This window comes from Arvicanthis niloticus, chromosome 7 (assembly GCF_011762505.2).
Source record: "Arvicanthis niloticus isolate mArvNil1 chromosome 7, mArvNil1.pat.X, whole genome shotgun sequence".
NCBI classification, from domain to species: Eukaryota; Metazoa; Chordata; class Mammalia; order Rodentia; family Muridae; genus Arvicanthis; species Arvicanthis niloticus.
The window spans coordinates 90,422,338-90,494,426 of NC_047664.1; the positions used below are offsets into that span (position 1 = coordinate 90,422,338).

The 72,089-nt window shown below is 39.9% G+C and overlaps 1 protein-coding gene across 1 annotated transcript; it reads right to left on the reverse strand.

The window, feature by feature from the left end:
• Positions 1–11,715: 11,715 nt before the first annotated feature.
• Btc (betacellulin) lies at positions 11,716–55,745 on the reverse strand. The gene is made up of 6 exons (XM_034508802.2): positions 55,339–55,745; positions 34,004–34,102; positions 21,846–21,963; positions 18,048–18,194; positions 16,463–16,570; positions 11,716–13,990 (listed from the first exon to the last, which is right to left on the reverse strand). The coding sequence occupies exons 1-5, from the start codon at positions 55,400–55,402 to the stop codon at positions 16,465–16,467; spliced, it is 534 nt and encodes a 177-aa protein (XP_034364693.1). The 5' UTR covers positions 55,403–55,745; the 3' UTR covers positions 11,716–13,990; positions 16,463–16,464.
• Between the last annotated feature and the right edge of the window lie 16,344 nt (positions 55,746–72,089).

Sequence of the window (72,089 nt, forward strand, 5' to 3'; positions counted from 1 at the left end):
GAAACTTTGTTATTTCATTCCTGTGCTTAAACCACTCATTTCCTTGGCCTGGACTATAATTATTTATGAATTCCAGGTGATCACTAAGATATTCACAGAGTCCTCAAAACTATTGTGTTGCACTGAAACCAAAAGTCATCTCTCCTACCACACTCAGGCCTCTGGCCTCAATATGTCATCTCCAATCCATATCATAATTAACCATGGAAAACTGTCACAGAAAGACAAGTCACAGGTTAAAAGTACATACTTCTCTTTTTAAAATTAGTTACTTTAATTATTTACATTCCTAATGTTTCCCTCCCTTCCCACCCCTCCAGAGTCCTGTATACCCTCCCACCCGAGAGGATGCCCCTCCAGGGCATCTCCTGTCCCTGGGGGCATCAAGTCTCAACTGAATTAGGCACATCCTTTCCCACTGAGGCCAGACAAGGCAGCCATCTGCTATATATGTGCCAGGTACCTTGGACCAGCCCCAAGAGTGTACCTTGTACACTCTTTGGTTGGTGGCTTAGTCTCTGGGAGCTCCCAGAGGTCCAAGTTACTTGACACAGTTGTTCTTCCTATGGGGCTGCCATCCCCTTCAGCTTCTTCAACCCTTCCCCTAACTCTTCCATAGGGGAACCTCAGTCCAATGCTTGGCTGCAAGTATCTGCATGTGTCTCAGTCAGCTGTTGGTACAGCCTCTCAAGAGATAGCCATGCTAGGCTCCTGTCTGCAAGTACAACATAGCATCAGTAATAGTGTCTTACAGAGGACTTGAGTTCAGTCCTCAGTATCTATTTCAAGTGGGTCACAATATCATGTGACTACAGCTCTGGGAATCTGATGACCTTTTCTGGCCTCCAGGGCACCCACACATGGCATTCACTCACACAGATTGTGGTGATTTGAATATTCTTGGCCCACAGGAAGTGCATTATTAGAAAGTGTGGCTTTGTTAGAGGAAGTACTGTGGGGGTGGGCTTTGAGGCTTCTTATGCTCAGGTTCTGCCCAGTACAGAAGAGAGCCCTCTCCTTGCTGCCTGTGGAATCAAGTCTTTTCTTGGCTGCCTTTGGATCAAGATGCAAAACTCTTAGCTCCTCCAGCATCATGCCTGCCTTGTGCTGCCATGCTTCCTGCCATGATAATAATGGACTGAACCTCTGAAAGTGTAAGACAGCTCCAATTTGTTTTCTTTTATAAGAGTTGTTATGATCATGATGCCTCTTCACAGTAATGAAACCCTAACTAAGACAGATGCATGATTAAAAATAATAAAAACAAACCTTAAAAATAGAAAAAGATTTCCCTGGTTGAAGTTGGGTAGTAGTCATATATATATATATAAATCTGGTATGATAGCATGCTCTTAGAAACCCAGCACTGGGAAGGTAGAGGCAGGGTATCTAGGACATCCTGGACAGCTATCCTAGCCTACTTGATGTTTTCTAGGTTAATGAAAGGCCCTGTGTCAAAAGAAAAGGAAAATGAACAGCACCTGAAAAATGACTGAGCTTGGCTTCTGCCCTGACACACATGAATACACTTGCTCACACACAGAAGAACTCTGGCATAACCAACGTGTTCTTGCTTTTCTGTAACACTAGCCTCTCATCTCCCAAGTCAGCAGATTGCAAGATCATGCTAACTCTCCAAATGATTTGCACAGTTTACAGTCAGCTTCCAGTTTACTCTTCACAATTCTGTAGGAATTGTCTTCCTAAATCAAACACCCCATGCCATCACTTGCTTGCCCCAAACCTTTATTTTCCTCCACCCAGTAAAGTACAAGGTCCTAGCACAGCACATTGCCTTATTGTGACCTCTCTGTCGAACTTTCTTGAGGTCCATTCCTCTTCATACCCTGTGTCTTATCATCCCATATAAAGATGGTCAGATAGAGCAATGATACATACAGCAACATACTTAAGTATTATTGCCATTTTCTGCAATTGAAATTTCACTAAATATCTGTCCTTTACCTGGCAGCATAGATTGACACAGGAGCCACCAGATGTATCTATCCCACACTTAAAAACCAACAAAACTCACTTGTGGTTGTGTTCTCATCAAATGGAAATCTTCACCATATCTCCCCCCTCATCCTGTAGATCTCTTAGGAATGATGTGATCCGGCCCCTATTCCCTCCTGGGACAGGTCTCATCTACCTCTCGGTATTCATCTTAATAAAGTTTTCCCCTTCCTCATCTTGTATCTGCAAGAGATGAAATGGAGAGAGGAAACTAACAAAAGACATGCAGAGTTATTGTTGGGGCATGATGGGAGATGAACTCTTAGGGGAAACATGTATTTAATTACTTAGCAGACAAAGACCAGGTGAGTGAGGGATGAAGCTGGTAGACATCAAGTCACAGTCTATCCTTCATTGAGAAAAGAACCACCATCCCACGGTTAAGACTGCAAAACCTGAGAAATATCAAAGGACCTAGGAAGAAAGCCAAGGGACCATGGAACAAAGAAGGGGATACTAAGGGAAGGGTCCAGGAAGTGGAAGCAGCCCAGAAGGAAGTTACAGACCAGAACTTGCATCCATTCAAAGACCAGGGATGGCTGAGTTCAACTCAAACTTCTTCCTCTCTGTTCTGAACTGTAAAGTTTTGTGGATAACCACCAAACTATTTTAACAGATGGAATAGATCCACCCCACATGTGCAGGGCACAGGACTATGAGGATGAGCGGATGAGTGAGGGAGCATCGGGAATGGACACAGCATGCCCTGCATTCTGGTCACAAGCTGACCAGACACTTCCTCAACAGAGTTGTGGATACCCCAATGTCCTTCCACACAGATGAAATACCAGTGAAAGGGGGTAAATCTAAATACAGATTGGCCCTCCCTAGAAGCTAAGGACTTATGCACTAGACCCTTAAGTGTCAGAAAAGATTAAAGCAGCCACATAGTGAGCTCTGTATAATCATTTCCCAGCCCTTTCTTTTTTGGCAGGGTTGATTTATTGAAAATGTCAATACACTGAGCTATGTACAATTACATTGTCAACTCTGACTGAGCAGGTTTGTTCATGAGAGTGCATGAATACATTTCTCTTCCCTCCTAGAGGTGAGCATGGTTTTGTTTCCAAATCGTGGCCCTTTTTGGCAGGAAGAATATTATAAGATTTTGTTTGACCACTGAGAAGGGAAAGTTGCTGGAAGAATGAGAGACAAAACTAATAAATTATAAGCAATTGAATTCCATTCATTTATTGCCTAATAAAACAAGGGGAAAATGGACTTTTTTGTGGTTGGGTGTTGAAAAGAAGAAAACAACAGTGCTAACTGATTGCCAGGAAGCAAAAAGAGGGTCAGGGAAACAGACAAGATCTGATGAAGTGTGAAACTTCTGAGCATCCAAGTCTCTAGCTGGTGCCAACTGATGATGTGCAGAAAGACAGAACTGACCAGAAGCCAAACCCTACGGAGGCTGTGAGACTGAGCACAGTCTTGGGGAGGGAATGTGTGGAAGGAGCCATTCCTTGACATCTAGCCATGCTGATGGTGAACCAGTTCTGAGGCTGGGATGCTCCTTTCTGAACTGGATCTTTAATCCAATGTCCTGTGCATCGACTCAAGAAGAAATGGGGGGCTCACCTGTCCAAATACAATAGTGCCCACTGTCACCATCAATCATTCCTGTATGCTGTCTTCTATCTTTCCCCATTCCACTTCATCCACAAAGCAAGTGCAATGTGGCCAATAACACTAGTATTTCTTCCATGCCCATTGGGAAGGAGGCATGTGCTACAGGCCAGCATCATAGCTTCTGTGCCCCAGTGCTAAGGGAGATCCTGAGCACCCGCTCAAAGCTTAAGAATGTGAAGTGTGAGTCCATTCTCAGTAGAAGTTCTGTCTACTCAGTAGGTCTCAAATCCTAAAGCCAGTTCTGCACAGGGGCTTCATGAGCTCAATGCTAACACATAGGATGGGGTCCATAATATCAGGTTCATAGATTAAGAAACTGAGGCTGGATAAATTAACTTAGCTTACCACAACAAGCCACAGAGTTCCATTAAACTCAGTTGGAAAATCTTTTGGTTAATATCTAGAATATTTGTAGGTATAAAGAAATGAATGTTTCTTTAGCTTCAAGTGCAGGTGTTTGTGTGTTTATAGAAAACTGTGATTCCATAAAGATTGTTTAGTGTTTTGTTTTGTTCTGTTTTAACACAGGGTCTCACTAAGTAGCCAGGACCAACAGTCACTATATAGGCCAGACTGGTTGTGAATTTACAGGGTTCTGCCTCCCTCTGGCTCCAGAGTGCCTGAATTAAAGGGATGTGCCATCACATTCACCTAAAGCCTGCTGATTTGAATTGCCAGGCTTGCCTTTTTTTTTCCACTCTGGACTGGGGTGGGAATAAGATCATTCTTCTCTGATATTTAAGGGAAAGTCAAAAAACTGTGTGAATCTAAAAAAATACCTAAAATTCACGTAAAAATGTACATGGGGGACGGGCAGTGGTGGCGCACGCCTTTAATCCCAGCACTTGGGAGGCAGAGGCAGGCGGATTTCTGAGTTTGAGGTCAGCCTGGTCTACAGAGTGAATTCCAGGACAGCCAGGGCTACACAGAGAAACCCTGTCTCGAAAAAAATGTACATGGAACAAAATATCAGAATTATAAATAAATATAGGCTGTGGTAACTTATTTTATAGCCTTACATAGTTATGGGACCAGAACAGGCTGTTTCCAATTATCCTGCAGTTCTCTGGTCTGTGACCACAGATCTCAGCAATGCAAGTTTATGAGAGGGCTGAGGAAAGTCTGTGAAGAAACTGGACAGCACCAGCCCTCTCTGTACAATGCTTTCCTATGATAACACTTGTATTATGTTTTCTACTTGGTTCAAACACCAGGACATCGAGATAAGAGTCTAGAAGCAATCACCCTTCCTTTGGCTTAGTGTCCAAAATGGAATAACATTGTTGATCACTAATTGTATTTCATATAGTGCCCATGATTATAATATGAAATCATTGACTTACACCAGCTCTGCCATAGATGTCCATTTATGGCATTAGAACATTTTGACAGCATACACCCACGTGAAAGTAACATTCTGCTTGAATGGCAGAATGCACATTCTTTTTGTCATGACTACTCATGTGCACGCTGCACAGGGATGGTGTGTGTGGCACATGCTTACAGCTGTGTAGTGTGTGAAGACATCTATGCCTGTCAGGAACTTGAATGTCTCCCAGCTGTACTTCGCATTACACCATGTCCATTCCATGCACTGGCTCTTATTCTTCCCATAACCTTCTCCCAGCATGTGGTGTATTTTAATGTGTGCCTCTGGTTAGCTTTCAGCATTTAACTATTCAGATTAGGATCTGAAGAAACACTGTACGATGACATGTTCTTCACATGTATCTGTTATCACAGCAGATGGCATTATCACACCGAAAAAGACATGCTGCTGCCCAGGTACAGTTTTCTATGTGTTAGAACGTTATATAACACAGTACCAATATCTTACCTGTGATATTTTTTCTTAAATATCACATGGGCTAGTCCATGCCTAAATAGTGATTGAATTCCAGGTGGTGAGGACTAGATTAGTGATGCTATTTTAAATTCAATAGATTCTGGCTGTATCAAGTTAATTCGGGTTACTGTAAAAATTGTTTTCCAGGTGCAACAATTTGAATGAGACTTCATAGATTATAAAACCATCAGGAATGGCCCCCAAATTTTCCAGTCTTTTACTTCTTCATACCTCATGTTTGGGGATTATTTCCCACTGATCCACCAAGGTGCTCTGCTCTCTAACAAGAAAATCCTTTGGTTAGGGCCCCCACTGCACTTCCCCTATTCATCTGTGTTACAGGAGACTTCCTTTCTCTCTAGCCAATCCTGCTAAATCTGGGTGAAAGGTCGCTGTAGAGTTTTCAGATCGAAACCCTGGTCTAGGTTTTCACTTTTTAAACAATTGTCCAACCTTATGATCTTACTAGTTGACTTTTTTTTTTTTTTAGCTGATCCAGAGCTCAGAACAATATATTCCTTATTTTAGTTCAATTTGAGAGGTAAATAGATTAAATGCACTTATGTTTCAGACTTGAAGACGTGGAAGTTAAGATGCAGATGACAATGTCAGACAAGCAGTATGGTCTTCAGCTCCGTCCTTAAGCTCACTAGCTCTACCCTTAGCTTCTAGGAAATTGTACAATGATTCTGTGAAGCCCCACTGTGGATAACTGAGTGGTTAGTGCAGACCCTGGACCAAATGATTTTTTAAGCCCATCCCTGATACTCATCGAGAGTACCTAGCTTACATCCATCCCAGCATAAGTTAAAAATCCACTAGTCCTTGTGCTTAGTTCCACTGGCACCATGCCTGTTTCTTAGTGTTTTCCTTCATGCTCTAATGAAAGAAGTACAGAAAGATGGGATGAAGCAAGCTGTTAGAAGAGTCTGCATTCTCAGCCTGCTCCCTGGGCCGAGTGCTGCACCTAAGCTCAGGTGCTTCTATCCTGGAATAGAACAGCATTCTTTTCCAGAGGACTCAGGAACACCTAAACACTTAGAGAGCTTGCACTACATCTGAGTAGAGGCGCTGGCTTTCCGTGACTGACACCTTCATTGTGTAGTGATCTTAGCAATGATAACCACCACTAATCCCACTCATTCCCAGCATTCAGAAATATTCCTGACCCTCCTCAGTTCCTCTCTTTTGTCTCCTCCAGTACCTGATCCTGCCCCCTTTTTCCCTCCCCCTTCTCTCTCCTTCCCAGGTCCCCCCACCCTCCATCTCCCACGATCATCCTGTTCCACCCTCTATGCAGGACTGAAGCATTCACACCCTGATCTTCCTTCCTCCTAAACTCCATATGGTCTGTGGGTTGTATATGGACATTGTGAACTTTTGGGCTAATATCCACTTATCAGTGAGTACATACCATGAGCTGGGAACCCTGGTGGGGCAGTTGGCAGAAGGACTGGTGGAGCAGAGGGGGATTGCAACCCAATAGGAAGAACAATGTCTGCTGGCCAGACCACCCAGTGACTGCTCCCAAGGACTTCACCACCAACCAAGGACTGTACAGGGAGGGATCCGTGGCTCCAGATACCTATGTAGCAGAGGATGGCCTTGTCTGACATCATGGGAGGGGAGACTCTTGGTCCTGTGGAGGTTTGATGCCCCAGCATAGGAGGATGATGGAGAGGTGGGACAGGAGTGAGTGGCTGGGGAATTACCCTCATAGAGGCAAAAGAGAGGGGGCAGAGGAAGGATGGGATGAGGGGAGTTGTGGAAGGGTAACCAGGAAGGGAAAAGAAAAAGAAATACTCCCAGTGTCCTAATAAGCATTTAACTGCTGTAATCTCACTGGATCCTCTTAAATTGCCCTATTCACCATCTATTTCAACTTTGTGAAGGAACTGCTTAGCAGGGTTAAAGAGTCTACCCATGACCTCAGGGTCAGGTAGCAGATTGAAGCCCTAACGTCTAAACAAAGAATATGCTCATGACCTTCACATAGCGATAGTCCAGAGGTAAGCTTCTCCTTCCCCGTGGCATTCCAGCAGTAGCTGAGAGCACTATGTGCTTAAGAGTTCTGATTAGGAGTCCAGTTAGAGTTAGGAGTCAAAGAAGTGTTCACACAATCATTCAAGATCACATTTTTCTTGTTTTAAAGAGTGAGACAAAATAAAAACCAACCAAGCAGATAAAAACACTCTGTAAGTGACTTTTTAGAATTTTTGCTTCCAGTTCATTGAGTAGACAAAATGTTCCTAGCATGTTAAAAATATAAAGCATAAAGAAGTTTATTTCAATGAGTTCATACACTGCAATTTTTCAAAGTAGCTCTAGAGATCAAGTCAACTTCAAGATTTTTCCATTTTCCCTAAAACACAGAACAATGAACACCATTATCTAGCTTGGGTGAGACAGTTTCAGAATAATTTATTATTATTTGTCCATTGTATAAGAAATAATTAGATTTGTCATGGCAAGCAATGTTAAAGAGCTCTGCGTTTGTGAAGCACTTTGCCTCTTCAAATAAACTGAAGGCAAAATATAAAGGGGGAGGAGCCTTTCCATGTACCTCTGTCCCACATTTATCTATTATGTAATTCAAACTTCAGTGAAAGTAACAAGGCATGCAGGGAAAAATCCTTTGAAAACGTGGTTGATCAACTTTTCATCTAGAATATATGTAATGACTATAACTGTTGACCAATTGTACTGCCAGACCCACATTTTGAAATGTCCAGCAACAATCTTAATTATTTATCATTTGAAATAACTAATGATACAGTTTTCAGAGTTGTATAATTTTATAGTTCCCTTATAAAGGATTTTAGACTCCATAAATGTCAGTAGCTGATGGGGACTGGAGAAGAATGAGTTGCTTGCAGAAGTGCCAGCAAGATGTTATGATAACACACACATTCCTAGAGTCTGGTAACATTAGCAAAGAGGCAAGAGTGGAGTAATTGCACATTATGTTCTGGCGTTAATGCTTGGCTGGCAAAGGGAATCATATGGGAATTGGTTGCTCTAAGGGAAAAGGAATTATATTGACGCATAAAGGACTCTGAGGAATAGCAGGTGCCCAAGTATAGCCCCAGTGTTCCTGAAGCCTAATGGACAGAAGTATTAAAAGCCAATTTTAGACCCAGGAACCACAGTTACGCATGTGTGCTCTTGGCAGTCACTACAAAATATGTCAATTACTGAGGACAAGGGAAATCACCCGGTCATCCTATACGCTGGGCTCTTCCATGAAGGTTTGCTTTTGTTTGTTTATTAAAACACTTGGAAATGATGAAAAAATTACAGATTTAGAAATCTGATAATAATATCCCGCATAACAGTGTTTTTCGATACATTTCACTTAAATTCTATACTATGAAAGACCAGACTCACTCAAAGAAAGCTATGAGGTCAGAGGTTTAGGTTTTTTTTTTTTTAAAAACATTTTAACTGTTTCACAAAATTGGTACAAATCTAGTGCCAACGGTACTTAGCACCTATTACATTCTTGAAAACAACTTTTAGATGGATAAAGGAATGATCAAGTGAGTAATATGCTGATTACTGTAAAATAAATATCTCTTAAGGAAGTGTCCTGGTCTCTACATCATAGACACTGAATACATCCTTATTTTCCTTTATAAAATTTTGCTCAAACTGGTTTTTTCTTTCATATTTTATTTAATTTAAAATGTTTTCCATATAATATATTTTGATTATGTTGTTCTCTTTCCCTGACTCTTCACCACCACCCTACTCAATCAATTTCATATTCTCTCTCTCTCTCTCTCTCTCTCTCTCTCTCTCTCTCTCTCTCTCTCTCTCTCTCTCTCTCTCTCTGCTTTTCTCTCTCTCAGAAAGACAAAAGCAAGCAAACAAACAAATAAAACTAATAAGACAAAAGATTCTGAAACAAAACAAAGGGTAACATAAAAACATGACATTTATTTTGTGTTGGCCGACTATTCCTGAGCGAGGGGACTGGCCTAAAGTGTCGTTGATATAGTAGTGACTCTCCATTGGAGAAAACTGAGTTTCCCTTAGTCAGTAGGTATCAACTGCAAATAGCTTCTTGGTTAGGAATCAGACCCCATATCCAGTTCCTCCTCTTAATACTGGGACCCCCATCTGGCTTGAACTTCTGCAGATTCTAAGCAAGCTGTTGCAACTTCTGTGAGTTCACCAATCCTGTTGTGTCTGCAAGACATTGTTTCCTTGGAGTCATCTTCTACCTCTGGCTCTTACAATCCTTCTGGTTCCTCTTCTGAATAGATCCCTGAGCCATGAGGGGAGGGTTTTGATGAAGATATCCCATTTAGCAGTAAGAACTCAAAGTCTCTCACACTCTGCTCATTGTCCAGTTAAGAGTCTTTGTGTCTTCCTACCTAAATGTGTCTCAGTGACATAGCCCTGGGCTTAGTTTCAAGTATAGACAATAAATGAATGAATGGATGGATGAATGAATAAATGAATGAATAATATATACTACATAAATATTAAATAGTGTATAAATAGTAATATTATTTCTGGAAGTGTGGGTACATGTCTCTAATCCCAGAACTCAAGAAACCGAGGCAGAAAGATTGGGAGTTTCAGGCTTGTTTTGCCTGCAAAGAAAGACCTTGTGAAACCAAACAAATTAAAGAACAATTTCAGGTTATTTGACTCAAAACTTTTTTGTACCCCTGTCACCTACCATCCCCAACCCTTGACCTAAAGATTTTGCTCTGACTTTCGTGTAATTTGCTCACACTGGGGACACTGGTATGAGTGGAAAATATAAAGGGCCTAAATATTTAATGGAAGAAGGGAGATAAGTTCTCTCCACAGGCATAGGAGCACCTCACCTTCAGGTGTATGTGCCCACATACTTGCTGGACAAAGACCAAAGCAATGCAGGGTGAGGCATGAAACCTTTGCTTTCTTCTCTCCTCTTGTTCTCTCCTAGCAATACTCACTGGTGCCTTTAACCACCAAAGCTTTCTGGGATATTTAGAACTTAGATTTGAGACAAAAACCTTTATCTTTGAAGAACAAATCATCAGTGTACGTGTAACGTCCATCACATTTCTTGGCTCCCTAAGCTATTCAGTGTATATTTACAATATATACCTAAATTATCAACTTAGGTGTAACCTCCTCCAGCACATTCCCTGGCTCCCTGAGCATCCAAGTCGCCCTCTCTTACAATGTGTACCTGTGACTCGGAGCACCTGTGTTAGGGCTCTCTAGAGTCAGAATAGATAGAATATGTCTACAGTTACGTGGGTGGGGACATTAAGAGAATTGGTACGTGTGATTGTTGTGTCTGATAAGTTACACAACAGATTTTTAGCAATCTAGAGACCCAGGGATAACACAATGTAGCTCAGTCCAAATCCAAGTCTCTTGATACAGAAAACCCATGACCATGTAACTTTTGGTGTGAGGCTGAGAACCCAGGACTAAGATCTGGCTAAGGTCCAGAGTCCCAAGGCTGAGCAGCCTTGAGTTCTAATGTCCACGGCTGCAGAATATGTGTCCATCTCATGTCTTTTCAGAGTCACATGCTTATTTCCTCCAGGAACATGCTAATAGGCAAATCCAAAATGATGCTTTACCAAGTTTTTAGGTATTCCATTATCCAGTGAAGTTGATATTTATACAAACAGTATCAAACGATATGGAAATTTTCAGTGCATAACTCATTCACCCACTCAGATGGGTGCTTCTGGAGAGACCACACCTTATTCCTTTGTGTGTTTCTCAGCAGTGGTGGCCCAGTTCCTGTGGTGCTCAAGGGTATTCAGTGGATGCCCTATTCCTTCTCTGAGCTTCTTCTGCATGGCTGGATCGTGATGATGGAATTTTGATGCTAGAAATGAGCCTCCTTTTATACATTAGCAGACACTATTTGAAAGCAACCCTTTCACAGAAGACAACAGTTATATTTTTTGTTTTGGTTTTGGTTTTTTGTTTTGGTTTTGTTTCTGTTTTTTCATTGAGAAACTCTTGTCTACAACCTCAGGACACAGCTCAATCACTTAGTTCCAGGTTAAAGAAATTCAAACAGAACTATCTTAAGCCAAATGAGGAATGTATTATGGAAATACTAACATGTTTAATGAAATGCATATACAGAGTGGTGTGTGTGTGTGTGTGTGTGTGTGTGTGTGTGTGTGCCTGTGTGTGTGTGTGTGTGTGAGTACAATTGCTTTAAAAATTTTGTAGAAACCATTCATTGAAGCATTAGAGGTATTCTATTTGGCTCATGCATTTTCTTTTATACTGAAGCATTTGGAAAATGGAGACACCCATATGATTATCTGCTCAGCATTTTGACCCTTTCTTTCAACATTACTTCCAGCTGTATTTGGTTGGCCAGTTGAAGTACTCCTGGGGAATTAGAAACTTGAAATCAATTTTCCTTGGTTTGGTGAGTATAAAAATGTCTGGTTAAAAGTTGTTGACATCAGTTCATATCTTTATAGTGCTTTCAGAAGCCATGTGGTTTAAGTTACCTTTAAGAGAGTATAATATATATACCAGTAGAACATTCTCAAGGAAAAATATGGTTGCTTTGTTTAAAAATAAATTTATTTCATTATAACTAGTCTATATAAACAACATAGTATATGCAAAAACAATTACAAAATACACTTTGAACAAAACATGAAAGTTCTTAAAATTCTTTGATGATATCAAGAGACACCATTAAATGTTTCAGATAAAAAAATGAGGAGTTTCCCAACATTGACTGCTTTGGTCAGTCAACCGAGGACCAGGAAGCAGAGACACTTAACAGGACTGGTGGTATTTTTAATGTTCTAGGGGCCATTTAACCCAAACCTGTTTAGCATTAAAGAAGAATGGAGAGAAAACTTACACATGAGCCCAAGGAGACTAAATACAACATGCATCTGAGTTAGATATGGGTAGCCTTCCCCCTACCCCCAAGAATAGACATTAAGTCACAAGGGAGAAAAACCATTTTGAAACTTGTCAGTTCTTAGACTTAGTGGAATTGGCATGTAATCTTCATTACTGAAACCCCAGCATACTCACAAACACTGTTAAAAGAACATAGGGAATGTAGGCTTTTGTTTGAATCTGGAATCTCTCTTGTAAAGTAAAATTTACAAGGATCCCGACAGGCAGGAAAGCAGCACTATCTGAGGACATCTTCCCATTGGCTCTGTAAGTGACCTAACCTAATCAATGTGGAAATTTCCATGTTCTATAGAATACTGACTAAATATAAATTTTATTTTATTTTTATGTTTAATATAGTTTCTACTAAACATAGCATATAGTCAAAGGAACACAATAGTGGCAAAATGGTTCAATTCATAAATGCTATCTATGGTCAGGGTGTTTGTTATGACATCAAAATTCACCTGAGAGCAATTATACATACATTGGACTTGAGGCTATGGTCACATATGCTCAGCTGTGACATCACTAGTACTAACAGTCTCTTCCTGTGCTGTTTATACTTTACTGAGCATAAGCATCCATGCATAGGCTAACCAACACCAGCCATTTACTTTTGCTGTTTGTTCTGTTGATCTAAGAATTTTCTCATGTCACTGAGACTTTATGAAAAAGCAAGATAATAATAACCATGAAGTCAATCCTGCAGAAATCATGATGCGGACATCAGCTCTAGCCAGGACTCAGTATTCTGTGTCAACACGGGAAAATCTCCCTACTATCTCAGAATCATAGCAAAGCATAGTTCCAGCAGAAATCTTGGATTCCACTATTGAGTTAGTTCTCAGGAACTCAAATTAACAAAAAGGATAAAAGCATCAGCTTTAAATCCGGTCCATCTCAGTTTTGGCTCTATCAATTCCTCTATCTCTAAATCTAAGTGAAATTATTTATCTTATAATAATTATTGCATATATAGGAATGAGGACAAAAATATGCAATCTCACAGATTACTGAAATAATAAAATGAAATAATATATTTTAAGCTCTTAGAGTATGGTAAGTGTACAAACTCAGGGAGCCTTATTATTGACTCAGGTTGTTTGTTTGTTTGATTGTTTTATTTTGTGAGACAGGGTTTCTCTATATAACCCTGACTATTCTGGAACTTGCTTTGTAGACCAGGCTGGCCTTGAATTCACAGAAATCTACCTGCCTCTGCCTCCCAGGTGTTGGGATTAAAGGCATGTGCCATCACTGCCTGATGGTGACTCAGTTCTTAAAATCTAACTTCTTTCCCACTTTGATTTGTTTAATAATCCTGGCAACAAAGTTTATATTCAAATATCCCTTATTGCTGTTGTTACCTAACCAGCTCATTTGTTCTCAACTATTAGACTGTAATAAAAATATCATTATTAAAAACAATAACAAGCAACACACAGTTAAAAATAATAATAAAAATGTAAATAGAAAAATGTAAATAGAAATACATTCATTTCTAATAGCTGTTTTCCTGAGACATGTCCTGTCCATCTGCAAAATGTGTCAGGTCTTTTGTAGTTTGCCACCAGCTTGTGATAACTTTATAACCTGTAAGAATGAAGAAAACAGGGGCAGCAACTTTACAAGAAAAAAAAAAGCACCATAAAAAGCACTAGCTAATCCAGAGTCGGTTTTCGTGTTTCATTAGGGTTGTCTTTGTAATAAATGATAAGAACACTGTAATTCTTCAGCAAGTGTTACTAGCCACTATTGGCTACTGAGATGCTTGTGGAAAGGAGAGTCATTGTACCCAGAGAGAGTTATGGAAAGCGACTGCTCTCTCATGCTGAGGCTGAACAAGGAAACACCAGGCCTGATTGCTCCCAGCCTCTCTAACCTAGAGGAACTGGCCAGGAATTTAGCCAGTGCTGTGAAAAGTTAGCAGAAAGAGAGAAATTATATTTCCTTAAACATGAGTCTCAGTGCTGCGAACTGTAACAGCACACTCCGTGTGGGTCCACACGCTACTTTATTTTTAAAACAGTCTTAGTTGGATTTGATGTTTTTATAACCCAAATCATCCCACTTGATTTCTGCAGTTTGGGCTCTGTGTGCCCCTGGCAGATTTTCCGAGGGGCTCTGCTACTGATTACGTGGCTGGGACTCTGCTCCACTGTGACTTGTTTGGGGCTGCAGCTACAGGCTGCCAAGAATGTGCTGAAGATTCAAAGCAGGGTCACTTCGGGCATTTTTCCCCCATTTCTTAGGTTTCAGCAGTGGCTCTGCTTCCACCTAGCAGGGTACCAGCTAACCCTCATCATGGCCCCACCAGCTACAGGGTATTTAATGATTTTTTGCTGCTGCCAAAATCAAGTGGCACTTCTAGACTCCTGGGAGATTGACCTAGCAGTGTTCTCTCATTAGAATATCTGCACTGAATTGAGCATCCTTGGAGTTACTCCAGTTGTGGTGAGACAGCCACTAGGGAAGAATTGCTTCTTTCCTTCTACAGACAAATTACTGTCCAGAAAAGGACACACTTGCAGAATAGTCGACTGATTATATCTGCCTAGACAGAGTAATCAACCCTTAATAATTCTGCAGCACTAAGGTCTGTCAGATGATCCTGGGCCAGAAGGCAGAAGAACAGATGCTCCAACGTTTTGAAGTAGAGCGAGTGTCCAGGTGTTCAGAGGTCTCTATAAATTGGCTAAGTTTTAGAAGCTATGCTTTGTGCTTCCCACAATTATAGTTAACTCAGTCATTCTGGATTTCTGACGGGGTTGAAAACTTATAGCTATTTACCTTGAGAGAAAAGATGTGAGTGGATGGACGTCAGCTGACATTCATCCAAAAGCCAGGTTCAGAACTAAATGTTTTAGTTAGGATAGATGACAGAGGAGCTGGTTAGTCAACAAAAGGATGGACTGGGTATTAGGACTATCTTGTACCTCACTGGTACAAATTGGCATAATTATGCTCTAATTGTATCTTGAGAGAAAAATTTCATTTTAACAGGAAGGGTGATGTGTAGGAGGAGCTAAGGTGGGAGGAGTACTGAGAGGAAGAAAAGGAGTAAGAAGAGAAGAAGGAGAGGAGAAGCTAGGTGATGAAAGAGAGAAAGAGGGGGGAGACAGGGAGGCAGATGTTCATGTATCTCCACCAGTCAAAGATAGTTGTTATATCTAGGTTGGGTAGTGGGTTACACCTCTGATTGAACAATACCAAACTTATAAAGCCTATGATAAACATTTTTTTTAAAAAATGTATAAATACAAAAAGGAAAAGGGGGCATGGGATAGGGGTTTTCTAAGGGGGGGGAATGGGGAAAGGGGATGGCATCTGAAGTGTAAATAAAAGATCTAATAAAAAAAAGAATATCTGCACTGAATTAGCTGAAAGGAAGGATTTGTGACTCCTGCTGAGATCCCAACTCACAAGCACTTCAAGAGTTGGGAAATGTGCTTTATGTAAGTTACTTCACCAACATCACCATCACGGATGGCCATCATCATCATCGCCGCCACCACCATCCTCATCGTCGTCATCATCGTCATTACCATCACCGATACCACCACTATCATCATCACCAGTGTCATCATCCTCAATATCGATACAATCACCAACACCAACATCATCACCATCATCAACATCACATTGCTACTGCTATTGTATTTTCTCTCTTGGTTTGATATGTTTAAATTAAAATACTTCTTTTATTCAAAAGGGTGGAAGAAAAAATATATGAAATACCCATGACAATTATGTAGCATTAGAATGCCTACTTCTGTGGTAGCGCATTTGAGAAAAGGAAAAGAATGGAACGGGCCTTTAAACATAAAATTAAAATTAATTATTTTAGCATGTTCAAACAAAAAAACTGTTTCTATGTTTCTGTTATTACATCATGATACAGTTAGAGCAAATCGTTGAGGTTTTGTCATAAAGAAAATGAGTTTATCTTTAGATGTTTGTATACACAATCGAATTCCAATCAGTAATTATTAGACATAATTAAGCCCTAACTCGCCACTTGCAGTCAGTCCCTAGCTTCCCTTCTACTGTGTTTGGCACACTTACCGCTAAGCAATATTGGTCTCTTGAATATCTTCACTTATGGGAGTTTTATCTTTATCCAAAGTTTCCATTTTCTCTTCCTTCCTTTTTTTACGATGTTTCCGAAGAGGACTTGAAAAATAACATGTTAGGAATTAGTCTGAGTGTGTGAGCTTAAGTCAGTATGCAAATATTCAGTAAGAGAGCCCGGGCCTTAATTCTATGCTGTTCAAGATATGTAAGCTCCACTTTTGTCTTAAGTCCACTGGCTTCTTTTGACACATTCCTTTTTGTAAGTTCAAGTGTTAGCTGCCAAAGGCCCACAGCCTTGGTGGCAAGCAAGTATTTATATACACAGGAAGAATCTGGTTCCTAATTATGGATAGAGATTAGTGGACAGAAGACAAATTGTCATGCAAAGTTATTTCACAGTGCAGAACAATTAGCACTACTTGATGTTAAGGAGAAGCAGTAAGGGCTGGAGTCAGGCATAGAAACTGGAAGAGTGTCTGTAACCCCTGGAAATATTACTAAACTTCTAGGCATGTAAACGAAGAAATTGGTTTAATATTCTGTGATGCACTCTAGCTTTTTGAACATGTGGTTCAAGGTTAATATAAAAAGGTCATTTCCCAGCTGTGTTCGACATATCCTCCGACCTAAATGTAAAGTTAAAAATAGTTCTTTCTACAATAAAGTATAAAAACTCAAAACTATTTTTCAATTAAATGTCTAGGATTCCTCTAAATTATCTAGTTCAGTACACGTGTTTTACAGAAAATACAATCCAAGCTCAGAGACATTTTGAAATTTCTTCAGAACATCAAAAATATCTAATTGTGGAGCTGGTCAAAATTAGTTTATGTTTTTGGTTTTTGGGTTTTTTTGTTTGTTTGTTTTTCTGTATTTCTTTGTTTTATTCCAGGAACACTATAAAGGAATCGAGTGACATCCTCTTTCAGCACAGCCTGGAGCCCAGAGGAGGATGCCATGGTTTAAAAGGGGGTGGATCCTCCTCAAGGCAACAAAATATTAAACTCAATGATAGGTTTTCAAAGAAACTGTTCACATATTAATAATTTTCTAACCCACTGTCCCTCAAAGTAAAAAAAAAAATGTATCTCTGAATTCCAAATGCATAATGAGAACTCATGAAAATTAAAACAGAAGAAGTTGTCCACTCATATAAAATTAATTACTTTAATATGGTCACAAAATGTTTTTGTTTGTTTTTTTTTAATTCTTCAACATCACTATGTAATGAAACAGTTTTGGAAAATGATAATTCCATTTAAGTTACTAACAAACACAAACTACACCTCCCTTTGGGGCTAAATAGCAGAAAGGTTTAGCCCAAAGATATCTACAAATTTTATTTTAACTTATAATACTTATTTCCTGTAGATTGATTAAAAACTATCTATGCTGTGTTTTATTATTAATAAAATTTTTATGTCAACAAACACAAGCCTCAGAAAGTTGATTTATTTAAAGTAAAGCAAAAGTGAAGGGATAGTAGGAGAAAGAAGAGGAAGAAGAGAAGAAAAGGGAAGCAGAGAAAAGCAAGATAAAATTTCTCATACTTAAACATCAGTGTAAACACACTTACTGGCAGCAGGTGCAGACGCTGATCACTAAAATGATGAACACCACCATGACCACTATCAAGCAGACCACCAGGATCTGCCCCCTGTCCTGCTGGAGGTAAAACAGGTCCACTCGCTCACACCGTGCCCCGAAGTAGCCTTTCTCACAGCTGCTCAGAAAAAGAACTTTTATGAGTCTCCAGTTCTCTTTGGAAGAAATTAGCACTGTTTTTGTTCCTTAGTAAAGACCATGGCTTCTTTTTAAAAAGGAAAAAAAATTTTAAAAGGCCCACTCTCCTCTTCTGTATTCAGGAGCAACTGTACCTGGCTTCACTGAAATCCACCATCACTAGAAAGTTATTAACTTGTCTGGTAGGGACAGACAGTCATCGACACCTATTAAAAAAATTTCACAATTTTGATCTTTCAGATTGTGCAGAAGACAATAAAATTCCCTCCACAGCATTTTCAATTCATAAAAGCCTCATGACAAGGAAGCCAAAGCTGCACAAACACTCGTGTCATTGTAGAGTAAGATAAACACTTCACTGCATCAATGTGCTTCTTTAAAACAACATGATTTCTTATAGCCAGCAGTGGTGGTCCAGGCCTTTGATCCCAGCACTGGGGAGGCCAAGGCAGACAGATCTCTGTGAGTTCAAAGCCAGTCTGATTTGCAGAGCTAGCTCCAGGACAGCCAGAGCTACACACACACACACACACACACACACACACACACACACACACGCCCTGAGTTTTAACTCTATGACTGGGGAGACTACATGTCAGGAGGCAAGCTTCTATTGCTCATGCATCCTTACTTCACAGATATATCACGAGTCCTGTGATATTCTGTTAGTTGGGTGAGTACGGCTACATTTACAGGTGTGCTCACCACTGCCTTGAATCCCCTTCCCTCTAAGTAGTGTCCTTTGATTTCATGGCCCCTATTAAACAAAAGCAATCAGAATTGAGGATTTCAGTGGGGCTATGGATTCCCTCAGTCCCTCACATCTCTATCAATATAAGCTCAATATATACTTTAGCTCAGCAGATTCCCTAAGCCTGTGGTTGCTGTTAGGAAAACTTTTGACCAAGCTGGGAATTATCCATGCAAAGCTCCTGATCTAATGACTCAGTGATCTGTGACAATGCATAAAACTCATGAATTGTTATAGAACCTTAAAAGATACATAAAAAATTGAGGGCATTTGAATCAAATTTATGTCTTACAACACCAGCATCTTTGCATTAACATTTACCCTTATTCTCTACAGATATACCCAAACACTATGAGATATTGGCCACATGCACAGTTGTTTAAACATCAAAAAAAAAAAAAAAAAAAAAAAAATCAAATCCTGCACCTTGAAAAGATTTCTGTGCAACCTCATTTATTTATAAACCTCAGGATTTACTGCCAAGCTGTTCTATGTCCCGTGCTCCACAAGAGCCACAGAGCCAGTACTGCTTCAGTAAGAAGATCCTAACTGCCAACATTGTAGCTGACAAAATGTTTCAAAAGCCAACAGGAACAAACAGAAGCAATCTCTCGAGGAAAATGTGAACTGTTATTCAGAGAAGCACACCGTGACACCTAAGGATGCAGAAGAGGATCTCAGGACAGGTGGGGGAGAACTGCTTCATTCAAGACCACTGGATGCCTTCATTCTAAGTCAAAACATAGTTGAAGAAGCTGGAGCGATGGCTCAGTGGTTAGGAGCACCTGCTACTCTTTCAGAGGACCCAGGTTCAATTCCCAGTACCCTCATGGAAGCTCACAGCTATTTGTAATTCCAGTTCCAGTTCCAGATGATCCAATGCCTTCCTCTGGCCGAAATGGGCTTCTGTGTACATGTGGTGCACATAGATACACTCAGGTGCACAGACACAGAAAATAAGTAAATATTTATTTAAAAAAAAACACAGGTTGAAATTTTAGAAAAATGTGAGATGAGGGGTAGGCAAAAACATCAAAAATGCTTTTAAAATTAAGGATTGCAAAGGGTCTGCTTTAATTGAATGTGGAAGGGAAGGTTATTAAGCATCTATAAAGAATATAATTAAGCCTTAAAGATTTAATGATTTTTTTAACAAGCCTACTACACCTGACTCTTTAAAACATAAGAGTTTTGCCCATAAATGAACAGCCATTACACACTGCTCTTTAGGAATTTTTGTCTAACTATGAACTCTGGGTTCAGCAGCTTTAACGTAATGTCTCAGCAAGCAGAACTTCCTGTAGGTTGTAACTTCATGACAGCATGCTAGGTTGTAACCTCATGACAGCATGCTAGAAGTCAAACTTGAACATGTCTACAGCACCTCTCCAGGCATTTCACCATTCAACAGACCAATTGCACATCAACTGGTGATTGTTTTCACCTGATGATTGGTTTCCCTGTGAGTCTCCCACGTGGAAAGCAAGAGGAAAGGAGAGCTGAAGCCTGAGTCATCTTACATCACCAGTAGGGAAAAGCTCTCTAGGGTAACAGAGGGATTTGCATACCAAACCCTGAGAAGGGACACAAGATCCTACAGGGCATCTGCAAACACAGTGAAAAATAGGCCAAGAAAGTTAATCCAGGATCAGAGGAGTTTTGGAGGCTAAAGAAATAGGTATTACCCTCCTGTGGAATGGGAAATCTGAGAATTGATCTTAGGCAGGGAGATTACACAATCTGGTTTTCATCTCAGAAGATGGCACAGTTAAAGAACAATGAATCTGCAGACCTGGGAACCAGTCAGAAAAAAATGTATATACTGGGTCAAAGGGCATTCATCTTTTAAAAATTCAGTATATGTCTCTAAGCCAGTAAAAGAACTAAATGGAAAAATTTTAAATTTGGTCTACACACACACACACACACACACACACACACACACAAATGCATGCACACACACATGTACATACACACACATGCACACATTTTTTTTACACTAGCAATTCTTATTCCACCTCTATTATCTGTGCATATTTCTTTTTAGAATTGAATTAACTTAAAATTTGAGGAAGCCTGTGTATAATGTTCAGGCAAAATTGTGAGTTTTTTTATGCCTGTGAAATACTTATGGGGAATTATATATTAGGGAAGCTGTGCAGAAGAATATATATATATATATATATATATATATATATTATAGTCTCCTGTGAACTTGAGGTTAAAATTATGCTTAAAGAATCACTTGATCCCTCTGTGAAGTAAAATCCTAGAATACTCTTTAAAGGGGCATCCCATTAAGAGAATATGAATATTAATAATACACAAAAAAGTTGGAACTTGGACTCTTGATCTAAGACTTGAAAAGTCAAGTCCTCTCCCCACTTACTCCCAAGTGGGCTAAATAGGCCATTATGATCTCTACTTAGAACTAGGTCTGACTTCTTCACACTTTACTGGCACCTGCGAACAAAAAACAGCATCTAATATGGCAGGAGTCTCTTTGTATTTATGTTACTTACAGAACCGGCTCACACATGCTAAAGAATCTGTTTTCATTTGAAACACCCAGGAGATGATTGGAACTGTCGGGCATCCTAACACAGTTAGAATCGCCTTTTCTTGCTCAAGGGAGCTGGGGACACCAGAAGTGCAGAATTGGACCTGGATTCTCATACTCAGATTTCAGAAGGAAAGTTTGCGTCAGTTTCTCCACAAGTAGACGCTGAGCTGGGCCCTAAAAAACTGGCTGAAGGCAGGACCCGACAGAACTGTGTCCGGACAGATGGTAGGGTTAGCTCAGACTTTCCAATGCTGTCAAACCCCAGGCTGGGAGTATGCTGCACCCCTTTGCTCATGAGCAGGGAGCCTTCCACTTACATGCAGGAGGGAGTTTGCTCGTCCACCACGAAGCGGCATCTCCCATGGATGCAGTAATGCTTGTACTGTTTGGGGCACCGAGAAAAGTGGGTTTTCAATTTCTGTCTTGGAGTGGTACCTGGAGAAGGAAAAAAAAGTATTAAAACACTAACTCCCCGTTTTATTCGTTGGTTCACATCTAATACATGACGAATGTTGAGAAAAGAGCCACAAGCCAGCTCCCACCCAGAGCTAAACTTCCATGCTCATGGCATAACTAACACTTTGCAGGATCGAGACACGAGGAGGGGAGAAGAAGCAGAAGGACATATAGCAGTCACTGCAGAGGCCCATTTCCCACATGCCAACGATATTAAGTCGTGATTCAGTTAACAGCAATACCCACTGAACTTCTTTATATTAACATAACACATAGCAACACTGTGGGGCAGACAGAAGAATCTGGAAGACTTTTGATAACCAATATAAAGATTTCCATGACACCAAGATGTCATGCAGATTTCTCAGGATCCATGGGAGATTACTTCCAGGGGGTCCCTAAACCCAATGAAATCTAAACTTATAGAATGTGGTATAGTGTGTATACATAATATACACACATCCTCTCTATACTTTAAGTCATCTCTAAATTACTTACTGTACCTGGTGCAACATGAATATCAAATAAGCTGTTGCACCGTTAGTAAATAATAGCCTGCTAATCTCTAGGACAGGTTTGAGCCACAGTTGGATGAATGCATCTGTGCAGAGCTCATAGGCTCCAAGGGCTACTCCAAAATTTCAGTGGATGCCAGATTGCTGCTGAGTTTGCTGGCTGACCTGGTTTTCATCATTGAATCACTTGACTCCCAGGCTGAATGCTTGTGCATGCCAGATATTCTGCTCTTGTGCACGCCAGTTCGTGGGACTCATCAGAAAAGACTGTAATTCTAGAAATAACTGCACAGCGTGTCGAAGCGAGAACCTGTGCATTCTGCCAAACCACTGGTAAGTTGGCTCCCACCCACTGAGTGTTTTCTAACCCTTTAAGTGTAGGTTCTGAAGCATCAGTGAACAAAGTACCCTCTGTCTGTTTCCTGTGACACAATTGCACAAATCAAAGGAAACAGCCAGGAAAACATCTATAGAAACCATAAAACAATTGCAGGGCACTGGGGGAAAAATGGAAAAGACCCTGAATCAGGTGCAAGGATCGGCATGTAAGTCTGAGCTGCCCTTCAGTAGCTGAGTCCACATAGCCTTATTAAGCTGCCAGAGCCTTGGTTTCCTCATCTATAAAGTAAAGATGAGAAGATCCACTTTAATGGGATGTTGAGAGGTACAAACAAAGGTGTAAGAATCCCCTTTTAAAAAAAAGTGTGAACATGAGTGAGCACAGGGAGACAAATGTAGTGAAGTGAGAGGGTCTTGTCAGGAGCAGCAAAAGATGCAAGGGATGGAGTTAGAGACTGTCTTAACAGACTGTAGTGACACACAGAGCAAGAGAGACTAGATGGTGGTTTGTCCCAATGAAGCTATATGTTTGGTACCTGTAACATTGCACTGGGAAGTGTTCTTTGCACCATTGGGCAAGGCACTGTAGACCACACTAGCATAAAGAGAGGCTGGGCACTAGGAGAGCACCAAGGAATACTGGGGCATGCAGACAAGTGTGATGTGAGCCTGGACCAGGGAATGGAAAGGAAGGAGATAACTTGAAGATGTAAGCAAGACCTCAAGGCAGATCCTTGCTTTAGGGGGTCCTTCTTGATTTGCAAAGCACCCTTGCCTTTAAATCTAAGCCATGAGGCTGTGTATCCGAAACTTCACTAATTCCCCTTGTTGTTGGGTTCCTTTATAACACACCCGGACTTTGAATAAACACCACATCTACCATAATTCTAAAAGACAAATTAACTAGCAGCTGCTGGATGCAGTGATTTAAGCAGTCTCTGCCCATGCAAGCAATACAAATCCACGCCAAGCAAGCAGTTGCCAGGCCTGTTTTGATCGCTCAGCTGGCCTTGCCGGAGAAGCATGCTTTTTAGAATTTCTGGCGTCATTTGGATTTAAAACCCGTTGCAAGCCACCAGGCAGCAAATGTCTGGTGATTTCTCTATGAAACTTTCAGAGCTGAAACAGAAATAAATCACACATCCTGATATTTAATTGCAAATGAACAAAATTCTGTCTTGCGATATCTTTGAAATGAGAAAATCTGTTGTCATTCTCCCTGCAAATGGCATCTAGAGAAACAGTTACTTCTCATCCAGCATCTGCCTTGGTCATGTTGTCTGAAAATGAACTGGGAAACCTTATTCTATCAAGAGACCAGGGTGAGAGAGGCCAGGGGAGACCATTCCACTCTTCAGGTGCACAAATATTTATCAAGAAGTCAAAGGACAAAATTACCATTCCTATGACAAAACTACCCTCAGTCCCAGTCCGAACTCTTGTGTTTCTCTCTTGAAAACTGAATGGCATACCCCTAAAAACGGGACAAGGTAACATCCATGATTCCAGAGGCGAGTGACTTTAATTGGGCTTCTTCCTCTCACCTTAACCTGGTTCGATGCATTTTATTCTACTGAAGTGTTCCCTTGAAGGTATGGTGGTATTTCAGAATTTCACAGAGCAATTACACTGTCAGATAGCCAGGGCACAAGCATAACCTCAGACTTGGAGGGCTGCTTCAGATGCTGAATCTCAGTCTCTTGTGGGACACTGGCTTCTCAAGATTCAGAGGTCCATTGAGTCAGAAACAATTAAAGTTATGACAGATGAGTGTATGCAAAGTTTTGGTTTAAAGAGTTTGCAGTCAGGATCAGAAACTAAGACAAGGTGCTTGGCTCATCTGGGCCATTGGATGAGAAGCCTTTACTATCATTGGGTCAGATTTCTAGTTAGATTAGATACGACAGATTCCGGTGGGCTAAGCCATTGGAGAGAAATCCAGAAGACAACTAGATAATTTAGTTCTGACATGGAATTTTCTTGGGTCTAACACATTTACCATATTAGTATGTAACTATTACATAGCAGAGTTTTTGTAACATTTGTTTCCATTCCAATAGAGCTTGTTACAAGTGTATTTAATAATTATGTAAGTAGTATGTTACCAGTAACTCTCTTTGGCAGGTAACTATCTATAAGGGTAACATACTATAATTATCATGACATTTAAACATTTTGTTATATTAATTATTTAATTAGCTTGCATCTGTGCATGAATGCATGACTGTGGACGACAAAGGACCACTTGAAGCAGTTGTCTCCTTCTACCGTGTGGGTTCTAGGAATCAAACTCGGGTCCTCAGGCTTGGGCAGCAAGTGCATTTACCAACTGAGCCATCCAATCAGCCCAGGAATACTTTTTGTAATAGTTACTGTGGTGACTATTAGTCTACATTATGTCTAGCCCCTTAGTTACATATGTAATAGAACTAACTACAGGGAGGATGCTAAATATTGAAATAGAAGTTTTATGGAATAAAGAAAGAAGAGGAAGACAATGACTACAAATTTGTTCTTGCACATGCATATCTGACCTGTAAAATGAAGAAGCATGCCCAGAAGAGGGCATACAAAGTCCCCACAGGTCTGGGGGCTAAGGTTCCTTCTAGCCTATGAAGCTTGTCAAAGGCTTTAATAATACTTCTAAGCTTCTGGGTCTCTTCCCAGCAGAGGTTTCCTCATTTTACAATCTTCTTGTGCCCACATCTAAAGATAGTTTTATATTTTTAAAGTTAACTTTCCTTCTTATCTTACCAACTGTTTCCTTCAATTGGATGCAAGGAAAATTCACAGTGTCCTTGAAGCAATGAAAAGGTTGGAATTTAGGGAATCTCCATGTGTCTTACAGCTAAATGTCATTTCCTATAGAAAAGTGGAAGGGAAAGATGCCCCTTTCTGAGCAAATGGGATCTTTGATTGAGACTGGAAAGAGCTGGGAATTATGGGATGGTGTTAAATCCAGGTTAGACAATATTTTGACCAAATCGGCCAGGCTGGTCATTACAAAATTAAGGTCTACACAGACAGCAGATCTGCTATATAGTCTAGTAAAGGAAAAAATACCAGTTAATTAGTAAAAATACCAATTAAAATACTAATTAAGCCAAGTTGCTCTATGAAAAAATCCCACTACTTCTTGACCTTTGTGCCCATTGTTCATTGTTTATTGCTGTCATCGTAAAGAAGGCCCATTGTATCCTAGATGGTGATGAGTGTGAATGACTGTACCCCTTACTCATCAGAAAACAACACCCTAAGGACGTAATTCTTAGATACCGAGGCTATTTAAAGTAAAAATAGAATTATTTAGACCCAGAAAATATGCCTCAGTATCATCTAACCTACTTCTTCACACTCCTTGCTCCAGACTTGGGCTCTGAAAGCTTATGTGAGTTATCAATGGCGAGAGCCAGATATTAAAAGTCTGCTCCTGACATCAGTTACTCTTTCAAGATCCATCTGGACTCCCCCATTACTTTGCTGTCAGGCAGTTTGTCTTTTAAGGAGTTCCCTCATATCATCCTCATTTTGATTCTCCCAGATAGCTTTCCCATGACTAACAATATGCATCCTAGAGATGATGTCACCTGAATGTCAGGCTACTCTGCTTACTTTGTGAGCTTAAACAAATCTCTTAGTCTTTCAGTGCCTCAGTGCCTTCATATGAAACAAGAAATAATAAAGGTACGGTTTTTTTTACTAATAAATCAATTAATAAATGTAAAGCACAACAGTACCTTGTATATAGCTCAGGTTTAATGATGATACATATTATTGTTGTTGATGTTATTGCTAGATATACTCTATACGCATATAAACATAGTACAATAAAATAAGGTTTTACGTGTGCTTGAAATTTAGTCGTTAACATCTTAAGATAATTATTCTTTATCTTTTATTATTTTATTAATTTGTTATTATATTGTCTAAATATATATATAAACTCCCTGCCAATTGCAGATAAAATACTCATGGAGAGGGAGCATTAAAATATACTAGTAAAAAATAATTAACAAAGAATAAAGACAGACAGCAAGAGAGAAAAATAATAGCAAAAGAACCATATGCAGAAAAATAAAAAAATAAACTAAAATGTATAATTTCCCCTATCAGTAATTACTTAAGATGAAAATGAGCTGAACTCTTCTGTCCTGAGCAACTGAATGTCTAAACTTTACCATGTCTACATTGTCTACGAGACACTTTAGGTTTAGGGAAGTTCATGTGCTCAAACTGAAGGAATACAGAACATCCAGAGCAATGCTAAGCAAAGGACATCAGTGGTGGTTATGCATATATTAGACCTAAGAAGCTTTAGCTCAAAACTCTACCACCAGACATCAAGAATCAAAGACAAGGGTTATTATTTTGCCACAGTATAAATATACATGCACCTGACATGAGAAAAATCTAACAATATAAAGCAAATATTGGCAGAACTGAATGGAGAAATAATTCTTTCCATATATGAAATCCAGCAGACAGGACACCTGTGAAAATTAATAAAAATATCTTTGCTACTCACAGACAGACAACAACACAGGGCAAATGACTGGGATTCGTGGCAAGCACATTGTCCAGGGCTCAGGAAGGCAATATATGAAGAATGGACTCTAATCTCTATATACTCCACACAGCACTGCAGTTGATGAGTGCAGGGGAGCAGCCAACTTGCATCTATACCCTTGATAGATGAGATGAAACAGTCAATCATAGTAGAACAATGTGTTCCAAGAAGGACAGGAATGGACTCAAGTTTCCCCGGCCAGAACATGTAGATGCTGAGTCAAAAGTCATTGGTAAGAAACATAAGAAAAAAAAAGGAATCTAGAACTCCTTTAAAATACCTTTCTGATCACAATGAAATAAAGTTAAAACTAGAAAATAGCAGAAGGAAAAGTGGAAGGTTTGTCAATGTGGAGTTGAGCAATGTGCTTCTGCAACACCAGTGGGTCAAAGATGAAATTTAAATGAAATTGCAAAACATCTTGAAACAAACAGAACATATCAAAACATACTAGACTCAGAAGAGACAGAGACAGCATTAAAAGTTTATAATGACAAAGATTTACATTGTAATAGGAGAGAGATCTCGAATAGATAACCAACATCATATTTTAAAATGAAATGAACAAATCAAGCCAAAATTTGGGAGATGCAAACCAATAACAGAATTTAGTGAAAATAAGAGAACACAAAACATATATATATATATATATATATATATATATATATATATATATATAATCTTTGTCATATATATATATATATATATATATATATATATAATGGATTTTTTTTCTGGAGAAACAAACAAATTGAATAGTTAATGACAAAAGGAGAGAAAACACACATCAACTAAAATGTAGATAGAAATGAAAATGGAGATATAGCAATTGGTGCCATAGAGACAAAGCTCATTGTATAAAAATTCTATGAAAAAGTATGCACTAGCAAATTGAAAGTTCTAGAAATAGTCTACCATGACTGCATCATAATGAAATATAAAATCTTAACATATGTATGACTCATGAGAAGACTGTACCTAAAGTTTTTAAAAAGCCTCAATGAAGAGACTTTATGGGCTTCATGGGTTAATTCTATCAAATATTTAATTAATGTCAACAATTCATAAACTCTTACCAAAATCTGAAGGGAAAACATACTTCTAAACTTACTTTACAACCTCAGCATAATCTTAACACCAGAGTCAAAGACATTACAAGCAAAGAAAAACCATACGCAAGTGCTCCATATGAACCTGGATGCAAACTTTCAATAAAATGCTAGAAAATGAAGCCACACAGCAAATTTAAAAGACCATGGACCATGAGCAAATAAATTTAGCTGTGGGAGGTAAGGAAGAATAAGTATACAAAAAGCACTCAGAATAATGCACATTAATAAAACAAATGATGAAATCAAATGATCTCCATCCATGCAAAAAGGCCTGTCAATATATTCATTATTTTTTGTAATAAAAAACTCTCAACAAACTATGAATGGAAAGAAATTACCTCATATAGGTCAGATCCAAAAGCCCAGAGCTAACATTATACTCAATGGTGAAATTTTTAAACTTCCCTGCTAAGACCAAAAATGAGGAAGAATGCAGTCTTGTTACTTCTAGTTAACACAGAATTGTAAATGGCAGACAAATGAATTGAAATAAAAAAAGAAAAGACATTCAAATTAAAAAAGAAAAGTTAAAATTGTTCCAATTTTAAAATGGCATAATCTTGTATGCAGCCAACTCTAAAGACCCAACACAAAACATCACAAAAACTAATTTGGCATAATCTTGTATGCAGCCAACTCTAAAGACCCAACACAAAAACATCACAAAAACTAATTTATGAGTTCCACAAAGTTCTGGGATTTAAAAAATCAATACACAAAAGTCATTTGTATTTCTGTTAACAGACTCACACAAGATGAAACTAAAAATTAATCATAGTGACCACAGAATCAAAACTAATAAACATTTAGGAAGAAACTTTAAGAAGGGAAAATCAAAATTCTGATGACATATTTTTGCAGCAATGGAAAAATGATAGAAAATTACAAAGGTTCAAAAATCATAACAGTCTTGAACAACAAGAAGAAAGTTGGAAGCAATTTCTAATTTCAAAGAACACGCACAAAACTATAAAATAGAATATAATCATACAAACACAGATACATAGAAGAAAATCAACAACCCACAGCTCAATTCAAGTGTATATAATTAATTAAAGTGCACCAAGAGTAATAAGAAGGCAAAAAGAAAGAAAGGCTAGGATAGGCTCTTAAATAATGAAGTTTGTTGCAGTAGTGGCACACATACCTTGGTGGTAACCAACAGCCCTCTAACTGGACCTAAGACCCACTCAACAAAAGAGAAGTCATATGTAGTAAAATATTCGAGCTACCCAGGGGAGTGAAGTCATGGATCTTGGAGGAGAACCTGCTACTTTGCTTTAAACCAGCGTAATCCCTAACGATATTCTAAATATTTGTTTATGCCTACAGGTAAGTGTAGTTCTTATGCTGCACCAAGGAAACCTCTCTTTGCAACAGAAAAAGACCATTCTAGAAAACGATAACCAATCCAAATGCAGAGGTGTAGCGCACAGTCCTAAGAGATACATCTGCAGTAATACACTTTAACCTAAAGTTCAGGGAACATTGTAGAAGACAGGGAGAAAAAAAGTATAAGAGCCAGAGGCTAAGGATGTTTGCTGTATGATTGTGTCCACTAGAAATGTCGGAAGCTACACCCATGAGGTCTTACCAAAATGTCAGACTAACACGACCTGACCAAGGATAAGATCAGCAAACATACTAACATAGAAGGGGGAAGTTCAAGAGGCTTCAACCCCAAGACAAAGACCTTCAAGCAATTACTGAATGGTGAGAAAGGAAGTTAGGCTTCTCCAGGGAAGAGCACAAGAACTGGTTATCTAGTACCAAATGGTCAGCCCTGAAACATCTATGCAGGTAGCTTTATGATTAGGTTGTACGTAAGTATTTAGTAATATGTATGTGTGTGTATGTGTGTATGTTATAAACATATACATATAACAACAATTAAAGAAAAGCCACAAATTTGAAAAAGATGAGAGAATATATGCAAAGGGTTGGAGAAATAAAACCAAAAGGGAAAATGATATAATTACATTATAATCTCAAATGACAAATTAAGCTTGAAAATGAATATCATACAAAAAGAATGAAATTTGATTCCTTCCTCACATTATTCATAACAGTATATTCAAAATGGGTTTTGGATTCAGGTAAGACCTAAAACTTTAAGATTTGTAGAAGAGATCATAAAGGAAAACTTCTTGATGGCTATGACACCAAAAGTAGAGAGTCAAATGAAAGTGCTGCTCAGCCAAGGAATCAGCAGAGCCAAAGGCAGACTATAGGACAAGAGAAAATGTCTCCAAACCATATTACAGCAAGTTATTGATATCTAAAATATATAAGAAACTCTTAAACTGATCAGCAACTTAATATTCAAAATGGGACTATGGAATTAAATAGGTATTTTACCGAAGAAGACTTACAAATGCTCAACATACACGGGGGGGGCGGGGGGAGAGAGAGAGAGAGCTGTTTAATATCATGGATTACCAGAGAAATGCAAATCTAAGCCAAGGTAAGAGAGATAAGAGATTTTACCTTACACTTTTATTCTTACTATTCTTATCAAAATCAGAGGGAGAGAGAAATTATGTGATGAGCTTGTAACATGTTGGTGAGAGTATAATCTCCCAGGCTGCTATGGAAAGGAGTGAAGTTTCCTCACACAAAATTAAAGTGAGAAATCCCATGATCCCACAAGACGACGAGTCTTCTGGGTATTAATCCTAAAGAGCTAAAATTGAGAAGTCAAAGAGATATTTGTGCGCCATGTCCATTGTAGCCTTTTCCACAAGAGTCAAGTGTAGATACAGCCCAGGTGTCTATTGATGGCTGAGCGAATTAAGAAAAGGCAGCATTTACACTGAAACAATAGCCATCTGTGTGAAACGAGGAAACCCTGGAATATGTGGCAATCCGAATTCACCTGAAGAACATCACTCTAAACTAAACAGAATAATCACAATGTGTTAGTCCTGAATGATCCCACTTCTCTATGCTATTGAAATCAGCAAAATTCACAGAAGCCGACAATAGAGTCATGGTTGCCAGCATCTGAGGGGAAGGATACAGAGACCTGCTAAACAATATGCATAAAGCTAATTAAACACAATGAATAAATTGAAGATATCTGTAACATAACTTCGACCTTTTAATAACAACTGCATTATACATCTTAAGATTTGTTCATAGTGAAACTGTTAAATGTACTTACTATTACATTAAAATTAGAAGAAAAATCATTAGGATTATGGCAAGGAAGACTATTGAACATTGCCAATCATTATGAAATAATTTCCCAGGGATAATGTGGAAAATGCCATCATTTATAATATTTGAAACTAGACTGAAGAAAAACATTCAGCTACATGCAGTTGACCTTGTTATGCTAGCATGGGTGACAGGACCAGGCCCCATAAGCATGAGCTAAGACACAAGTGGATTCCTTGGCCTATGAATATCCTGCCACCCACCCACTGCTCTGAAGGATGAAATGAGAAGACTGGGCCAGAACTGGTGACTCACATGAGGGAGACTTGCTCAGCAAGTTCCTGGCTCTGTGACCGTGTCCCAGGGGACTAGTCAACCAGTACTCACAGATGTGACCATGCTTCCAGCTCAGTGAACCTCCCAGGGAATACACCAGGCCCTTCTCCACTATACCCAAATATTTGAAGTGGTCTGTAGAATTTTTCTCCTAAAATTAGAAATAAGCCATGCAGGAGTCTATATCACATAAATCTCTGTAGAACCAAAAGCAACTTAGATCAGCCAACAATAGCAAGTGGTAGTCCAAGGACCCAGTCTGATGCACAGCTTGTTATTCAAGCCTTTGATAATATTAAATCAAGCATCTCCAAGATAAAATATGGAGATATTATTTTCTTCCCCCCCACCCCCATGGTCTGAATTAGACAAAGAAGAAAAGGATGGATGTGTCAAGAATTCAAGAATCCAAGCCAACATATCATACAGTGGAGTGTGGTTCACTGTGAGACCATGAAAGGATGACTTGGTTTCTGGTAGAGCACAGGCTTAGATATAGCCAGAGACCCAACAGGTGTCCATTGCCTCTGAGGGACGGCACATATCTCGCCACACCTCCAGATTCTAGACTATTTAAGTCAGGTCCACCCTGACCTAAGGGGGGTGCATCCAGATTCAACTACCATCCGTCATGAAAATAAAGCCTGTAAAACACACGGACTTCCACGTGTCTTTTGGGGGCCCACCATGGGGGAACCGGGGAGAAGGTCTCAACTACCTAGTGAGCCGTGTCTAATCTCCTGTGGAGAGCTTCTCTGTGTTCTGCCACAGAGGCCTGCCTCTTCAAGCAAGCTAGCCGAACTGCCGAGCCAAGCGAGTACTTCCCATGAGGCACAGTTGGGGCACCCCTTCCCTCTCTCCCTTGTTTCTCTCAGTGGGTGTGTGGGCCAGTTCCGCCCGCATGCCCACAGTTTCTGTTCATCTGCAACCCCCCAACAGTGTCTGGGAGCCCCGAATAGAGACCACAGGACTCCAGGCCCACTCAAGAGCCCTGTCCCCTGTGGAACCTCAGACTGAGTTCTCTCCCCTCCTGGGGTTACCCCAGCAGCTTCTCGGAGCCCAGCACCACCTGGTGCCATGCTTCTGCTTCTCTCTGGAGGCACGCCTCCCTGAGGTGCTCACGAAGAGCAGAAGACACTCGGGACCCACAACTCTGCCCAACAAGAACCCACACCCACATACCCACGCACAAGCTAATCATTCCCCGAAGTGCATTACATGTCTGTGACACCAGGTGAAATGGTTAATCTCACTTGTTGATTCCACAGAACTCCAAATCACCTAGGAAACACACCCATGGGCATATCTATGAGGAGGTTTTCACAGAGATTTAACTAAGGGGGAAAGACCCATCCTGAATGTGTGTGGCAGCATTGGTCCAGCGAGTGTGTCTGAAGAAAGAAGAAAGCTAGGGGACTCCAGGGTTCACCTTTCAATGCTTCCTGGCTGTGTATATGATGTAACCAGCTGCCTCAGACTCCAGGGACCACAGCTTTAGCCATCCTCCATTGTACCTTCAAACTCTGAACCAAAACAAATTTGTACTCCCTAGAGTTGCTTTTTATCAGGATTTTGTCAAAGCAGCCAGAAAAGTAACTAAGACCCTCAGTCTATGGCAGCTAAACATGGAGGCACAGAGATCAGGGAGAAGGGAGTTCAAATCACTGAGTTTCTGTTTACAGGCTGTGTGACCTTTCACGAAGTAACCTTAGGGGAGTTTCGTAATCTGCTTAAAACTACATCAAATCATTCTTATAGTATTATTTAAATAAATAAAATGTAATAAAATATTTTTAAATTTTTGTCTCACTTAGAAAACTCTTACAGGTAATGAATAAATTACTTCATGCAAGTTACTTAATACAGTACCTAGTATAGTATTATATGCACATAGAACCTCCTACTATAATGAATACTATTTAAAAGAAGATTAAGCCTTGGGGAGGGAGGGGGGCAAGTTTCCAGGGCTAACTATGAAGCATAAACATTACCAGTGCAGTTTTCTCCAGGAGCTCCACAAAGAGAGCCATTGGTTTCAGGTGTACTGGTTGTGTTCCCGTCTGCTACCACGCAGTGGAGAATCGCAAGACCTGCAGATTCAAAACAGAACCAGAAAACAAACTTGAAACTTTACTTAATGTAAAGTATCCCTTAAATGTCATGGTCCACTGTAGAAAGAAGTAAGCCTGTGGCTTCCATTGCACACTGTCCTCTCCCAACTAAGAAGAGGATCACAGAGCACCATGTCTCGCTCAGCCCAGTGTGAAGACAGAATTTTCAAGTCAGTGCTACTTCCTGTACGGAGGAGACTTGGCTGTAGCCAAAGTAGAGGTTCATCACAAAAGCAGAGAGTCTAAGGATGGGAGCACAGTCACCAGATAGATATGGCGATGCATAGAGAATAATTGAAATGAACGCCCCTGCAAAGGAGCTAGTACATTCCCCACAGCCACAATGCTCTAATACTTCTCAGAGATTAACTTTCCAGCATACTTCCACTGTAGGGATGGCAAATAGATGTAAATCCATGGGAAATTGTGTTGGTGATATTAAACCGGAGTTTCATGCATACTAGGCAAGCCCTCCGCCATCAACTCATACTCTCACGTCACCATGATGAACAATTCCAAACTTACAAAGCCTATGATTAACATTATTTTTAAAAAATGTATAAATGCAAAAAGGAAAAGGGGGCTTGGGATAGGGGTTTCCTAAGGGGGGTGGGGGGAAATGGAGAAAGGGGATGCCATCTGAAGTGTAAATAAAATATCTAATAAAAAAAAATTAAAAAAAAAAAACAAAAACACACACACACACACACACAAAAAAGAATTCTAGGTCCCTTAACTTAATAGTCTCTAAAGAGAAGTATGTTGTGGTTGGAACGGTGAGAAAAACAATAGCTGGTACTTGTGTTAATCCTGATTCAAGTATGAGAAGTCATATACGAGACAGTCAAGGAAACTAGCACTGTCTGGGTATTAGATCCTATTAAAGAACTGCTGTAAAGTTGTCAAAATGCAGTAATAGCACTGTGTTTTATATTAAGAATTAATGTATCATAAGTATGTTTAAATATTCATTAATGAAAGAAGGCAGCTAAAATTCACATTATTTATTATTATTATTATTATTATTATTATTATTATTATTATTATTGGTGGTAGAATAGTAGTACCATTATTATTTTCGATATTGACAATCAATCCTATGGCCTTTGGAATGCTGGGAAAGTACTCTACTACTGAGCCACACTAGCCTGGAGTCTTATTTTAAAATAACCTATTATGGAAATGCGGCACAAGAGGAGGAAAGAAAGGCAAAGATGAAGTAAAACATGACACACGTTGACAGTTATTGAAGCTGAATGTTAGATGGGTCAGAGTTTATTATGCCAGTCTTTTTGGTTCACACGTGTCAGAAATGATGAAAGGAAGACTGAATAGCAGAGGGTAGGCAAGACAAGAAGAGGACCAGAAATATGGCTTGGGGATTGGCTGCTCCTTAGCTCAAGACCTTGTTGACAGTGTTAAGAACACGAAATATGTGTTAAGGATACAGATCACTAAATGCCCCCTGGCATATACTCAGTGTAAATTGCTTCATTATTAAGCAGCTGACAGGAATAATAGGCATTGTACATCTGGCCAACAGTACTAAGCAACATGTTCTCCAATTCCATTCAATTCGACAAACAAACATGAGCCTCTGGAAATAACCAGGTGGTTAGGACACTCTTGACCCTCAAGATGCTCTGAAGCTGCATCGCAGATATTGGGCCAACCAATTAACCGTGACACAATAGCATGCCAGGAAACAATGTCTAACAAATCATGTCAAGACTTTCCAAAAACACTCTTTATAATGGCAGCTTTGCCATTTATCAAATTGGAAAACATTGTTTTAAAGAAAAAGAAAGTACCAAATGTTGGAAAAATTGAACAGAAAATGGAGACTCAAATCTGTTGGTGATGGGCAAATTTACCTTTGTTTTCTAGAGAGCAATTTAACACAAACCATAAAAAACAGAAGTAACTAAACAGTGCAATTCCTTATGCCCAGTAGTTACAAACTAGTAAATTCTCCTATGAAAATAGCACAGGATATATACAGAATGAATTATCTACAAAAGTCTCTGTGTGACATACATTAGTAAACATTACAAGTTATTTAAAGGGGAAGCTGGGTAATATGGTTCAGTGGATAAGAGTTCTTGCTAGGCAAGTGAAACCATAAAATTCCAGGCCACCAGCTCAACTCAAGGTTCTGCCAGTGAATAAGATGTTGAATGATTGAATGATAGAGTTGGATACCCAACATAATCTTCCAGCTTCTATGAAGTTGTAACACACACACACACACACACACACACACACACACACCTAAGTATACAGAAATACAGAATTAATTAAGTGTATTTGACCTACCTTTCTGCAATAAAATGCTAATCAGTCATGAAGATGGTGTTAAAAATTAATAGTACACTTCAGTATATTTCCAAATAATAAAACAGACTGTGAAGTGATAATTTATGGTGGCACTGGCAGCAGGGGTGGTGTTGCTGGTGTGTGTGTGTAAGTACACATGTGCATATAAAGTACATTTCTTTATTTATCTAAATAGCCAAAAGATCTGTAAACAGAAAATTGATCCAGCTAATTGGAAAATCTTTTCTTTAATTTTATCTTTAATTTTCAATTTTTTCTAAAAGAACATTTTGTTTGTTGCAACAAGAGAAAAAATGAGTGAATCTTCTTTTTAAAATCATGACTTGGTCACCAAACTTCTGTTGTTTACACTTTTCCCTCTAGCACTTGCTCCTCCCTTCCTAGAACAATCTGAAGCAAACACATGTGGGCTCCTCAAGCCCAGGAACTATAGACAACTCATCTTTGTAATCTCAAAGTATGATGTATAAAGAGTTAGTAAATAAACTGTCTAGTTTTAAAATGTTTTCAAATCCAAAAAATCCCAGCAGCAGATTCTACTGGGAAAGAATAAACCACATTTAACTCATTTCTAAATTCCAATTCAAGAGCTGGTATTTCCCCTGGGACAAAACGAGGAGGACTTAACTCCTTAGTTCATTTACTCTGATAGTTCAAAAAGAAACAGAAAAAAAAAAAACCGAGAAGAGGAGGGAGAGTAAGGAAAGAACAGTCTGAGAAGATGGCTCAGTCAGCGAAGAGCCAGCCACACAGCTATGAGGACCCGAGTTCTAATCCCCTGACACCCATGTACAACTTCAGCATTGTAGTATGCACTTGAAACTCTGGTGCTGGGAAAGAACAAAGAGACAGGTACCCATGGAGCTTGCTGCCCAGCCAGTCTAGCCAATTGGTGAGCTCTAGTCTCAATGGAAAGCAGTGTCTCAAAAGTAAGATGAAGAGCAACAGAGGAAGATGCCCAACATCAACCTTCAGCCTCCACATCCACTCACATACGCACACACACACACACACACACATATGTGCACATGTAATTATTGTAAAAAATGAAAGAAAAAAGAAGAGGGAAGGAGGGAGGGAAGGAAGGGAGAGAGGGATTGATGGAAGGAGGCCAGTCTAAATCTAGTAGAGATTCAATCTCTAAACTGGAAGGGGAAAAGTTTACTTCTCAGGATATTTATAAAGGTTAAATTTTATAAAAAAAAAATAATAATTGGCTTAAAATACTTCACAATTTTTATCTTGCTGCCTTTATTCCTAGAATTACTTATAATTCAACCCATTAGTCTCTACTTCTATCTAATGGAGGGAACATTGATTGCATTGAGATTGCCCAATTATTCAGACACTTGATCAGGCTAAGTCCTATGGCCAGGCTCCTTCTGCTAATCCCCACTCCACCTTCTGGCCTCAGTTGACAAAAAGGCCACCAACCTCAGAGGTGGAGATAGGACCAAGAAAGGAGGTCTCTTCCAACAAGCCAGCATCCCGTGTAAGAAGGGTGTGCAAACAAGCCAGTGTGCCGTGTAAGAAGAGTGTGCAGACAAGCCAGCATCCTGTGAAATAAATGTGTACAGAACAGCATGCTCTCTACCTCTACTGCCATGCAAACTGTCTTCAGCTAAGAACCAGAAACCATGCACCCATCTGAAAGAGAAGCATTTCCTTGGCTGAACAGACCTCAACAACTGAGAGAAGTCAGTTTCTTTCAAAGTGAACTTAGTCCTTCCATCTTTTTAAAATATTATTCTTTAATCTTTTTTTTTTTTTACAGTTCAGTCATTATCCCTCTCCCAGTCTGCCCTCCAACTGTTCCTCATCCCATCCCTCCTCCCTCATCTTCAAGAGGATGTCCCACCCCACTAGACCTCCCCACTCCCTGGGGCCTCAAGTCTCTCAAGGGTTAGGTGTGTCTTCTCTGACTGAGTCCAGACCAGGCATAGAACCTTCTTCCAGGACCTGGTGGGAACAAAGAAACAGGAGGCCTTTAAGTACCACAGACCCCATGACATTTGCTGTGTTCATTTTAGTTCATCATGGGACTTTGGGTTTATGATCTGTAAGGAGAGGCTGAGAAATCAGTGGAGCATTCACAAAACCCGTTACCAAACACTACAGGATACTTTACAAAGAGCACTCTTGTTCCATCCATTAGTCAACACATATTCATTAAGCACTTGTGCTTGATACTGATACAAAACACTGACGGCTCAAAGATAAAAATATCACAGCTAACCTCATGGATCTCATATTCTGCTTTTGAAAGGTGCACACGTCACCAAGCAGTGTGAGAGATGACACAGGAGAAAGTCCGAAAGAGAATCAACTCTGGCAGAGCTTTCCTGTAGGAGCCAAGGTTTACAATGAGTTTTTAATGGGGAATTAATGACTTTTAACGTGTCAATTAATTACTTGCTAAAAATGTGTGCAAGCAAAATAATCACTGTGCTTTCCTGCTGTAGCAGTGGTTAGCATTCATGTGGTTATAATAATGCAAATATTGATCATTTCTCACAAAAGCTATCATAAAATTAGAGGCAATAATTAGCCAGCCTCCACTACCTAGGTCACGTGATAGTGGTTAGTCAGTTCCTAACACTTTGATTATCTGCTGTCAGGGTAGTCATGCTGGCAGATAGAACATTATCTTGAAGAAGAAGGGGGGGAGGGGGAGGGGGAAGAGGGGGAGGGGGAGGAGGAGGGGGAGGGGGAGGAGGAGCAGGAAAGGAAGGAAGGAAGGAAGGAAGGAAGGAAGGGAGGGAGGGAGGGAGGGAGAGGGAGGGAGGGAGGGAGGAAGGGGAAGGGAAGGGAAGGGAAGGGAAGAGAGAGAGAGAGAAAGAAAGAGAGAGAGAGAGAAAGGGAAAATCTTAGAAAATAAGACCTTAAAAAATTCTACTACACTGTTTAAGGAAATTCAAGTTCTAGCTTAAAATAAATAGAAAACAGCCTATTGATTTTTTATTGATCACACCATTGACCTCTGGGGCTGGATACATCTTTGTTATGAGAGGTTGTATACTGTGGGGTGATTAAGTGACCTTGACCTTCTATTTGTCAGTAGTGTCCAGTGCCCCTCTGCCCACCACACCTGAACTGTCACTATGTAAAATGTCTGTACATCACCAAATGTCCTTAGGGTCAGGGTAACTACTCCAGGTGAAAATCAATCTGATTCTCTCCAACCCATTTTATATATTTTAATCTTAAGTGCAGCTTGCATTTTTTTTTACCACATCCCTTTAATGTGAACCAACTGCACACTGCACAGCCTTCAAGGCTAATATTGTGACTTCATAAGGTCTTTTTGAGTATCAGGATCTCATGAAAAGATCCCAGAGTCAATTATTAGCTCACTATGTGACTTTGAGCTAATGAAGAAAATTTCTATTTCCCAAAGAAACCCTTGGATAATAGGTTTTTTGCCCATCTCATAATCTATTTCATGAAATTCAATGAAAAATTAGAACTTTTAAGAATCATGGATTGTTAAAGTTACCAATGTAGTTATGAGACAGAGAATGCACTATGTTCAGGGAAAGTCATGGCCAAAAGTTTGGGTAAGTATGTAGAAAGCATAAAACTCCCAATCAAGAACATCACAGACTATGTTTACCAAAAATTCTGAAGGTGTTTAAATATTCTACCAACTCTAAACTCAGAAAGTATCCTTTTAAGGCATCCACTAAAGCCATATTTAAAATTTCAGTGGAAGAATCCTGTCTGCTCTATGACAGGCAGATACCAAGACCAATAATGTATGCTATCGGTCACAGTCATTCACCCATCCAAACCTGTGACTGAAGCACCTTTCTCTACAACTCTACAAACGTCTTTGTGTAGCTCATTTTTCTTGCCTTTCTCTTTAGAATCACCTAAAAATAACTATAGCCTCTCTTTCCTAAAGAAATTACAAAATATTTGCATCTGGCTACTAAGTTTCCCTGTGAACTTTCCTCAAGCTAAGCTCCTTACTGGCTCCTTCAGGCATATTTCATTAGATATGTCAAAAGCCTTGCCATCTTCCTGTAAATGCAAAGTACCACCCAACATGGTCTTTAAAGGACAGATGTGAGTGGAGTCTCAGCCCCAACACTTCAAGTAATGCAAGCCCAGAATCTATCAGCCCCTCTGGGCTGTCACAATAAATAATGGAGTTTTATTCTGCCTACCATAAAACACACCTACGAAATTCTTGTGTTGCTAGGAAGCAGTGTCTAGATGGACATGTTTTCCCTATTTCTGTTCTTTTTGCTTCATCTTTTGTATTTCATCTATGCAGACAGGATATATATATATATATATATATATATATATATATATATATATATTCCTTTTTAAAATGTATTGTATGAAGCTTTAACTGTCAAAGAGTTTAGAACTTTTGCTTTTGAACTTTTTTATTTAGCCTATCAAATATTCCACTTCACATGATCTATAGAATTTCTCAGGTGCACAAAAAGAAAACAATAAACACAGAGTAAAATAGAGGTACATGGTTAGCTATACTTGCTAAGTGACTAGAAGTTGAGTTTTTATTTCTGGAGTTAGTTTTAAAACTAGTCTTACTCATAAAATTCAAGGGAAATGGGAAAGAAATCCAGCCCTACTTCAGCTGAGTCTAAGACCATCTACATGAATGCACTTTGAGATCGTCAAGTTAGAAAAAAATTACAGAATGTGTTAAAGTCTTATCCCCATCAGTCAGCATGGGCAATGAAGTCAGTAGGGACAATGCAAGCATTGAGAAGAAGGCCACCAGACAGGCCCATGACACAGCCTCAATGTCACTGCTGGTGCTGAGGTAAGTAGCAAGCCAGCTGGATCAACTCTTTAAAAACGATCATATATGGCCAACTTACACAGCAAGTGTATGCTGTATTTGCTCATCTCTGAGCTGAATTTTCCATTTTGAAAGCCAAGAACATTTAGTATTTTAAAAAACAAATATCAGAAAATGTTCATTTATATCTCTCTTAATTATTAAAGACTTCTTAGCTACATTGCTGGCCTCTGCTTATCGACTGAATTCAATTTCTTCTGTAAGACTGATTTTTAAGATTTAAACCACATTCCATGTCCCATTAAGGGCTGGAAGACTATTTCACACTTATGCCCCTAGGACTTAATTTATATTAAAGGAATATATTATATTATATTATATTATATTTGTAACAGCATTGACCAACGGACAAGAGCAGCTCTGGCATCACAGGGAGCAGGACTTGAGTTCTATATTTACATTTTAATTGATAGGTTTGTGATTATGATTGCTACTAACCATGGAGCTTAAGAGTTCTACGTATAAACCTAACTCTCATGTCAAGGCAGGAAGTTAGCTATGTGCTTAAATGAAGAGGGGGAAGGAAATTATAAATTTTAACCACAGTAAATGCTTTGTGCATTTATAGAAAGCTATATCCTCAGCTTCATAATTGGTAAATGGGTATTGACTAATTTCTACATTGTGAATGTAATTTCACTTGTACATAAAAATGTTTAAATCAATGCAAGGAGGAAAACTGTAAGCATCGGAGGGCTTTTCCCATAGTGTCTCCGTTGCTAAAAAGAGGAATAGAATCTGATATGTGTGAGCCAAGTGGTTCCCAGGTCCAGAAAGAAGCTGTATGCTGTTTAACACTGGGCTTGTGCTTGACTAAGATAAAAATTGTGAAGTGGGTGAAATTTAGTATTTGTTCTCTCTTGCAAAAAACCAAAGTCAACTCCTCTTCTACCTTTTCTGTTGCTGTCTCTCCATGTGGATAAACTATGCCCTTGTAAATACATCCCTGAATATAAGGTATCATTTAGTTTGTCTCAAAGCAAACCCCTAAGAAGAGAAATTAGCTCAGAACTTTTCCTAGACTCTAGACTGAGACAAAGATTACAAGTTACAATCCCAAGGCCATGAAAATGATGGGAAAGGAAAAGAAGGAGAGAAGGGAGGAACTAAAATGTTTGTCTTCATTGGCTCACACAAGGATAAAGGAGTTTCCCTAGATGGTGTGTTTACCCACAAATAGACCACATTAGTGGTCTGAACAGTCACTGGATCTAAGGTATGCTTCAGGAAAACAAAAGGAAGGAGAAACATATTGACTCATGCATGTTCATCACATGTTCCCACTGACAAAATTCCTTCTGCTAATTTCCTCAGGTGGATAAGAAACTGACCAATAAGCAAGGAGACAGTGGAAGAGCTCATTGGTTTGCCCACTGCATTCCAGCACAGGAACCCAGGTAGCAGGACACCTCTTAGGAAACAGTGAAAAAGTGTCCCAGGATATTCTTTCAAATGATTTTATCTGGAAAACCTCCTATCCTATCAAACTGAAAGATGGGCTTCTGGATTTCCAGGGCCTGAAGGGAAATCCTGGAGAAAAAGAAGTAAGCAACAGGGACATCGCAAATATGTCACCTTCATTCAAAATCAGGATAGTATGATACAAACATGTCTTCCTCCAATGTGAAACTGTTCTCAATTAAAGATGCAATATCCTAGTGTTTAAAAAAGACTAAGAATAATAGATAATAGCAGTTTTAACATAGAACATTTCTCCAAAGTGTTGGTTTTAAAGTCCAGCATGGGATGTAATTTAATAACCTGTCACATGTAAACTACATATAACGTAACTCACACACTGAAAAACTGTTGGCACTCAATGATGCCTTTGCTAGTTAGGCAACCTCATTCCTGGTTCACCCTTCCCATTACTAAATGTGAGATGGAAGACTAGCTTGAATGAAAATCTTGCTACAACTTTGATCGAGTTTCTTAAATGACCAGTTATCAAAATTTGATTTATTTTGATCCCCATTCCTTTATGATTATCATGAGACCAGATACTCAGGCATGCTATCACTTTAAATAAAAATTTCTGAGCCCACTGAATTGTCATATTAGCTAGAAAGGGGGAGAAAGAATCAAGAGAAGAGGGCAATTCATTTCTAAGAAGGATTGTCCAAGCTCACGGGAAGAAGGAATTGTGCAGTTGGCTTCTGGATCCAGCAGTAGCCCAATCTCTACCTGTAGTAAAATAAGCCCCTTAGTGGCATGGATGTTACAGGAGTAATCACCCACTTTTTGCTTGGATTTAAGGCCTGCTCCATGAGATAGAAACCATACTTGACACTGACAGTAAAACCAAGAACCTGGTACTAGATAGGTAGTTGGAATGGGAAAACCTATTATGATTATTCTAGTAAATAAACATAGCAGAAAAAAATGAGTGCCAATGGCATATGGCTATACCTGTAGATAGCAGTGCAGCATTTAGCCTTCATCTGAGAAGCTTCTTCCTGCAGTTGTAATTAACACAGAAACCCACAGCTAATGAGCATGAGGAAAATAAGAGACTCAAGTACATTCATCCCTCACTGGGATCTCTATAACATACTGTTTCTTCAAGGTTTAGGGATCTGTGCAGAAGAAAAGGCAGGAGGATGGTAATAACTAGAGGTAGTGCATGCCTTTAAGGAAACAACATTTTCCAGACAAGCCAGGTGCACATGTCAGTCAGAGAGACTGACAGCATTCGAAAGAACTACGAGTGCCAGACAAAATATCAGCACAGAGAAAAAGAAGCTGGCATGAAATCCCACCTTTATCCAAGAAGCTATTTGCAATTGATAGCTTCTATGTGAGGAAATAGTTTTTCTTCAATAGAAGATAAGAGGTATATCAGCCACACTTCAAGACATACTCAATTCTCAAAAGTCATTAGCCAACACAAGTTGAACTCAATGGTTTTATTTTCTTTTAAAAAGAACAAAAAGCTGGCTGTGTAGGGTAGAGGGGGAGAGTATGGTGGGAGCTGGGGGAGGGGGAAACATAATCAAAATACATGATATGAAATTCTCAAAGAACAAATAAAATGTATTTTAAATGAGTTTGAGTAAGCCAATTCCCATTACCATTCACCTGTCATTATCTTTATCAGTAAAACTGTTCATAAAGACTAAAAATGAAAAGAAAGTAAAGCACATTATATTGGGAGTATATTTCAAGTGCAAGGAATATAGAAAATTAGTTATACCAGGATCCCATAGAGAAACAATGTGTCAAGCTGGAGAGATGTTAAAGCAAAAGCTCCAGTGAGAAGCAGGACACTGATGTGAGTCAGAGGCAGTGGTGCAGAAATGAGTCTGTGCGTGTGTGAGACAATGGGTGAAGCTGGCTGGCCCAAGAAGAAATGCTAAAAAGAGAACGTCTCGAGAATCAAGGACCCTCTTGATGTGTGTGCTGTCACAGTGAAATAGTTCGATTGACTTTCTTGTGTGACTTTGGAAAATAAGACTCATCAGGAAGCAGCCACACGTTTGTATAGTTGTATGGCTGCTCACTACGTCCTGAAAGACAGAGCCACAATTATGAAGCCGATTAGTCTAGAAAACCACTCAATCCATGCATACTCATGACGACTACTGTTGGGTAGCAATCAGTAAGAAAGAACAAGGGGGTATCACTTGGTTGGCTTTTGTTTTAAAAAAAAAAAATGAACTGAGCCTTACAATTACATATACAAATGCATCTCACAATACAAAGCCACTCTTCTGGCTGACTGTAATTATGAACTGTCTCTAATTTATCTAAACATGAGTGAAGATTTTTCCCCCAGTTTTTAACTGCAAAATGGTAATGTTGGGGGGGAAAGTGACCTCTAATGTAACAGTACTTGAAATTTCCATCAATCTAATTTATCAGATATAGCTATAGTTTGTTTTCTTCAGACTAAGGTCCAGTTGACAGCTATTATTCACCTATCAAGTCTATGGAGAGACTTTGAGAAAGAAGCATCCTCAGGCATAAGATTGCTGCTATATTCCAAGATGAGACCCATGAGGAGAAAAAGACACTAAACCCAGTTTTTGGTGGAAAAGAAACTCAAATAATTTTTTGCTTCACTGTTGGCTTCCAGTTCTGATGATTTGTCTCTTCTCATCTCAGGGGAGGCTGGCAGCTTCTTCATTTGAAGATCTTCTAACCTTTAAAACCTCCTCAAGTTGAATGGCCTCATTCTGTATTCATAAAACATGATACATCCTGGAAGCCATTCGGTCCACCTGGTTTCTCACCTGGAGATCACTTCTGCACACTTCCTTGTAAGAACTCCACCGATGTGCCCAAGCACGGGAAACTCACCACAGCCTAGCGCATTCAATTCCATTTTTTGTTTTCAAAGCTTCATATGAGGAAGAATTCTGGGGATTAAGGTGAGACCATCTCCTTAGGCTTTAAGCTTATTGATCTAGCTTGTACTCTGAACCATGTGGGGGGAACTTTTGTAAAAACCATTTTTTCAAGAATGTTAAGTTGTCTTGGATAAACCAGAATGTGTCCTTCTCAGTCCTGTTTCCTCAGTAACTTGTTTATGTGCATATTTTCTTCTTCAGTTATCTTCGGTCTGGCTTATGAGCTCTCAAGATCCCCAGTGATGAGCACACATAGCTCACTTTTTTCATTCCCAGCATTTCACAGGGCTGATCCTCAATCCCACAAAATACTGCTGCTCTCTGATTCCTGGTTTTCCTTTCCTTTCTTTCATCCTCAGCACTTTCTCTGACTTACGTACCACGGTTAGACATCACCAACACTGTTTCATTTTTATTTTGTTGTGTTTGAGACTGGGGCTTACCAGAGTAGCTCTGGTTGGCCTTGAATTCAAAGTAATCCTCCTCTTCCAGCTTTTGAGTTGATGTACCATCGTTCCTGGTTCTGGTTTTGACTACTTTACATTACTCAGGAAAACATAGCAAACCCTTTTATGAACATATATGCAGTACATGCAAATACATTGAAATAAAGAGTTCTGTGAGGTATCTGTCCCCTCATGATCACTATAGTCTTAGGACTAGCCAGAACATGGATACAATGTCTATTCTAGCAACATACAAATGAGTAAAGACAATATGATATACACAAAGAATAGGATATTCTGTATCCTTGAAAATAAAAGAAACCTCTCCACATGGGATGTTGTTTTAAAACAAGTCATTAAATCTGGTCTCCATTGGAAGGCATCAAGGAATTAAGTTCTGTCTCCAAAGGGAGAAGTATCTATCTATATATTTATAACCACTTTATAATGAAACATTGTTCTTCAGCTAGAAATTTTTTTAACATGTAGTCTCCTAGGATCATGTTAAAGAAAACCCTAATAGATCTGGGATGAAGCAGATGGTATGTACTTTTCACAGACTCTGGGAAAACAACAGAGATTCTCACTTCTTGTTGGCCTCCATAGCTCAGACGGCAGCCCTGCAGCAAAACTGCCCTCTTCCAAACATGGTGCCATACACTTTCTTTGTCTCTGACTGTCACCTTTGGAGTGAGCTGTAATCTTTGTTTCTCCTTCCATATATATCTATGGCCTGTGAATAAAGAAGATGAATTCCTACACTGAGATATTTACACACTTTCTTCTCTCAGTCAAGCTTTGATCAAGAGAGTTTTTCTTAGCCTCTGACTCACTTCGCACCTGCTCTTCTGCACACTAAGATCACTCTTAAAGAACTGTGTTAATCAGCTTACTACCCTATGGAGAAACCAACATCATGCCTTTATCCATTATTATTACAACCCTGAGAAGCCAATGAATATGAGTTAGTGAAAGAAAAAAAAAAAAAAGGTCCCTTGATGCTATAGAGCCTCCATACAATAAGTTGAACTTTGAAGAAAAAGAATAAAACCAAAATACAATTTTGGTTTCCTCTCTCTCTTAGGAACAAGAATCAATTCTCTTAAACATGCCATTACATTATAATCATTAAAATTTTTAATTCTATTAATTATTAAAACATTAGTCTCTCTCTCTCAAAAGATGCTATGGTAGCAAGATGAACCTGTGCTAACTTCAAATGGTGAATAATCTCCAAGTATACAAAGCCAAGCAGTGAGTGATTAGAGACCAAAAAAATTGGGCATCATGGTATATACCTGTAATCTCAATATTCAGAAGTCTGAGGTAGGAAGATTATGAGTTCAAGGCCAGCCTGAATTCTATAATGAGACCTTGTCTGAAAATATCAAACAAGGAAAAGAACCATGGGCCAGACCTTTGATTAAGGTAAAACAACCCATCACTGAGCAGCAGTGAGCAAGGCAAAAGCCAGAGTGAAGTTTTCCTTTGTATTTAAACAAATTCACCACATAAAAATCCATAAAATATTTTAAAGTTTCACTTGCACTAAAATGACTTTATATGAATTACAAAATCACTTGGCTCCAGTTCCTAAGAACCCCACGCTGTATCAAGAATTCAGCATCCTGATTAAAGGCTTTATTTTAGAAAGTCCCTCCTTTTGTAGTCAGTATTTCCTTCAATACACCACAAAGCTAACTTCGTAATCTAGGCATTTGAGCATTCTTCTTCTTTTATTGTATTCATAAAAAAATGTATTCATCTGCCAACCTTTGAGTCATATACTCCTCTAACACTGTCATGGAAGAACTGTCTCCAGCCTCTATCATTCAGCTCTTAGATTTTCCTGGTATGAGGATCATATTTAACCTGCATTATACTCTCTCATTTGTGATAAACATTTTAACATAACATGTTATAAATTCATTTTAGAAGATAATTGTCTATAATAAATTATTATTTTTAACTCATTGATACCTACTAATCATGGACATACTTTAAAGTAATATTACATGCACTTTAAAACAGTAAAATTGTAAAATTAAAATAAATTTAGATCTTTCTCATTATTATATGCTTTATAGATAACAATAGTGCTCTCTGTTTAAGAATCAAGCATTATGCCATTATGCAAGAGCCCTACTTTGGGATAAAATGATATGTTGCTAGTGGTGGTCATTAACACTAATGTCCATGAATAAATCAAATTCTGCCATGTCATCTCACTCAGAGACCAAGTTCTGATGCCATCTTCACATAAATCTGTCTAGAAAAAAAAATAAGTGATGTTTAGCAGATCTAAAGACATAAATGCAAAGAGTTATGGGAGAAAGTACAGGTTTTCTGAATTTTGGTTATCATCTCTTACAGAGACAGAGAGAGAGAGAGAGAGAGAGAGAGAGAGAGAGAGAGAGAGAGAGAGAATGAATTATGGTATAAAGTTTACATTAAACACTTTGTTGCCTACTATGAATAGATGTCAGTCTAGGATGATTTCCTGGACTAACTCACATTCATTTATTCAACAAGTGTTTGCAGAATACTTCCTATACAAAAACATTGTTCTAGACACTCAGATTTGCACTCTAACAAGACCTCTGCTGTGGTTATGACAAGGATTCTTGCCTTCTTTTCCTCCAAAGGTGAAGAGTGGAGCACTTTTCTTTTTCTTCTGCTCAAGGTACAGAATCTATCGCTTCACTAATTTAACAAATGTAATGATTCTATTTCTAGTTTTTAAACTATACCTATAAAGTATTTTGAAAGTTACCAACATATTCACTTGTTGAGAATGCCCATACTGTTCAAGATGTGTATTTCCCAATTCCTGTATTATTCTATGTTGTCCTCAGAATGACCCTGTGTCCCTAAGAGATGATAAGGATTATTATTTTGAAGTAATTATCTCTGTTGTAAGCCACTGATGGAACAACATGATATTATAAATGGCTTCCTAAAGAATTTGAATTTTTCTCCTGAAAATTTGTGAAATAATATCTTTTCCATTTTTTTCTGATACTCAGAAATAAATTTTGACATTTCATCACTGACAATTCTTCCAAATGGACAGTTCTATTCCTTTTTATTTGAAGCAGTTATTTCTGTAATTCAAATAAATGAGACAATCTCATTGTGATGAGATGACTTCAAATATCAAAATCACCTTGCAAATACATTCACCTACTGCAGAATGACTGTGCCTCTTGTCAATGTCATACAGTGATGTGAAGCTCTTAACTATGTGAAGACAGAATCAGAATTGGCAGGTGAAAAAGAATCTACAACAGTTTCCTATTCAGAGGGTAGATATGCATTTCATTTTTTTTTTGCACATTTTCCTTACAAAGTCAGTCAAAGTATAGTTCTTTGAGGGAATATTTTTTGTCTGTAGAGTATTTCATAACTTGCAGGATCAGAAACATGAGAAATATCCTGATTATAATCGGGAATCCAGATTTAAAATTGCAACAAAAAATATTAAGAAGGTATCAGTCACAATGATGTTTCCTCTGATTTCTTATTGTCTGTATAATAGGTTATGTGTATTTAAAATTTACTGTTTGGGCTCATAGATGTTTTACAGAGATGAAGATCATTCATGCAATAGCCTTGCTTTACTCCTATCAGGTTTTACAATTGAAGGCACTAAGGCTGGGAAGGGTTGAGGGATTGAGGTCTCAGAGTTAGCAATTCCCAGCACTAGGGATTACAGCCAATGGTCTGGCTAAGTCTACTTCTTAGCGCCTATATTAATCCAGATCAGAGTGGACCTTGTCACCTCTTCTCAGTAGCAAGCAAGTGGATCTAATCTAGAATAATATAAAACAATGCCATCCCCCAACTGGCTACAGGAGCATGTGGGTGTCACATGGCTGAAAACAGACTACACCAGGGAGGTGTAGGAGTCATCCCATACATTCTACTTTATTTAAGTATGGCATCAGACTAGAATGTCTGGAGTGATGCTTGTCACAGGCTGAAATAAACACCTGCTCCAAGTTACCTCTATCAACCAGGAAAGCCCAGGCCATGTTCATGGGCAGGCAGGTTACATGGGTGGATTGAAAAGTCAGAATCTTCCAAATACCCAGTATAGCCAAAGATGACAGAAATGCACAGGGAGACAACATTGCTGAAGTCGAGGAGACAGCTATGAGGAACTCCATTAAAAAAAAAAATAAGCCAAGAATATGGGATCCCAGTTGTCAGTTTTTACACTTTGATACAGTATGACATCTCTGGCTTTTAGGATTCTGTCTCATTCAGCAGTGAGTGCTTACCTACTAGAACTAGGAACTCACTTCACCCTTTAAAATTCATACTCAATAATGTCAGAAACATAGACTCCTTACATGATCCCTGCATCTATATTGCCCATCTAGTTCCTGAACTAGGTGGATATGTTTATAGATAAAGTAAGTTATGAATGTTTTAGACCAGTACCTGTTCTGTACTATATTACTGGTTACTTTTGTACTGAAGGCCAAATAAGATGAAAACTATAGAAAAGATTCTATAAAGATTCCCCCAAAATATAGAGAGTAACAAAGCTGAGATTTCATACGCCAAGCAGAGACCTGAATATTCAGCAGCATCCTGTGTCCATCAGAAGCCTAGAGGGCAAACTACTAAGAAGATACTCAGGAGGGAGTCAACTCCAAGTCCTCCAAAATGTCTTCGTTCAGCTGTGCTGAAGATTCTTCCACCTTCCTCCTAGCTGGTCTGTCCTGGATCCCCTCATGCTCAGACCACACAGCTCACTCTAAAGAAGGGAGGAGAAAGGTTTGTGTGCCTTGGCTCACATTTAGGCAGTTGGTAACTCTACCATAGTCTTGTGTGATTTAGAACAAATGAAGAATTCTCCAGTACGAACAAGACAAAGGGGAGCAGTCTCCAAAGCAAATATATTTCAATGTCCATAGAGACTAGCAGCACTGTGTTTGGTTGTTTTTCTTCTATTGGATATCAGCACAGAAATCCATGAATATAACAACTTTATGACTCTTCTACTGGTGAAAAGCATTGTTCTAATCAAATGAGAGATAAATCACCTGGCATTCAAAGAACATTTTCAACTGCCTCAATTGAGTCCACTGTCCTTCCCTACCTCATATAATCAGTTTTCTTTATTTCCTTGCTGTTAGATATTAAATTTAGAGCCACAAACATGCTAGATAATAAGGTATATTCCCAATATCTAAATACTTCTTTTGAAGAGCTTTTCTGACCAATCAATCTGCCCTAGAACCAAACCTAAAGACATGTACAGGACATTTGAATCTTCAACAGAAGAAATGATCTTACTTTTGCAAAACCAAAGTCATTTTTTTTGTGGAATGCTCTTTCACACCTGCAGTACCAGGCTCATGTAGCAAGAGATGAAAACCCAAGTCCTTCAGCATCTCTGACCTGTGGGCCACTGTTTTGCAACATGAAATCAAAAGGTTTACTCCGCTTGCTGACTTTTTGACAGGGGCATGCTCACTAACAGCCATGTGCACGCATCCCTTCATTTCACTAATTATTTTGAATTCTTGTTTTATATCAGCCATTCTTTATTCAACCCTTCATGAGCAAATAAGGCCAAATAATAAACCCAGAATTTTTTAAAAATATAAATGTTATATTAACAACCCATTCCTTTATACAATTCATGCCACTCTTTAAAACAAGAAAACTGAATGTGAACACTGCTGTGCTTTCCAAACTCATTGTGTAATTCATGTCATTAACCCAGAGATGAGTCAATAACAATCTACAAATCCTTCAAAAATGTAAAGAATGAATGCAAGTGTTTCATGGTCAGTTGACCTGAACAACTGATAATCAAAGTAGGTGATTACTTAATTGATTTGAATTCAGATTAAATACCCCATCTCTCTCCAACCATCTAAAAAAAACCTCTATTTCTTTAAATTCCCACCATGAAAGACTCACCTTAGCTACTGAGATTCTTTTCTTTAAGATACAGTCATTAACCTTAGAAAGTACTCTTTTCAATCAGATTTGCCTCTTCAGTTTGACTCGTAAGCACTACAGTTATCAAGAAACAAGAGTCACTCAAACCAGATTTAGGTTCTCATGGCTTGCCTTTACATAGGGAGCAAATGCAAACAGAGTTCAGAATGAAGTCACTACAGGGTGTTCACTAGTTTTGACAAGTGCGAACTCATGGATTAGCTTCTTTGTAATTTAAAGAATCATACAGGATATAGATTTGACTAAATTTTATCTCCTATAATTCTAAAAAGTGGGACTAATTCCACTGGGATTATTTCTAAAGCACAATAGCAAGGGTAAAAAAGACTGTCAACATCTCGACTTGAATGGTCCCCTCTCAGCCACTGGAATTAGATTCCGATCAGTAGCTGAATTTGATTAACAAGAGAATAAGGACGAGAAATGGAAGTCAAGATGCCCACTGACTCTCTAAAAACAATTTTGGGTAGTTTTAGTAAAATAAAAACAACTCGATGTGTATAAGGGATATTATGTACATAGATAAATACATATTTACACATCTAGATTTACAGTATGTGTTAAATTTATGTGTATCTAATACAACTAATTGTTTGTGCCATATCTCTTTTTTCCATCTCCAACTCATTTCCCTTCATAAATTCCCAAAGGAAGCATCACAATGATAATTACCCTGAATAGATCAATCTACTATGATAATTACCCTGAATAGATCAATCTACTAAATGCCCAGTATCTTTCAATGCATCTACACCTATAACACATATGCTACTCCTAAGTGATCATGTATTATTTTGGTTATGTGTGTGTGTTGTGTGTCTTTGTGAGTGTGTGTGTATGTGTGTGTGTGTGTGTGTGTGTAGAATATGGTAATGACATAACATCTCCTCTTTGTACAAATGAAGAAATTGACATCAAGAAGCATGTAACTTACAGGTATCCCAGAGGCACAGAGGGGTGGAGTCAGGTCTCCCATCTGCTCAGTGACAGGGTGCAGTGTTCTTTCCACTGTCACACAGGTCACATCACATCACATTGCTCACAGTCTTTGCAAAAGTAAAGTAACATATGGTTTAAATTAGTAACAGGACTTACAGTTTGTGTGTGTGTGTGTGTGTACTAGATGGGGGAATACTTAATGGAAACAGTGATGCCAACAAATCACATCCCTTGGCCCCTCGAAAGCATGTAGGGGATATAGAGACAAAATCCAGTCTCCTAAGTCATCAGTCTTCAGGGAGATTGCACATTTAGGTTTTCCTGGTGTATTATAACACTGGGTAAGCGAATTGGTTTTCTTTTAACAGGTTGAGGGGCTGAAGTAGAGTGATTGACAGTAAAGGGAAAAAGCCTATCAGCCCTGAAAGTTCATTTCTTTCCTGACTCTCCTTCTGGCCCAGAAACATAGCTAATGGGTAACTCATACTCTGAAGACAATCAAGCCATTTAGCCCAGTGTCCCTTCCCCTCCCACGCGGCACCCTAATGCCAGTTTTATCTCCTCTGATTCATTGTTTACATCCTCCATTCATGACTTGTAACTGAGTCTGTTTAATTGCTTATTGATTTCTGATTAAATATTTTAATTTGCCTTGGATGTATATTTGGGGTGTTTATTTTTGGTTTTTGCTTGTTTGTTTGGTTTGGTTTTTTGATTCCTCACAATCTACATTTTTTTTCCTCTCAAACCAATTGCTTCTTTTTCCAGGAAAGAATTATTGTTGAATCAGCATCCCTCTACTAGCTGCTTTTGCCATCCCCACTCTCACCCCAGCTTCCTCTCTTCATTCAGATTCTCCCAGTACCCACACATATCTTCTATGCAACTTCACATCATTCCGTATTCAACATGATGCCCTCTCTTCTCAGCCTGTCTGAGCTTCCCCTCATTGTTTAGTATTGTCAGTTTGGCATTCTCAACTCAACATAAATGTAAGAACCATGTCTAAGAATCTCTGCACCACTCAGAAGCCTGCTTCCTATATACATTAGCATATTGTTCCCATAGCAACATGAAGAAGGCCTTGGCTGGAGGGGCAGTCCAGACAAGGCAGAGGATGTGAGTGACAGCTGCGTTCAAGTGACACTGACAGTAGTCTCAGTGCTTCCTCTACACCTGCACCTCATGTCCTCTTGGTCCACATCACTCTACATTGGGTTATGGCGACCTGTCTCCACTGCAGGCTAAGCCTCTAACCTCTCTGACCTATAAGGTATATAATAGCATGGTGACTCATGGGAGGTCCCTCTCCTCTCAGTGTCTCAATCCTTCTTAGACTCCACCTAAGGCCAGAAGGGACCCTTCTCTCCCAGAACCCTGAAGGACCTCGAAGCAGAGGTCTAGAGACGGCTGCTCTTTCCCACCAAGCTGTCCTCTCATCTTCTACTCAGAGGCAGAGGGCAGGATGCCACCTGTAGCTTCAGCCCTCCTTCCTGAGGTTTGGCTTCCAAGGAGCTGCCTCTCCTCTCTTCCTTCCCATGGACAACACAGCCAGGAGTTCTCAACCATCTGCCCCTAACTTTCTAAATAAAGAGATGTATGTCCTCTCCTGACTTCTTAGAGTAGGAAGCAACAGGTCCCAAGTGAGGCTGTTTTTTTTTTTTTTTTTTTTTTTTCTGGAAGAGTCACAGAGAGCTCTCAAGAGAGGGCTTTCCCCTTGCAATTCCAGCCACCAGCCACTCTCCAATGGAAGAAAGAAAAGGGAGAAAGAGAAAAGGTGTGGTGTGTGTGTGTGTGATGAATCCTCCTAAGCTACAGGTAGTCTCAAAAGCAGTCCTGTCTCTCTCACAGGTTACTGGAAAACAGAGAGAGAGAGAGAGAGAGAGAGAGAGAGAGAGAGAGAGAGAGAGAGAGAGAGAGAGAGAGAGAGAGAGAGAGAGAGAAGCACGTTGCTCTCCAGCTCTCCAGCCCATGCATGATAGGAATGCCCGCCTCTGCCTCCTGCAGGTATCCTTCTTGGTATAGACTCCCTTGCTCCTGCCTCTGAGATTCTCCTCCCATCTCATGCACCTGCTAAGCACCTCCCGGGTCCCTGTCAGCACCTCCTGCGGGCTCTGCTCCTGGCACTCCACTCCGAGGTGCCACCTGAGCACAGCCCAGTAGCAGGCAGCAGGATCCCTTCCGCCCTGGGCCCTCCTGTACACCCAGGGAAGTCTCCAACAGGTGCAAGCCAGAGGCGGGGATCTTAACTCACTCTTTCATCAAGACTCGCAGGACTCCAGCACTCCTGATTTGTAGCTCTCAGAAGGAACACTTACTTACCCAGAGCAAGGGCCAGGAGCAGCGACAGGGAGTTGACACCGCTGCCTGGGGCGGCCGGGTCCATCAACTGTGCTGTGTGGGGCAGGGCAACCCCTGGACGAGTCTCCCGGCTCCTTCTCTGTGCCCTTCCCGGGCCCTGGCACCGACAGGGTGCTTGGAAACTAATCCCTGAGCCAGGAGGAAGCGAAACTACGCAGCAGGCAGCCTGGCTACAGAGCAGGGAAACACCCGGGGCGGGCAGCCAGCGGGCTCCAGTGTCACCCTGAACTGGGAGCCTCCTATTTATCCTGGAGCCTTCTGCACACACCCCCTGAGAGGCACACTACTTGGTGCTGGTAGCCTGCACGCTGCTCCCACCCAGCTGCCCCACACCCATACTCACACCCAAGGACACGTTCAGAGGGCCACGGGGCCAGCTCACCCACTCCCCCTGCTGGGTCTCACCTGATGGTTCATTTCTCTCCCCCTGTGGGAGAGAACAAGGTAAACTGGGCCCAGAAGAGAGACAGAAGAGGACCTGGTCTTGTGGCCTCAACTCATGAAACCCTCTGGAGGAAAGTCTGGAACTCTCTTTCTGGACTAAAGGAGCGAATTCTGAAACTAGAGCAAAGTTCACTCGGGGGGGGGGGGGGCGAAGAAAACAAAAAACAAATAAACAAAACAAAAACCACTCAGCCATTTGACAGTTGACACGGGCAAGCTATTTCCCAAGAGTCACTGATGTCTGTAGAATTCTTCAAGGTAATATCTCATTTTTCAGTGTCTTCTATTCATTTATTAATTATCCGGATATTTTAGCTTGCCAAAATGTACTTTAGAAATTTCATGTATCAGCTGGATGTAGTAGCGCATGCCTCTATTCCTAGCACTTAGGGTAAAAGCGGGAGGATAACAAGTTTTCAGGATCAGCTTCGCCCACATATCACACAATGTTAGCTCAGAAACTAACTTAGTAACAAATCAACTAAGTAAACAGATAAATAAAAGAATTTCATTTATATTTTTTATCCATTTTTTTCATTTGTTTACCTCTTAATTGTACTTGAATCTTTCTGTTTTCTTTTTCTTTTGTGTGTGTGATGTGTGTGTGTGTGTGTGTGTGTGTGTGTGTGTGGTGTGTGTGTGGGGGGGTGCTTGTGTCTTGCCAAACCTTACCCAATACTTCATCATGCCTACTTATGGGACGCTTTTATGCATCGAGCCATTTCTGGAACCCAAAGACACACTCAACAGCCTTCAAAAGGGGAAAAGTGCCTCCAGATTCATCATACAGCATAAGTATATTTGCATCTGAACTGACCAAAGGATTTGAGTCTTGTGAACTGATTTACTGATCTTGTAAAAGTGATACATGCAAGCCGCCCACTTTCAGAAGTTGTATTTCTGACACTGGAAAGTAAAATAAACTTTTTTTTTACATATGAAATGTAAGTCAACCATTTGCCCCTTCTTTCGAATCTCATCATATAAATTAAGCAAGTGATATTTTATTTCTAAATTAATCCTAATTATTTTAGTGCCTTAGGCAACTAATGTATCTGGAAGAATGGAAATTGGCTCTTTGATTTTTATATCCATCCATTCTAGTTATCCCTTTAGAGCCCTGGAAGAGGGTGCTTTCTCAGATGAAGGGTGGGGTCGAGAGCATGGAGTGACTGGGGGATAGGTCATGCACTGCAGAGGTAATGGGCTGAGTGGAGGAGGTCAGCGGGGCTTTAGAATTGTTTACTCCCTCAGCATGCATCCCTCCTTTTCTCTTCCTGACATCTTATGGTGTAGGAGGGATCCTACACCAAGGATCAATCTGAGATGACACCATACTCAACATCTGCCTTCTTATCACCAACAGACAGCTGCAGTCTCTTTTCCTATCCTGCTATCTGTAAATGCTAATAGAAAAATAAAGAAAGAAAGCACACCTAAGCAGAACTCACTGTTTGCTTATTGAGAAATTATAAGAGGTCAGGACATGACATACGTAGTTAGCATTCCTAACATTCACATGGTAAATTAACTTTTTCAGGCCACTAGAGGATGAAATAGTGTAATTTAATATACTAACTAGGCCAGATAAAGTAGTATCTTTCCCTGGGAGCTTTATTTACTGCCAGAAATAAAATGAAATGCTCCCAAGAATATGTCCTCTAGATTTTCTGGCAACAGAGAGCTAGTCTCTTCAAGGTCAACAGAATCTCCCTTCCTCTTTTATACTCTGTTCCTTCTCCTCCTTCTCCTTCTCCTTCTCCTTCTCCTTCTCCTTCTCCTTCTCCTCCTCCTCCTCCTCCTCCTCCTCCTCCTCCTCCTCCTCCTCCTCCTCCTCTTCCTCCTCCTTTTCTCCTCCTCCTCCTCCTCCTCCTCCTTTTCTCCTTCTCCTTCTCCTTCTCCTTCCCCTTCTCCTTCTCCTTCTCCTTCTCCTTCTCCTTCTCCTTCTCCTTCTCCTTCTCCTTCTCCTTCTCCTTCTCCTTCTCCTCCTCTTCCTCCTCCTCCTTTTCTCCTTCTCCTTCTCCTCCTCCTCCTCCTCCACCACCACCACCTCCTCCTCCTCCACCACATTCACCCCCTCCATCATTACCTTCCATCATTCTCCCCCTCTGCCCTGTTCCCTCCCCAGCACTCTAATTTCTTATGAAGGAATTTAAATATGAAATCCAGGCTTTTAAGTTTGAAAAGATGCACCTTCCCGTGTCCTTATCTGTGCAACCAAGATGTGTCTCAGCTCTCCAGATCATAAGCTGGGCTATAGCCATAGAAGAGCAGCTCAGTGTGACACAAGAGTCACTAAATGGGACTTGCATCCAGTGAGTAGACATTGTTTGGATGACATCACCCCTGTGTCAGGATTAGTCAGGCACAAGCAGCACTCCCAAATCTGGTATGAGGCTCTAGAAGATTCCTTTGAAGGGCCTTTAAGCATCAGCCTTTTCCTCTTCCCACACAGAGTAGTCTCTATCAAGGACGTTCCTCCCCCTCTTCTGGACAAGACAAAATAAACCTGTAGTTATTTGTGGTCACAACACATAAACAGACACACATGATGATGTAATATGGAAGATTCCAGAATGCATTTATTCTGGGTTGACATAGTCTCCAAATTTTGACTGAGATCATAGATCCAGCAGTCCTGGTAGGTTTTCAAGTGGCTATCAGTATGGCTTACTTTAATAAGAGGAGTAAATTAAAAATTTTTAAGATATATTGTTTGGGTATAGTGATGAAATAAAATTTTAAAGTATTGACTTACTGTCTAATAAAATACTGATTAAAAATCACTGCTCAAGATTTTTATTTACTTGATTGTGCCTTACAGTGGAATTTGTCTGTGGAAGACTCCCTGCTGTTTTGCTCTGTCTGTCTTTCTCTTGCCCACTTTAGGGTACCTTACTACACAGCATTTGGGAGATCCACCTTTATATACAAAACCTATTCAACTTGATATTTTTTCTACACAGCAGCTAAGTGAGCGTTTAGGAGATCTCAATCATACTCACCTATGGGGTGTTAAATATGATAGGTTTGGTTCATTGTTATTATCATTTGTTTCAATCAAATTGTTAATGCTATAGAAAGAAAAATCCTCTGTTAAAAGGTGGAGATAATATATGCAAGCTCCCAAGGAACACTACTCTCAGTTCTTTCTGTGACAGGATCCTAGCATCCCTCACTGAGGTGCTTGTCACCATGGTTTGGTTTCATGTCCTGCCACATGGTGCCAGATTTCCATCTGTGTAGACATTCCTGTGGGTGGGACAACAGGTGTAATACTAGGTGCTGTTGTTTTAGGACTCCATTCAAACTGGAGCTGGATTACCAAAGGGATGAATCAGAGATGGTTTGGTTTCCACATCTACAGAATGTAACAGTCAAGACTGTTACAATTTTCATGGCAGACAATGATACATAACACTAAAGCAGGAATTTGGTATATTGGAAATACATTCAGTGAATTACAATTGTTATGGCATTAAACTTTAGATGGTTCCAGGAAGGCATTACCCTAGAAAGGGCTTTGGGTAGAGGCTAAATCCTTGTCTCACAGTTCTGTTGAGGCCTGAGCCATCATGACAATCTTTGAAATCCATGGGGATGAAAGGCACACCCACACAGCCCTTTCATTTTTTCAGGCCTGCAGAATATACTTCATCTATGCGGGCTCCCCTCCAGAGGAGTGGGTGGGGTCTCACTTCATAGGACCCACGGCTGGAGCAGGAATGGCTGGAATGGAAGTAGCAGAGATCTGAGGCTCTCAGGTGAAGTGAGTTCATGAAGAGTGCCTAGGGTCAGTTCCCTGAAGCCATTCTTCCCACTGACTGCTTGGGTCTGAGGTGGGAAGGGCGCACCTCAAGGTCTCTGAAATACTTGGCAAGTCCTCTGGTGTTTGGGTGGTGCCTTTAAGCCATGCTAATCTCCTAAACAAGAGGTTAAATGAAGAAAGAATTCGTTTCCAGCACAGAGCCAGGCTGAGGATTTTCCAAATCTTTCTGCTGTCTTTTCCATTTTATTATAAGTTCATCTTTAAGTTATTTCTTTATCCTATCCCTCTTTCTTTTTCTTTAAGACATCAAAGGTAACTACACAGAAGCCTGGATGCTTTACTGCTCAGAATCTCCCCTTATTACTGTTCTAAAGTTCTGTGCTCCACAAAGTACGACTGCTTAGATACAGTGCAGGCAATTTTTTTTGAAACTTTATAATAAGGTAGACTTTAATCCAATATTTGGTTCCTCAGGTCCTTTTGAGATCTCATCAGAACCTCATTTGTTATCTATATTGCTATCCTTTGAGAAGCTCTGGGCTCACCCTAGACCCCACAGGATCTAATCATAATCATCTTCAGTTCAAAACTGCCCCATCCTCTACCTATGACCCGGTTCCAAAGTCAATATTCAATGAGATTAAAGTGAGGTGCACTAAGTTCCCAAAGCTTTACCTGATCATCTCCTACCTTTCCAGAGCTTCTTAGGGGAGAGAAGTAAATGAGAGGAAAGAGCAAGAAGAAGAAAAAATGGCAAAGAGATGGGGAGACCTGGATTTTAAGCAGCTCTTCGAAGGACTTTTTTTAGAGGAAGAATGGAGTTTTGTAAATTAAATAAATGGGGAAATGTGAGATTCAAATTTGAAACATGGTCAGATCTTACTCTTCCCTTGTTCTCAGGTGAAATTCTTAACATGATGAGTGGTCTCAGTCATCCACCTGATGATACCTAGACTCCCCTAGGAGACAGATCTTTGGGCATCCTGGGATTATCTCTTTTTTTTTTCCCCACATTTTTTTTTTTTTTTTTTTTTTTGGCTATTTTCTTTATTTACATTTAAAATGTTATTCCCTTTCCCAATGCCCCCCCAAAACCCCCTTCCAACCCCCTCCCCCTGTTTCTATGAGGGTGTTTCCCTACCCACACACCCATTCCCAACTCCCCACCCTCTAATTCCCCTACACAGGGGCATCAAGCCTTCACAAGACCAAGGGCCTCTTCTCTCATTGATGCCTGACAAGGCCATCCTCTGCTACATATGAGGCTGGAGTCATGGGTCCCTCCATTTGTGCTCTTTGGTTGGTGGTTTAGTACCTGGGAGCTCTGAGGGATCTGGTTGGTTGATGTTGTTCTTCCTATGGGGTTGCAAACCACTTCAGCTCCTTCAGTCCTTTCTCTAACTCTTCCTTTGGGGTCACCATGCTCATTCCAATGGTTAGCTGCTAGCATCTGCTTCTGTATTTGTCAGGCTCTGGCAGAGCCTCTCAGGAGACAGCTATATTAGACTCCTGTCAACAAGCATTTCTTGGCATCCACAATAGTGACTGCATTTGGTGACTGTATATGAGATGGATTCCCAAGTTGGGCAGTCTCTGGATGGCCTTTCCTTCAGTCTCTGCTCTATACTTTGTCTCTGTATCTTGATTAGGCTAACTGAGGTGGGATGACCTACCCATGAATGACACCACTCCCTGGTTGGGGTCTTTGACTGTATAAAAATGGAGAGCACAATTGTCCAAGTGTTGTCTGCATCTGTACTGTGGATGTGATGTGACCAGCTGGCTCAAGCTCCTGCTGATTGGCTTTTCTGCCAAGGAAGGCTGCGTTCTGAGGTGTATGGGAAAAGAAGCTCTTTCTCCCTTGAGTTGCTTTGATCACAGGTGTTTGATCACAGCAACAGAAGGAACCAAGAGACTTGTTGTAGCTTCAGTGAGAGTCTGATTCTCCCAAACAATTTAATTATGGCCTTGGTCTAGCCATCTTCAGCATTTAAGCTTTTTTCCACAGAAGGCAATGCATTCTTCCAGTGACATCTTTAAACTGATTTATTTCCCTAAAGTATTTTATTTAAACTGGTACTATTTATTTGTCATCTGTCCATGGATACAGTATTGTAAATACTAAAACTGATACAAAATACTCAGAAATTAGTTTAAAACATGCTACACCTGGAGACTGGAGAGATGGTTCAATTGATAGGAACATTGGCTAGTCTTCCAGAGGACCAGAGTTCAATTCTTAGCAGCCCAAATCAGCTCACAATTACGTGTAACTCCAGATCCAGGGAATCTGCATCTTCTTCTGGTCTCCATGGAGAACTACATGCCTATGGTGTACATGTGTAGTATAGACAAAAAACTCACAGACATGAAATAAAAATCAATAAATCTTTTGAAAAGATGTGACAGCTATAGAAAATTCTTATATTTTCGACTGTCTTTAAAGAATATTAAGTGTCTATTGATGTCCCCACTACTGATTATAAACAACCTATAATAGCATCTTATTGGAATTAATACATAATGGTCAGTCATATAAAGTTATTGTTCAAATTCAAAACCATGTAGTTCACAATGCAAAAGAAGTACAAACTTAAAAAGCAAGAATTACAAACTATATGAGATAAAGCCATAGTTGTTTTCTGTGGTGATTAAACTTAATTGCCAATCTGATTGGATCTAGAATCACCTAAGAAACCCTCTGGGTTGTCTGGGAAGCCATCGAGGAAGAGAGAGGAATCACTGAAAAGCCTGTCCCTGCCATGATAGCACCTTCCACCTGTGGCCCCAACATAAAGAGGCCCAAGGAAAACCTGTGCTGCCTGCTTCCTCTTATTTGTTTGTTGCAGGTTAGTAAGGTTATCCTGTAGCTAGTGCCATCAAAATCTATCCTCAGTCTCTCAGTATGGACTGGCATCTGCTCCAGGAATCCCACAGGCCTTCTTGCCAGAATGGGACTGTTAAGCCATCCAGCCTCCTGGGCAGAGAACACCGGTTCTCAATGACATCAGTGTGCAGCAGCCATTACCCGATGTGTAGCAATGACATAAGTGTGCAGCAGCCATTACCCAGTGTGTAGCAATGACATCAGTGTGCCGTAGCCATTACCCAGTGTGTAGCAATGACATCAGTGTGCAGCAGCCATCACCCAATGTGAAGTATGTAAGCCAACACAATAGATCTCCTTTCATAAGACATAACCATCACACTGGTCTGTTCCTCTGGAGAATCTTAACTAATATGGCCTCTGAACTTGTTACATGTGGTTTGAAGCCCTCTTTCCCTAATCAAGAATTCCACCAGGATTCCTCAAAGAGTATAGTTTTCATGACTTTTCATAGTATCCACATGGCAATAACAAGTTTTCAAAACTCTGTTTTTCATGATCTTTACATCACCTCCCTTTGTCTCCTCAGCTGGGATTAAAAGTGTGTGCCACCACTACCCGGCTTATCAGGTTTCTCTATTGCAAAGTAGCTGGCTCTACCCTTGCTTGTTGTCCCAGTTTTGTGTTCTGTAGGGAATTCTCTAGGTCCAACATGCACTTGAGGGGGACAGGCATTTGTCTCACCTGTTTGAAGGCAGAATATCTATGCATATTTTAGTTATTTTGCAAGGATGTATACATTCTATCCAATTGTTCTAGAATTTATTTGTAAGCAAGTACCCATTGATTTATTGTACAATTGGGATATAACCAGAGACAAATTGGCTCTCTGTCACTAGCTGCTGAAAACATGCTTTTTGACAGAACACAAGCTCCTTCCTCACTCTCAGTGGCTGTCCATACGGAACACAAGCAGCATGGGAGGAAAACTCCAACTAGAACGATCATGTTTGTACAAGTTAGTCAAGGGACAGCTACAAAGAGGTACCAAAATTCAGTGGCTGAGAGAAACATGGGTTTATTTCTTTTTCATGTATCTGTTTAAAGTGGAGCTATGGAGTCACATACTTAGCACCATGTACCAGCCTGCTGAAAATTAAACACAAACATAGAAAATTATAGGCAGTGGAAGTAGGTAGTTATAAAGACCAATCAACTCCAATCCCATGACCAGATGCAGAAAATGAAGATGGTAACTCTCATGTTTTCCTCTATTTAGTTTTGAATGTATGTGTCTGTGTTTATGTGTTGTGTGAGTGACTCTCTCTCTCTCTCTCTCTCTCTCTCTCTCTCTCTCTTCTCTCTTCTCTCTCTCTCTCTTCTTTCTCTCTCTCTTCTCTCTCTCTCTCTCTCTCTCTCTCTCTCTCTCTCTCTCTCTCTCTGTGTATGTGTGTGTGTGCATTGTCTTATCTCACGTATCATGAAATGTGTTGTCTTTCTCTGATTAGTACTTAATTTTTATTTTATATTAGATAATTTAAATTACAGGATATTACATAGAATAATAGCACTTAAGGCCTTTGCTTTCTCTGTGGAAGACTGTGTGTTCTTTTGTATTCATGTTAGTTTTATAATGTTAAGCAAAATTATGATATATTATCACTGTATGGAAACAATATTGTCTCTCTATGACAATTAAGCTGTGATAGTGAGTTTCAGGTGTCAGCTTGGTCCAGCAACCACACAAGACAGCTTACTGAAGATGAATGCAGTGTACATCACACATGCTCATATTCTATCCCCACATGGCCATTCAAGAGAGGCAGCAAATAATAAGCAGATGTGCCCAAGGAAGAGGAGAGAAAGAATTTGGTAGAAATATAGTCTCTCCCATCAGGAGCAGAAGAAATGAAAAATGGGTGACTACATATCTTCTGGATAATAGCATTGACTATCTTTAAAAATAAAAACAAAACAGAATACATCTGCCACCAGAAAAAAATTATGTTCTTGCTGATGTTTGCTCTAGGCCAGAGTTTTAAGACACATCAGATATTATGTATAAATTGTTTTGGAAACAATAAAACTATATATAGGTGCAAAGTGTTGTGATTATTTCTCATTATTCTTGCATCAAAATAGTACATATTGGAAATGTATTGATCTTACCAATCAGACCTGGTTTAGAATTTATCAATCAATACATGTTGATTTAGACTCTCACACCTTTGACATTAATATACAACTGTCCATTGTTATCAAGCAAGAATTAAAATGAAGTTGTTAATACATTTGTATAGTTCCAGAGGTGGGGAGAGATCCCCATAGGCCACAGTTTAGCACTAGGTAATGTTATCTCCTGGATGCTTTTAGAGGATGTAAAGGAAGATTTGTGTGGAAAAGCAGGATCATCAGAGTTTAAAATGGAAAGGGGTGAGGAAAAGCAAGAGATGGAATTTTTAAAGTCTTAGAAAGTATTAAGAAGCTTATCACTCTTTTCTGTCAATGTGTATATGATACCACATATAATAAAAGTATATGACTACTTCCAAAGCATTTTTAATTAGGATAAAAATAAAACTTTAATAAGTATTGATCAAAATTTAATTTTGAAATGAAAAAATATCTCCCTTAATTTCAATTAAAAGTAGTAATGATGAATAAATCTTCTATGAATACACCCTGTGGCATGATGGAGCATCTTTTGGGTATATGACTGGGAGCAGTATATGCCCAGCAGAAGCTGGATCTTCAGGTAGAACTATTTCCAGTTTTCTGAGGAACCACCAGATAGATTTCCAGAGTGGTTTTACAAGTTTGCAGTCCCACCAGCAATGAAGAAATGTTCCCCTTTCTCCACATCCTTACCAGCATATGCTGTTACTTGAGTTTTTGATCTTAGTCGTTCTGATTGGTGTGAGGTAGAATCTCAGTGTCCTTTTGATTTGCATTTCCCTGATAACTGAGGATGTTGAACATTCTTTAAGTATTTCTCGACATTTCAGTTTCCTCTGTTGAGAATTCTTGATTTAGTTTTGTATCCCATTTTTGATTGTGTTGTTTGCTTTTTGATTATTTGTTGGTTTGTTGTTTGTTTGTTTGGAGTCTAACTAGCCCTCTGTCAGATGAAGGGTTAGTGATAATCTTTTACCAATCTGTAGGCTGCCATTTTGTCCTATTGACTATGTCTTTTGCCTTACAGAAGCTTTTCAGTTTCATGAGGTCCCATTTATTTATTTGGTATTCTAGTCCTTAGTGCCTGAGCCATTGGTGTTCTGTTCAGGAAATTTTCTCATATGCCAATATATTCAAGGCTGTTTCCCATTTTCTCTTCTATTAGATTCATTGTTTCTGTTTTTATGTTGAGGTCTTTGGTCCATTTGGACTTGAGTTTTGTATGTGAAGATAAATATGGCTCTGTTCTCATTCTTCTACATTCAACCACCAAGTTGCTCTAACACCATTTGTTTAAGATGTTCTACCTGTTCCATTGCATGGTTTGGGCTTCTTTGTCAAAAAACCAATTGTCTGTAGGTGTGTGGGTTTATTTCTGGCTCTTTGGAAGCAACCCAGATGTCCCTCAACTGCAGAATGGATTCAGAAAATGTGGTACATTTACACAACGGGATATTATTCAGCTATTAAAAACAAGGTCTTGATGAATTTCACAGGCAAATGGATGGAACTAACAAATACCATCTTTAGTGATATGTCCCAGAGCCAAAAGGACACGTGTGGTATGTATTCACTGATAAGTGGATATTGGTCAAAAAAAAAAAAAAAAAAAAAAAAAAAGTTCTGAGTATCCATGATACACCCCACAGAAGGATAGCTCAAGTAAGGATGTTTGTATCCCACTTAGAAGGGGGAATAAAGTAGTCACGGGAGGTAGAGAGAGGGAGGGACATAGGTGGGAGAGGGGAGGGCTAGAAGAATAAGGAAGCAGGATCAGGCATGAGAGACAGGAGAGAGTCTCAGAGCTCCAGGAGAATAAATGGAAATATGCAACTGCTGGGGATGGGGTGGGAGGATTCTCTAAGAAGTCCCAGAGACCCAGGATGAGGGAGGCACTCAGGAGTCAATGAAGGTAAAATGCCCAACAGTAGAGATATGGAATCTGAAGAGACCACCTCCAGTAGCCAGACAGGACCCCCAGGGGATGGATGGGGACATCAACCTGCCTACAAAACTTTTGACCCAAAATTGGTCCTGTCTAAAAGAAATGCAGGAACAAGAATGGAGCAGAGACTGAAGGAATGGCTGACCAGTGACCAGCCCATTTTAAGACCCATCTCATGGGCAGGTACCGATCCCTCACACTGTCAATGACGCTATGTTGTGCCTGCAGACAGGAGCCTAGCATAGCAGCCCACTGAGAGGCTCTACCCAGGAGCTGACTGAGACAAATGTAGATACCAACAGCCAAACATTGAACAGAGTTTGGGAACCCCTATGGAAAAGGTAGGGAAAGGATTGAAGTCCCTGAAGCCAATGTCAAGCCCCACAGGAAGACCAACAACATGAAATAACCTGGACCCCTGGGAGCACCCAGAGACTGAGCCATCAACCAAAGAGGATACACAGGCTGGTCTGAGGCCCTGGTACATATGTAGCAGAGGGCTGCTATGTCTGGCCTAAGTGGGAAAGGATGCCTCTAAACCTGTAGAGACTTGATGCCCCAGGCTGTCCTCTCAGAGGCAAAGGGGAGGAAGAATGGGGGAGGAACTCTGTGAGGAGGAACCAGGAAGGGGCAGTATCTAAGATATAAACAAATAAACAAATTAGATAAATAAAATTTAAAGGTGATAATAATTATTATAAGATATGACACATTAGAGTTCAAAACAACTTGCATTGAGTATTTAAAATTATAAACTCGATGATACCCAATAATTGGGGGGCTTATCGTCCTTTGCCAGATCAGTCTGAGTGATTTCAGAGATAAAACAAGTTATACCCATGATGTTTACTGAAATCTCCTTTGATTTACTTTAATAAACTTAAAAGTTGTCACCTGAGAAAGCTAACATGTTAAAACATCAATGCCCTTCATCTCATCGCTGCACTGGAGATAGGCACACAATCTCAGGCTGTTGCTGAAAGCATCTCAGGAGACTACTTCCTGGCTAGGACATCAGGCTCAAAGCTTGCCCAGCTGGCCAGGGCAAGGGGCTTAATCTCAGCAAATGGATGAGTGGAGAGAGCTGAACTGAGTGTTGTTTACTCTCTGGATTCATTTTCTGTCCATGATATGATGAAGATAAAAAGTTTTGTTTTGGAGACTTCAGTCCAATATCAACCAGCTGCAGGGCTCAAACTAGCGGCATCACATGGTGACCAGAGTGTTTGGTGGATTAAAAAACACCACTTATCGGTGGCCAAGAAACAGAAAAACGGAGGGGATCTGGCCTCGAAATCCCCTGAGGTGTCATGGCCACAGTAATCTAAGGACCTCATTACTCAGTTCCAAGTCCTGAAACACCCATGGTCTTCTGCTGGTGGTACTATAGGAGCCTGAAACGTGTGGATTTTTGGAAGAACTCAAGACACCCCCCCAACTGTTTTATGTTCTTTGTTTGTTTGTTTGTTTGTTTTTGGTCAACTTTCACCTTTCATATAATCAATCTTTCTTCCTGTCTCAAATTCCGGGAGAAAGATCTATAGAATTTCATTGGAAATATGAATCTGTGTGGCATTTTCCTGGACTGAGGAAATGAACCAAGGGAGGATGGACTCTGTCATTCTTCTTCATTTATAGTTATGTAGACGAAATATGATTAAATTAAGCAGAGACATTGTGATAATGTCAGCTACTGACTTTAAAAAAAACCCTGTGTCATTTCTTCCCATCTTGGAGGTATAAAATTGAAGCTGAACTAAGTTAACTTGTTGGCATAAAGGGAGATTATTACATAAGTGTTCCTGGCTGTTGGGTTCAGTAACTCAGAACACAAATTTCCTTACAGAAGATGAAGCTTCTCTGTGGGCTGCTAAGCAGTGGAAGCAAACAACAGTGTTTGGAAGACTACATTCTAATACGTGACATGACCAGCCTGCATTCAGGACAGTGACAACATACATTCTAATTATGGAAGCCTTCAGGCCGTGATCCACTTTTCTTCCCAACCTGAGCTGGAATGAAGGATTTCTACATTGGTGATATGCTTTGCTACCACACCAACTATAATTAAACAGTATTTAATGCTCTTAAAAATACCAGGCCAGAGCAAGCAGGATGGCCCAGTGGTTAGGGTACTTGTTGGCAAACCTGTGTGCTTGAGTTCAATCACCAGAAGTCGTATAGTAGCAGGAAAGAACCAACTCCCACAAGTTGTCCTTGAGCCTCCCTCCACATGCACAGTGTAGCATGCACACACGGCATAGAAGTTAGGGAGTCTAAAACAAAAACAAAACAAACAAAAAATCTAGTTGGATCTAGGCTAAGGCTATTTTAGTACAGCGAGTAATTCCTTACTAATGGGAAGCAAGACTTCTGAAAACTGTAAACAAAGAACTCATGATACCCCCCCACCCCCCCCACCCCCTGCTTCTAGATTAGCTCTCCAGAAAGAGAATGAACTTCAAAGATTGAAATGTCGGAGCAAGAGACCTATCCTATGTCAGAATTCTCGTGGCCAATTAAGTTGTTAAAGTCATTGGCTCAACATTTGATCTTTCCATAAATATTCCTGCAAAAGGCACAATGAGCCCAGAAGAACAACACAGAAGAGGCTCCTGCATGTTTCTCTTGCCTCTCCTCTTAGTCATTTTCTAGCTTTTAAAAGACATGTGCATGGGACACACTATGAGCACATGAATTCAGCACCCATAGAAGCCAGAGGTGTCAACTCTCTTAAGTGATGATGTGCTCGACTGTGAGCCACCTGATGTGGGTGCTGGGAACTGAACTCTTGTCCTCTGTAGCAACAGTGCATTCTCTTAGCTGGTACTTCATTTTCCCAGACTCTCATGAGTCACATTCTCATTCTGTCATTTCAACTTTATCATACAAATTTCAAGAGGAGGTAAGGCCAACTCCAAGGACAAGAGAGTTCTGTCACCTAAATGGAGGCAAAAACTGGCCTGTCTGTCTATCTCCTTTACCTTGTGCCTCATCCTAGACCTATGATGCTTCAGATTTCTTCAAATGACTATGCACTGCTGTAAAGAAAACTGCCCTGCTGGAGTTCTCTGGTTCTCTTTTGAAAGTGAGCCAGTTGTGAATCTGAGGATTCTATTTGCCCAGAATTATTCTTTGTGGTTGAAGTAAGAAGAGATGTATAAGAAACTTCCTTGTTATGGTTTGATTTGAAATGATCTTCATGGGCTTGTGTGTTTGAACACTTGGTTCCTACCTCATGGTGTTATATTGGGAGGCTGTGGAATCTTTCGACATAGACTCTAATGGATGACATAGGCTATGGTACTGGAAGCAAAGGTTGCCTTACTTTGAGCCTGAGCTCTCCATTTTCTGTTTGCCAACAATGTGATAGGCTATCCCAAGCTCCCATTACCACAGACTGAACCATTTTAGCCACCATCCCTTCCCCACCATCTGTTGGGAGCTGACTTTTAGCAGAAAGCGGCTAGATCAAATTTGCAGCCATCTGGAACCATATACCCTGATAAGAGATTTGGTTTTCAATAGCCTACAACAGCTGAAGCACACTCTGATATCCCACATATTTTGTGTTGCTGTTTACTGCTCCCAGCTGCAAGGCGCATGTGGTAGCCACGCCTGCAAGGCGCACGGTTCACTTGCTGTCCACACTATAGACGCCTGTAAGGCTTACGTCATATCAACACCTGCAAGGCACATGGTATCCACGCGCCTACAAGGCACGTGGCAAAAGCCTATAAATATCTCAGAATTCCCTTCAATAAACGAGACTTGATCAGAACCTCTGTCTTGTCTCCATTCTTCGCGTCTTTTCCCCTTTATCCCCACTCTCTCTCTCTCTCGCTAGACCCTGACCCTCGGACCTGAGTGGCAGCTTGGGCCAAGACACAGTGGCTGCCAAGCGTGGAGCGGAGCAGGCTGCAACATTTTGGCCAACAAAGCCGGGCAGTACGACAACCATCCGTTCTTCATCATGCCTTTCCCATGATGAACTGTATTATATCCTTGAATCACGAGCCTTCCTTGAATTGCTGCTGTCTGACATCCTATCACACAAAACAAAAGGGAACAAACACAACCCTGTAGATTGACACGAGTGACTAGCAATGAATCCGTGAGAATTATAGTAAGTCCCATGATAAAAATAATCGGGAGGAGGTTTCAGACCGTATCATCATGTATGTGCGAAAGTCATAACAATGAAAGCAAGTTATAAAGTAAGCTAGAGAAGCCCTTCAAAATGTAAATACTGAGTAAAGACACAGGCTTGTTTCAGGTCTTAGGGCTCTTTCTTATTAGTTGCATGACCTTGGATGGGTTACTTAGCTCTTTAACCCAAATGCCCACATTTTCAAGTAGAAAACTAGAGTGTTGTTATAAAATTTAAGTGGGAGAGTCCTAAGGCATGATGCATCAAGGTGCCTGGCCCATAGTTTCCAAATGTCAGTGTGTGGTGACAGTCAAGATAAAGTAATCCCTAGATCCAACCCAACCACACCAGCCACTGGAATGAAGAGTATAGAAAACAACTTGTCATAGAAGGGTGAAATGTGTAACACCTTGAGACTCTTGGGCAAAAACAAAACAAACAAACAAACAAAAAAAAACCCCTAATTTTACATAAAAGTGGGCATGAAAACTGAAGTAGAATGATTTAGGGAATCATCTTGCAAGCAAGCGCTCCAAGGAGGAGTATCCTCCTAACCCATGTACAGTCATTGCAATGTTGTCAGGGAAGAAAGATTTTATTCCTATGCATGTCTGTCCCAGTTCCTCAGATGCATGCTCATTAACTACCTTGGATTCTGGCTTATGTTAGAAAGTGCTGACTATTCGAATGACAATATTCTAATAAGAACATCCTGCCTGTGGTATCTTTCATCAAAATATACCTATATTTATTCTGGAAATAGTATTTCTATTCATCTTAACTACCTCATAGGTCACTTTGGCTGGCTGAGGAAAACTTCGGTTAAAGATCTATGAGTGTATTTATTAACTTTAATCACTATAATGAAATACTGGAGGCAATTTGCTCATAAAGCAAAGACTTTTATTTTGACTCATAGCTATAGAGATTCCACCTCAAAATCAAATGGCCCCATTGCTTGGGGCTTGTGGGGAAGGTAACTTGACATGGAGTGGACACACTGAGAAACCACTCACTCATAAGGCAAGAAATAAAGAAAGTAGACAAGACCAAGGTACTTCAGTCCCCTCAAAGACATGCCCCCAGTGATCCAAGGACCTTTCTTTAGCCTCTGCCTCCTCTAGCCTCTGCCTCCTAGCCTCTACTACTTGCCAGTAGCACTTGGTGGGGACCAAGCAGGTAATAAAACCTGAGTCTTTAGGAGGCATTGATTCAAGCCACAGTCGTAAAACTCTCATTACATTGTTAAAACCAGAGCTGGGTATTTGTTGATGCTAACATGGACCAGGAATCATTCTCTTTACTTTATATCCATTAGCTTTTTAACTTTCTAAACCCACACCCAGTATATTGTGAACTATGTTCGCTTGTTATAATCACTTCACATTCACATTTGAGGCAA

Bases quoted from the DNA above. Each gene is read 5' to 3' on its own strand.
- Btc (XM_034508802.2), bottom strand. From the start codon at position 55,402: ATGGACCCGGCCGCCCCAGGCAGCGGTGTCAACTCCCTGTCGCTGCTC. The intron at 34,103-55,338 runs GTAAGTAAGTGT...TTGAATCTGCAG, and splicing joins GCTCCTGGCCCTTGCTCTGG to GTCTTGCGATTCTCCACTGC. The intron at 16,571-18,047 runs GTAAGTGTGTTT...TTATTTTTCAAG, and splicing joins AGCGTCTGCACCTGCTGCCA to TCCTCTTCGGAAACATCGTA.